Below are 71,224 nucleotides of genomic sequence, written 5' to 3'. Positions count from 1 at the left end.
CTGAGAGGCTTAATGATGAGGAAACCATGGAAACGACTCTCACCAGTGGAGAGGACCGCCTCGAGGCCCTCCCAAATGATCTTCTCAGCTATCTTATGTCGTTCCTGCCTTCCCGCGACTCTGTGTGGACATGCGTTCTCGGTAAGCGTTGGAGCACACTCTGGAAGTCTGTGCCCGCCCTACGAATCGATGACCCCGATAGCTACGATGTCGTTAGTGGCTCCAACACATTTGTGAACAAGTTTCTTCGCCTTCGCGACCCAACTCCTCTAAATGTATGTGACATCAGTTCGGATTGTGTGGAGACTGCGGCTGATTACCCCGAATGGGACGACGAGGCATTCCAACAAATGAAGTTGTGGCTCTGGTATGCTCTATCGTGTCAAGTTCAAGTGCTTAAAATTTGTTTTCCCTGGCGGGTAATCGACACTACTCTCATCTCATAGCACCTGAAGAGGTTACATCTCGATGGCATGCACTTTGAGGGATGCTCCCTCGATTTTTCGAGTTGTAAGGTGCTAGAGGTGTTAGAGATGATAAGTTGTGACATCTATGCGAATATCCTGTCCCAAACATTACGACATCTTAAAATTAATGGTGGGGGTTTTTGTATTGATGACCGCATTCGTATTTCCACCCCAAATCTCATTGGCTTCAGACTAGCTCCACTTTGGGGTTGGGCTCCTTTGCTTGATAGCATGCCATCACTTGTAACAACATCTGTAAAGCTTGGAGAAGGGTGTGAGGAGGAACTGTGTTACTGTGGTAATCCATCATGTGAGGGATGTGATGCTCAACCTGGTGGAACCAACTATCCCGTGGCTCTGGAAAGTTTGTCGGGTGCTACAAATTTGAAGTTGAAAATATATGATCCGACACGGGTATGCTCCCTTTTCGCCACCTCCTATTGTCGTTTGACATCCGCTAGATTCCATGTATGTCTGCATGAAGATATTTGTCAATAGAATCTTATCAAGCATGTTCCTTACATGTGTTGCATGTTTTCCAGAATTCACATGCTTGAATCTTGATGTTTCTTGAACACATTTGTTACTATGCATACCGCTACTGGATAATTTAGTCATGTGTACTATTCATATATGTAGGATTGAGATTATAGTACAGCTTGGGTTACAAATCGTGGTATATGCTAACTATTAATTGCTATACAAAAAGAGAGCCATCAGAAAGTTTTCAAAGCATGTACTTCCGTATCTAAAAAAGGAGCTTGTACTTCTGAATTCAGATCTTGAATTGTGGTTTAACCTTCTTCCTTTTATCTCCAGTTATCTATTTTCAGAATGGATTTGAAATGGCGCCCTGTGTTTAGTAAGTTAAAAACATTGTTGCTCAATGAATGGTGTGTCGGTGATGATTTTACTGGATTGATTTACTTTCTCCAGCACTCACCAATTCTAGAGATACTTACGCTTCAGCTTGATCTTGAAAGTTCTGAGGTATATATATTCTCGAAGTAAGATAGCTTGTCTTTGAAGTTACCATTTACCTTTTGTTGACTTAAGCAAAATATTTTGTTTGCTACAGGATTATCATTTGAGCAAAACTGATGAAAGTTGTAACTTAAAGGAACAGTCGTTGCTATCACCACATCTCAAGGTAGTCAAAATTATATGTTGTGCGCCGGAAGATGTGATAGTTCGACGTATTTTAAAGATTCTATGTGCCCATGGAGTGCCTTACGAGAAAATTGAGGTTGAAGTTCGCATGTAAGTTGCCATCATCATTCTTCATCATTATTATCTTTCAGTCGCCAACCAATACATTAACATACTTGGATAAAAAAATCTTAGCCCCAAGCAGAGTAGGACGATATACCCACACCAATTTTTACGTCCTTGTAGCCCACCATGACACCGTACTATACTTGGGAACCACAATGTTGCACGTTTAATGGTGGCATTGATGCTTCTTGTCATCACCATAGGTGTGGATGGAACCCAACGGTAACATTGGCTAAACAACTAGAGCTGCAACATGTGCTTGGTAGCTACATGCAGCAGAATGCCCATGTTAGCAACGCACAAGAGTAGGGAGCTTAATTATCAGTTAGCGCAGCAACAGAAAGCATTAATTTCCTCAACTGAATGCTTGATTAGGTAATGTAGGTAGTACCGAAGGCAGAAATCTGAAGTGTACATTATTTTATTCGAATGGGACAGTTTGACACCCTGCTCTATAGCTGTTTCGTGTAACTGCTACCCAAAATGCTTCCTACCAAATTTAAGTTAAAACTTCTGCTTAGTTTCATGTTCCATTACTGTCCCATTACCAGAAGTTCTCAGAATAAGCCCTGATGGCTAGCTAGACTAAAACCGAAGAGTTCGTATGAATTCAAGCATTCTGATAGCTAGATCAACCAACAAAATTTCTCATAATATTCCCTGCATTCCTTCCGGTACGAGACTTCATGTGCTCATTGTGTCCTTTGTTGTTTATGCAGGGTTCAATTTCGATCTATATATAATCAGATCATCCCCGTTATTCAAACTTGAGGCCCTCGGATCTAGTGCCATGAAGTTGTTGTGTTTCGTCTACTAGTGTCCTATTCATATGAAGTTATGAACTCTTATGTGTTTTGTTGCATTTCGTCTACTAGTGTCCTATTCATAAGAACTCTTGTGTATTTCTGTGTAGCTTGTTGCTTAGATGTTGTCATAAATTATAACATGTCGAGGTTTGAAGTGTCATGGTAGTCCTAGTGCACTTTTGCTCATCTCATGAACTTAGTGCCAGGCCTGAACCGGTTCTGTAATTGTGGTAAGATGTTTCATGCACCTGTCTAGTGTTGTTCTGGATTGTGGTAAGATTATATGCAACATGTGATTGTCTGCTTCTTTCTAAACATGCCATGTTCATTGAGTGTGTTCGTGCTCGAGAATACAAGTTACGATTTCCAGTCGAGGTGGATCTTGGGCTCGAGAAGTACGGGGGTCTTTTCCAGCCGATGTTCCCCAACGTCATTGTCACCGCCTCTAGCTTCGCATTCTTGAGGTCCATGAAAGGAGCCTTCTGCAAATGTGCTTTTCATCTTGTGGTAGCGCTCCATTTGCTCCGCGTGTCCGCTCCGGGCGACTCGGGGGCAAAACCCTAGCCGCCCGCCGGTTTCCCCCCGCCTCCCCTCCTCCTCCCCCGCCGCCGCCGGCAGCCGCCCGCGCGGCGGTAGGCGGCGGCGGGGTTTCCCCGCGCACCCGCCTCGATGTTGGAGGCGCCCCCATCCCGCATCAGACGCCGCCGCCCGCCTCCCCAGCTCCTGGTGGCCGCGGACGCAGGCCCTCTGTGGCGGCCGTCGGTCGTTGGAGCTGTCGCTAGCCCTCCTCCCGATCCGATGTGGGGGTCTCCTGGGAAGGTCCGACTGCCAGATCAGGCCGGCTCGGCCCTGGATCAGGGCCAGCTCCTCTCTGGCGGCTGGTGGGCCGGGGATCGCCGGATCCGCCCGGATCTGGCTGGCGCGGCCCTGCCTCGTCGCCCGGTTTGGGTGCTCGCGGTGTGGTCTCCCTGGTGGCGGCGGTGTGGGTCGTTCTCCGTGTTTTGATGGGATGTGCGTGGTGGGTGGATGTCGGGGCGGCGGCCTCGGGCGGTGTGGACGGCGTGGCCTCTCGACGGACGACAGACGACGGCCGTGGGAGCTGGTGGTCCGCGACTTCGGCTGTGCGGGTGGCGAGGTCTCGATGGACGTCCACTACGGTGGGTCGGGGTGCCCCGTCACCCGGCGTGCCTGCTTCGATTAAGTCCAACGCCTTCTCCGGCTGCGTGCGCTCCCCTGGCCAGGTCTTTGGCCGGGTGGATGGAACGGGGCGGGATCGGGGGAAACCCTTGGCCGTCGGTGGAGGCCACGACAATGGCGGTGCCTTGTGGGCGTCGGTTCCCTTCTTGGAGGCCTTGTCGAGGTCCTATCCCGTTTCTCACTGTGCTCTTCATTTGGGCGAAAGCTCTAGTTCCCCTTGCGGGCGACGGCGTCGTACCTTCGTCGCGTTCCTTCTTGAAGGCGTCGCCTGGGGTTCCCGGAAGCATGGTGGGCGCTTTGTGGTGCGTGTGAGGTGTTTGGCGGTGGCAATGTGTGCGGCGTTTTATCTATTCTACCGTTGATCTTCATCTTGTGGTAGCGCTCCATTTGCTTGGCGATGTTCTAGCGTAGGTGGTGGTCGTCATTTGGCGTCATGGTGGCGTTGATGGCGGAGGAGCCTGCCAAGGTTGGCACCTCAATCTGCTTGGAGATGCACCAGTGGAAGATGGTGGAGACGACACATGTGAGTGTGTCAGACCGGTTTATGCCCCAGACCCGGTATGTGGCTAGGCTGGGGATTCCGGTTTTTGATGTTAGGATTAGGTGAGTGGTCTGGGTAGTGGCCCAGCTACCACCCCTTCACATATGGATAGGAGTAGCGGCATATGTTGCCTAGATGGTGGATTCAGGCTTATTATTGTAACACTTTGTAAGGTTCTCGAGAATAATCAATAAAGTGGCCGTATGCATCTCCCAGATGCAGAGGCCGGGGGTCATCCTCCTTTTCTTAAAAAAAAGAATTCTTTATTTGACCCTGAATAAAAAATGTGGTTTCCTATTTGGCCCTGGAAAAAAATCCTCCCTATTTGACACATGGTCGAAGTTTTGTTCCTAATATGAAATTCCATCAATTTTGGTTACTAATGGTATTAGCTCAGACAAGAAAAATACAATTTTCCCCTGGTATAATATCTATGACCTAGGCATGTCAATGGCGCAACAAATGACGCCGCAAGGCCCGTTTAGTTAGATTTACTTAACTCGATAGTTCATTTTCCCACAAAAAGAGCTTTATTGAACTATTAGGCTAGTCATAGTGGGAGTAACTTAGCTAGTAACATAGCGCACTTCGAGAAAATTTTGCTTATGTGACAAGTAATTAATGAGAGATGATAACATAATATGTTACTGTAACATAACGCTTTTCAAAACAAGATGAGTCTATGAGCTAATAAATAAAGCCATCTATGATACTACTAGTATGTTACTTTGCATTATGAAGGTAATAATTTAGACTAGTGTCATATGCATGACACTAGTCTAAGTTACTCACCACTATGACCAGCCTTAGACGACCCGGTTTACATCCCCACTATGACCAAACAAGGAATAAACTCGTAGGAGTTCATGAATGGATCTTCGTGAGCATATTAGCATCAACTGTCGTAGTCGCACTCAGATTGTAAGTTATGAATGGATAATACTGGACTTGGATATTTGTCTAGTAGCCTCTACCGGACCATTACAATCTGGCCATGCATGGCCTGACATTGTAATTCATGAACTCGCCGCGAGTCCACCCTCAAATCCTGCGAGATTCAGACACCCATCCGCCTCGTCATCCCCGACGAAGTCGCCAACCACGCACGTGTCCAAGGACACCAAGACAGTCACTTAGTTCACCTCATCCTAGGTTGCCTTGTTTGATATAACGATGGTGATCTCTTGTATTTAGCATTGGATTGTATTCTGACCATGTAAGGATTGTGGTCATTTAGGTCTGAAGAAATATTCATGTTGCTGCTTGAATGTTTGGTGTATGACTGAATTTCACTTCATATTCTTTGCTTTAAACATGTTCATTTGATCTCTTCTTGGTCTTGAAACTGGTTCTGCACGTCTTTGCTTCTGTAAAGTCAGAAACTTCCCGTCTTTGTTCCGATCCTTGTCAGTCTCAGTCTGTAGGTACATATTTAAAAAAAAGTTAGATGTGTCCGCAGATACAGCCACTGAATTTACATCTCAAATTTGATATCTGCAGATACATAACGGCAGGGGTTGTTATGATACTGGCTGCTGATCTTTGGCACGATTGAACAAAAACATCTTGGTACCAAACTTATCGTACACTTTCATGTTTTGTGCAGATCTCAGTTTCCAGAAGGATCCTCCTGACGCACGAGGCCCTGGAGCTTCCACCATTAATGGCTACAAAGATGTGTCCTCGGTCGTCATGTAGGTGTTAAGCCTTTTGTTAGTCTGTAATGGTGGCCCTGTGTTGGCCATTATCGCTAGATTTAGTTTCTTGCATTTCATCCTGTTCTGATTGCGTTGGTTGATGAGTGCAACTCACGAAAACAGTTTCCAATTGGTCGAAGTCTTAAAATGCGTCATGATTGGTCAGAACATTGCCGTCTTTCCATTATTGGAAAATAGAAATTGGGTGAGGACATGGCTATGTACAATGGAAATTGAGTCTATGTGCCCTGTTTGACTGCCAGAGTATGCCACCCTTTTTGAATCTGTAAGTATTAAGTTTGTGTGGCGACACGGGAGGCGATAAGATCCGGTTTTCCAGGGCCCTCCTCTATGTGCGCCTGCCCCTCGCCGCTGCCGCCGGCCAGCTCCGTCGGGCTTGCCCGCGCGGCTAGCGGCGGCGGCGGGGATCCGTTCCTGAGGCGTGATGGGTGGCGTATGGCTCGCACGGCCGCAACTTGAAGCAGCGGAGGTGGTTTTTGCGACGGCGACGTTGATCTGGTAGATGGCTGGCTTGCTGCAACGTGTACGTTGACCCTCCCCCTCCCTAGCGCCGTCGGCATCACAGGCTGCAAGCGCTGCAACGCGGAGGAAAGGGAGTTGCCACAGCCACACATCCCGACCTCGAGAGTCGGCTCCCTGGGGCCGGCGCTGCTCCTGGGCGCCTCTTTGGTGCAGGGGCATATGGGATGTGGCGGTATACATGCAGCGGGTTGTCGTTGATGTTGCCCGCGCAGCCGGGATGATGGCGTGGCACCATGGATCTGGCCATGACGACTTTGACGGCGATGACGACGAAGCTTGTGGCGGCGCATGGTGGTGTCGTCTAATAATGATAAGCCATTGACTGCCACTCGGAGACGGTGCATGGCGTCCGGAGCGTCCCCTTGGGATTTCGGTGGTGCCGGTGACCTTTCTTCCTCGTCAATGGTTCATGCTGCTCATATGTCGTCAAGTTTGTGCGTGTTTGCAACAACTGGGATCATGGCAAGTGGAGGAGATAGCATATGGATTCAATTGGGTGGTGCTTTTTGAGTACCCGGTCTTGAGCTCCGGAGTGAAAACCCTAGGTCTGTCATCTTTTTGGCTATACTTGACAATGGCGGCGTTTTGAGCGTCGTTTCCCTGGTGAAGGCATTGCTTGGACTTTGCTCGGACTTGATCTTCAGGGTGAAAATCCTTGATCCGACCTTTGGGTGTTGGATCCGGCGACGGCGTCACTTGTGTATCGTTCCCTTCTTGGAGGCATCATTTTTGAAAAACCTCTCTCGTAGTATATATGCTGTCATGAGATAGTTGAAGCCAAGGGTTGTCGCTGTACATGCTAGTCGCTGTTCTTATCGCTTTGGGACTGTTTTTTCCTTTTTCTCTCTGCCTAGGCATAGCTTTGGTCTAGTATGATTTAGCTACTTGCCGGCAAGATCTTTGTGTGCGTGTGCTTTTGTTGGCTGTGTGCATCCTAACTATGCAGAGGCCGGGTGTCGCTCATTGTAATTGTATCACTCGATGCTTTATTATGAGTCAATAAAAATCACCCTTTATCGAAAAAAGTATTAAGTTTGTGTTAAATTGGATTGCACTCCGGTGTAGTTCAGAATGACTGTTGTTCCACCAAAACTAATAACCATGTAACTGATGGTGACAATACAATAGTTACCACACGATGTTTGTATCATCAATGCAAGCTCACTTGGGGTTTGATTCTCTTATCTGGTTGTTCTCATGTTGTGGAAATGCAGTTTATTTCTTCTCTCATCTTCCAGTTGGTAGATTCCATTTTATTAAGAACCTCTAACAGGTAGTGGATAGATTGCATCCATCCGTCCATCAAGGACTAAGTTGATTTCCCTTCATTGTTTTCGCTATTCTTCATAGCCTGTTGTAAGTTTGATCATCGGAGACTGATGCCGAATACCATGCATTCCACAACTGTCTGAAATCTGTAGCCCTCCTTAGTCTCAGCGGTCATATGTATAATGTCTGTTGGCCTCGCACCACCAAACTCCTCGTTGACAAAGAGATTTGGCAAGGATATTGCTGAAAAGAAACTTGCGTGTCTCCGGGTCAAAGAATTTCGGCCAGCCAGAGCCGGAAAATCGACTAAAGCTAATTATTCTTTCCCACAAAAGCGAATAATAGAAATTGCGTAAAGGTATTCACCAATATATTTCAACTAAGGACAACTTGGAACAAATTTATTGTACCTTGCCATGTTTTGTGCAGTTTTCAAATTCTAGAACCATCACGGTGACAGGGCAGCAACTTCCACCATTGGCTCCTGAGAGTGTGCATCTAAAGTTCATATATGGGCAGGCAACTAGTAGAATTGCCCGCGCAGATGGGCAAGCAATGTCTATTATGTACACTTTTTTAGGAAAATGTTGGTTAGTTTTTTTATTAATTGAAAACATCTGTAATCCATCTCCAGTTTTTCAATGTTTTAGTTGTTGTCGAGGAATTCTTTTACTCGCCTTTAATTGGATATTATTTTTGTTGGTTCATGATTTCAGAGTATTGGAATTAAAATATGGCAAGTTGGCAATAAAATTGATTGAGCTCCCAGCCTATACTTGTTATAAATCGTTGTCCAAAAATATGCATGCAATCAAAGTCATCAATCGTTGATTCACATATTTAAAAAAATAAATATTTAGTCACATGAAAATAATATCTGAACTTTCATGAATAAATTTTTTATATCAATGTCATCATTTCTTAAATTTTAACTAGCATATTTACATAAAGATGAACAACCGAAGTTGTACATGGATGACTAGGTCTATGCCTACAATGGCTGCCAGCTCACCCAGGCGCCGGGGAGAAGCTGCCTCGCTCCAGAACAGTTTGCTGCACTCCACGTGAAGTGAGAAGTGAGGCTGGAAGCTGGATATGAGAAGTTTTTGAGAAGATAGCAAGTCTCCGAACAGGCCCTAAGGCATCAGAAATGTGTGCAAGAAACATTGCACACGGTTGTTTAGAAACGCTTGTGTGTGGCATATGATAGACAAAATATGTACTTGTTCACCATTTGCAATGTGGTCATTCGCATAAAAATTGATATAGATAGACCACTGTGCAAATATATCGACCCAATAGACCCATTTCAAGGATGGTATATATTTCGCAGAATGACCCACACCGCACCGCTGACCAGATCCTGCACCGCCACCACCATTTCTCTCTATATCTCTCTCAATTCCTCAGGGCGAGCTTCTTGAGGTCAGGGAGGTGGCCTCCTCGGCGAGCCACTTGAGATCCTATAACCGTGTAATCAGTAGCTTGTTGTCTCTCAATAGGCTGAAGGACTCTCTAGACGAGGGTGCCGATGGAGTGACATAGGTGAGCCTCCTTCCTCTACAGGTGGTCCATGGTGTCCAACATAACCCATTATCCTCTCCGCTCTCTACACAGGAAACTGAGGACTCCAACTCCACCGGTGGGTGTGGCCCAAACGAACACGAGCTCGCCGTGAGCAATGGTGGAGGCGAGCCGCGCTGCTTTTTTTTTTGGTTTGGCATACACGTCAGACATGGGTACTGACGGTACCTCATTACGACCACAAGTGCCCCAGCCATTGTGGTGTACGTTTTTGCATGTTTCTGATGTACCAAACTATAATGGTGGTCATGCATTTACGAAAAAATATTTATTAAAGCATCTCATCAGTTACATGCTCATAGCTACAGTACACATATGTGCCATATAAAGTTTCCTGTCCGACACTATATACAACAGACACGAGTCACTGTGCATTTATGGAAGGAAATGTTGCAGCTCATTTTTCCTGATAGTAATGATGCTTACCTTATCTGCAGAAGAAATATTATGATAATTATCTATTTGTTGGCTCATCCGAGAAATTTAGTCTTAAGATTTGCTGGTCTTGTCTCTTGAAGGTGATCATAGGGATGGGCTATGAGTGTGTGTTCATATGGGCGAGTGTTCGTGCAAGTATGTAAATGTCTGCCTTTGTACTGTGTTTCTCAAAGAAGAAAATATAATAGAGTCTCCATCCGTGATATCTTCGTAGTTGTATAAGGGTGTTTGATCAGTAATTCAAAAGGAAAATCTACATTGGGAAGTGGTATGCATATGAGGTGATCGGCTTCTCCCCTCCCTGGTGTCGCCCCTCGGTGGCGACCTGGGGGCAAAACCCTAGCGTCGTGCCCCACCTCCCCCTCCCCTTCCCCCTTCTCGCCGCTACCTGAGGGGTCGCCGGCTGGGCCGTGCGACCACCGAGGAAGGTGGCGGCGCGGCTCCTCTCCGCCCCATGGTTCGTGTAGGGCGTTGGATCTGGTGGGGCAACGGCCCTACCGGCGAGGGCGGCGCGTGCATGGAAGTAGGCGGCGGTCACCCGCACACGGAGACGCGTCCTTGGTTGCGCGGGCAACGAGGAGGCGGTGGTCGGGGGCTCGGTGCGGGAGCCGACTCTGCAGGTTCCCTGCGCCAGATCTAGAGAGGGCGGCATCTCCACGTGCGGCCCGGCGAGCCCCATCTGCTCAGGACTCAGGTGTCCTCTGGTTCGTCGGGCCTGCAGGCTGGGTGGTGTGCTTAGGGTGAAGGGAGTGGATTGGGGGAACCCTTGGCCGGCGGTGACGGCCACGACGTCGACGATGCAGCGGCGCGTTTTCCCTCTTCTGGGCGACACCGAGGTACATCCCTTTCCCTCCCCCATGTGTCCCTAGTGAAAGCTTGAAATCCTCCATTTGGGCGGCAGTAGCGCTCCGGCATCGTCACCTTCTCGAAGGCGCCGCCTTTGGACAGCGGGGTGGCAGGCTCGGCTCTTGTGCTGAAGTTTGGCCGCCATGGCGGCCGGTGTTCTTCATGGGGCAACACTCTAGTAGCAGGGGTGGATGCCATTTTTTCCCCGCCTCTTCTTTGCCTCTAGTTCGACAACCTGGGTCTTATGCTGCAATTTGTGCCAACGGCGAGTGGTGCCTGTGTGTGGTGGCTCTGCGAGGTGTGGCACTCATTCCTGTCTTCATCCCTTTAGGCCACCGGATGTGCCATGTCCACACGTGCTCGAGTAGAGCATCTCCGCCTTCCGATGGCGCGGCGCCCTACGAGCTAGGGCGAGAGGATAGGGTGTGCCCTCTTCGGAGGCAGAACTAGAGGGCGTGCCAGCCATGTGTGTTCTCAGGGTCTTGACAACAAACGGGCTTCCTCCAGTGTTGGATCACCCTCCATGGTTTCCCTCTTCTTCGGCACGTTTGCGGCAGCGGCGGATTAGTTGTTTCTTGTGATTATCTGCTTCTTTCTAAACATGCCATGTTCATTGAGTGTGTTCGTGCTCGAGAATCAAGTTACGATTTCCAGTCGAGGTGGATCCTGGGCTCGAGAAGTACGGGGTCTTTTCCAGCCGATGTTCCCCAACGTCATTGTCACCGCCTCTAGCTTCGCATTCTTGAGGTCCATGAAAGGAGCCTTCTGCAAATGTGCTTTTCAGTTCGTGGTTTACTTCTCTTCTCTGGCAGCGGTGAAGGCTGATGGCGAGATGGCCGTCGCTCAGGGACCTCTAGGGGCTTCTCTGTATTTTTATTTTCCTTGGTTGTTTGTGCAGTGTTCTAGCACATGTATGTGTGGATCCTAATGATGCAGAGGCCGAGGGTCAAGCCTCCTTTCTGAAAAAAATACATGTGTCTTTCTAGGTTGTTTGTTAGTCTGTATATAATTTCCATTACTCTCTTTGTTGAAAAAACACACTCCTCAAGGATAGACAACCATCAAACACCCATCGAAAACCTACCATCTCATTAATGCTCTTCCCAGTCACTCGGCTCTTTCTCGCCACAATGAGTCTTTGGGGAGGTGAAATGGTGGTTGTGGACTTGCGGTGGTAAATTCACTAAGGATTCTATCTTTTCCTTCTTTAGAGAATTCTTTATTTGACCCTGAATAAAAATGTGGTTTCCTATTTGGCCCTGAAAAAATAAAATCCTCCCTATTTGACACATGGTCGAAGTTTTGTTCCTAATATGAAATTCCATCAATTTTGGTTACTAATGGTGTTAACTCAGACAAGAAAAATACAATTTTCCCCCTGGTATAATATCTATGACCTAGGCATGTCAATGGTGCAACAAATGACGCCACAAGGCCCGTTTAGTTAGATTTACTTAACTCGATAGTTCATTTTCCCACTAAAAGAGCTTTATTGAACTATTAGACCGATAAGTGGGGACCCGGTTTACATCCCCACTATGACCAAACAAGGAATAAACTTGTAGGAGTTCATGAATGGATCTTCGTGAGCATATTAGCATCAGCTGTCGTAGTCGCACTCAGATTGTAAGTTATGAATGGATAATACTGGACTTGGATATTTGTCTAGTAGCCTCTACCGGACCATTACAATCTGTCCATGCATGGCCTGACATTGTAATTCACGAACTCGCTGCGAGTCCACCCTCAAATCCTGCGTGATTCAGACACCCATCTGCCTCGTCATCCCCGACGAAGTCGCCAACCACGCACGTGTCCAAGGACACCAAGGCAGTCACTTAGTTCACCTCATCCTAGGTTGACTTGTTTGATATAACGATGGTGATCTCTTGTATTTAGAATTGGATTGTATTATGACCATGTAAGGATTGTGGTCATTTAGGTCTGAAGAAATAGTCATGTTGCTGCTTGAATGTTCGGTGTATGCCTGAATTTCACTTCATATTCTTTGCTTTAAACATGTTCATTTGATCTCTTCTTGGTCTTGAAACTGGTTCTGTACGTCTTTCCTTCTGTAAAATCAGAAACTTCCCGTCTTTGTTCCGATCCTTGTCAGTCTCAGTCTGTAGGTACATATTTAAAAAAAGTTAGATGTGTCCGCAGATACAGCCATTGAATTTACATCTCAAATTTGATATCTGCAGATACATAACGGCAGGGGTTGTTATGATACTAGCTGCTGATCTTTGGCACGATTGAACAAAAACATCTTGGTACCAAACTTATCGTACACTTTCATGTTTTGTGCAGATCTCAGTTTCCAGAAGGATCCTCCTGACGCACGAGGCCCTGGAGCTTCCACCATTAATGGCTACAAAGATGTGTCCTCGGTCGTCATGTAGGTGTTAAGCCTTTTGTTAGTCTGTAATGGTGGCCCTGTGTTGGCCATTATCGCTAGATTTAGTTTCTTGCATTTCATCCTGTTCTGGTTGCGTTGGTTGATGAGTGCAACTCACGAAAACAGTTTCCAATTGGTCGAAGTCTTAAAATGCGTCATGATTGGTCAGAACATTGCCGTCTTTCCATTATCGCAAAATAGAAATTGGGTGAGGACATGGCTATGTACAATGAAAATTGAGTCTATGTGCCTTGTTTGACTGCCAGAGTATGCCACCCTTTTTGAATCTGTAAGTATTCAGTTTGTGTTGCACTCCGGTGTAGTTCAGAATGACTGTTGTTCCACCAAAACTAATAACCATGTAACTGATGGTGACAATACAATAGTTACCACACGATGTTTGTATCATCAATGCAAGCTCACTTGGGGTTTGATTCTCTTATCTGGTTGTTCTCATGTTGTGGAAATGCAGTTTATTTCTTCTCTCATCTTCCAGTTGGTAGATTCCATTTTATTAAGAATCTCTAACAGGTAGTGGATAGAGTGCATCAAGGACTAAGTTGATTTCCCTTCATTGTTTTCACTATTCTTCATAGCCTATTGTAAGTTTGATCATCAGAGACTGATGTCGAATACCATGCATTCCACAACTGTCTGAAATCTGTAGCCCTCCTTAGTCTCAGCGGTCATATGTATAATGTCTGTTGGCCTCGCACCACCAAACTCCTCGTTGACAAAGAGATTTGGCAAGGATATTGCTGAAAAGAATCTTGCGCGTCACCGGGTCAAAGAATTTCGGCCAGCCAGAGCCGGAGAATCGGCTGAAGCTAATTATCATTTTTCCCACAAAAGCGAATAATAGAAATTGCGTAAAGGTATTCACCAATATATTTCAACTAAGGACAACTTGGAACAAATTTATTGTACCTTGCCATGTTTTGTGCAGTTTTCAAATTCTAGAACCATCACGATGACAGGGCAGCAACTTCCACCATTGGCTCCTGAGAGTGTGCATCTAAAGTTCATATATGGGCAGGCAACTAGTAGAATTGCCCGCGCAGATGGGCAGGCAATGTCTATTATGTACACTTTTTTAGGAAAACATATATAATCCATCTCCAATTTTTCAAGGAATTCTTTTACTCGCCTTTAATTGGATATTATTTTTGTTGGTTCATGATTCAGAGTATTGGAATTAAAATATGGCAAGTTGGCAATAAAATCGATTGAGCTCCCAGCCTATACTTGTTATAAATCGTTGTCCAAAAATATGCATGCAATCAAAGTCATCAATCGTTGATTCACATATTTTAAAAAGAAATTAGTCACATGAAAATAGTATCTGAACTTTCATCAATCGTCATCATTTCTTAAATTTTAACTAGCATATTTACATAAAGATGAACAACCGAAGTTGTACATGGATGACTAGGTCTGTGCCTACCATGGCTACTACTACAGAATATACCTATTAGCACCGCGTGTCGCACACTTAAGGCATCAGAAATGTGTGCAAGAAACATTGCACACTGTTGTTTAGAAACGCTTGTGTGTGGCATATGATCGATAGACAAAATATGTACTTGTTCACCATTTGCAATGTGGTCATTCGCATAAAAATTGATGATAGATAGACCACTGTGCAAATATATCGACCCAATAGACCCATTTCAAGGATGGTATATATTTCGCAGAATGACCCACACCGCACCGCTGACCAGATCGTGCACCACCACCACCATTTCTCTCTATATCTCTCTCTCCTCAGGGCGAGCTTCTTGAGGTCAGGGAGGTGGCCTCCTCGGCGAGCCACTTGAGATCCTATAACGGTGTGATCAGTAGCTTGTTGTCTCTCAATAGGCTGAAGGACTCTCTAGACGACGGTGCCGATGAAGTGACATAGGTGAGCCTCCTTCCTCTACAGGTGGTCCATGGTGTCCAACATAACCCATTATCCTCTCCGCTCTCTACACAGGAAGCTAAGGACTCCAACTCCACTGGTGGGTGTGGCCCAAACGAACACGAGCTCGCCGTGAGCAATGGTGGAGGCGAGCCGCGCTGCTTTTTTTTTTGGTTTGGCATACACGTCAGACATGGGTACCGACGATACCTCATTACGGCCACAAGTGCCCCAGCCATTGTGGTGTACGTTTTTGCATGTTTCTAATGTACCAAACTATAATAGTGGTCATGCATTTACGGAAAAATATTTATTAAAGCATCTCATCAGTTACATGCTCATAGCTACAGTACACATATGTGCCATATAAAGTTTCCTATCCGACACTATATACAACAGACACGAGTCACTGTGCATTTATCGAAGGAAATGTTGCAGCTCATTTTTCCTGATAGTAATGATGCTTACCTTATCTGCGGAAGAAATATTATGATAATTATCTATTTGTTGGCTCATCCGAGAAATTTAGTCTTAAGATTTGTTGGTCTTGTCTCTTGAAGGTGATCATAGGGATAGGCTATGAGTGTGTGTTTATATGGGCGAGTGTTCGTGCAAGTATGTAAACGTCTGCCTTTGTACTGTGTTTCTCAGAGAAGAAAATATAATAGAGTCTCCATCCGTGATATCTTCGTAGTTGTATAAGGGTGTTTGATCAGTAATTCAAAAGGAAAATCTACATTGGGAAGTGGTATGCATATGAGGTGATCGGCTTCTCCCCTCCCTGGCGTCGCCCCTCGGTGGCGACCCGGGGGCAAAACCCTAGCGTCGTGCACCACCTCCCCCTCCCCATCCCCCTTCTCGCCGCTACCTGAGGGGTCGCCGGCTGGGCCGTGCGACCACCGAGGAAGGTGGCGGTGCGGCTCCTCTCCGCCCCATGGTTCGTGTAGGGCGTTGGATCTGGGGCGGCGTCCCTAGCGGCGAGGGCGGCGCGTGCATGGCAGTAGGCGGCGGTCACCCGCACACGGAGACGCATCCTTGGTTGCACGGGCAACGAGGAGGCGGTGGTCGGGGGCTCGGTGCGGGAGCCGACTCTGCCGGTTCCCTGCGCCGGATCTAGAGAGGGCGGCATCTCCGCGCGCGGCCCGGCGAGCCCCATCTGCTCAGGACTCAGGCGTCCTCTGGTTCGTCGGGCCTACAGGCTGGGTGGTGTGCTTAGGGTCAAGGGAGCGGACTGGGGGAAACCCTTGGCCGGCGGTGACGGCCACGACGTCGACGACGCAGCGGGCGCATTTTCCCTCTTCTGGGCGACACCGAGGTACATCCCTTTCCCTCCCCCATGTGTCCCCGATGAAAGTTTGAAATCCTCCATTTGGGCGGCGGTAGCGCTCCGGCGTTGTCACCTTCTTGATGGCGCCGCCTTTGGACAGCAGGGTGGCAGGCTCGGCTCTTGTGCTGAAGTTTGGCCGCCATGGCAGCCGGTGTTCCTCATGGGGCAACACTCTAGTGGCAGGGGTGGATGCCATTTTTTCCCGGCCTCTTCTTTGCCTCTAGTTCGACAACCTGGGTCTTATGCTGCAATTTGTGCCAACAGCGAGTGGTGCCTGTGTATGGTGGCTCTGCGAGGTGAGGCACTCATTCCTGTCTTCATCCCTTTAGGCCACCGGATGTGCCATGTCCACACGTGCTCAGGTAGAGCATCTCCGCCTTCCGACGGCGCGGCGCCCTACGAGCTAGGGCGAGAGGGTAGGGTGTGCCCTCTTCGGAGGCAGAACTAGAGGGTGTGCCAGCCGTGTGTGTTCTCGGGGTCTTGACGACAAACGGGCTTCCTCCGGTGTTGGATCACCCTCCATGGTTTCCCTCCTCTTCGACACGTTCGCGGCAGCGGCGGATTAGTTGTTTCTTGTGTGTCTTGTATCTTGAGCTGTTGTGTTGCTCTGTTCTTTCTCTGTTTTGTGTTGCTTTCTTGGCATATCGGTCCGTAAGGGCTTCATTGATTTAATGCCGGGCCTTGGCCTTTTTTTCTAAAAAGAAGGTGGTATGCATATACACCAAAAGCCAGTGCGACAAACATTCACTTGTTCCTGCATGGAGAAATATGACTGGACACATGTTATAAAGAGACAACCATGTGTAAATGTGAAACCATGGATCTACAGAACATGATTTGGTTAAAAACAAGAGCTAGGTTCATTTATTTGAGATCCATTGGTGGTTGAGGGTGTGAGACCATATACACTATAGTTAATGTAGTGCAACTGATGTCACAAACATCTAAAGAGTGCAGCCCATTTTGTATCCATTCTAACTTCTGACCACCCATACCAGATATCTGCTGACCGGTGACATCAGACCATCCAAAGGGTGCAGCCCACATTGTCGCCATTCTAACTTTTGACTAGCCATAGCCGATATCTGCTGACCGGTGACATCTGATAGTCCAAAGGATGCAACCCACTTTGGATCCATTCTAACTTTTGGCCACCCATATTGGATATCTGCTGACCAATGACATCAGACCATTCAAACGGCACCGCCCATTGTGTACCAAATCTAGTTTCCAGCCATCCATACCAAATTTCACTATTCACAATTTAGGAGACCATGTTAGACTCCTTGGCCATGATCAACTAGTACGTAAAGTAGAGTACTCTATTATGTTTGAGATCCATTGGTGGTTGAGGGGCGTAGACTTATGGACCTCACGTAGGAAATCACCTCTGAAAGTAATGTTCTTTAATTCTAAAATTTGAGGGTCACACTGAACACTGACTCTATGTCCATTGTTTCAACGATATTACAACTCTTTAGGAGAATGTGATTATAACTTTGATCTCGCCACTACATTGTGTTCACATCCATGCGACATGACTTTGTCATTTTGATTTGTGCCGCCGGTGACTGCGACAGCACCAAAGAGTTGTGGTTTCAAGTGCACTGATCACTTTGAAACATCCTTTTTTTTTTGCACAAATACAAATAGAATAATCTTGCAATACAAAAAAGTTTTGCGGTTAGCTGACCCCACAACATACATGTAGAATCGCCGCTGAGTGCAGCTCCTCCGAAAAATGGTGTTATAATTATGGTTTTGTTTTTACGTTGTCGTCGCATCCATGTGATGTGTTATGTCATTACGCTTTGTCGTTTTGGAATTCGATGCCTTCTATAAACAAATATAAATACAAGTGTACACATAGATTTTCTCCACTACTTTAGGTGAAACATATCATTTCCGTACATACATGTGTGCTTGGTTTGTATTATTTGAAACATATTATGTAGCTAGTACTTTCGTGGTTATTGAACAATCTACATTTGGTGGTAACTCTTTTTTTGGGAGAGGGGGGGGGGGTGATTCAATTATTGTTGTGTCAGATTCTATCCCACCATGTGTGTCACCTTATAGGATGCATGGACCACACCTGCCCACTTTGTGCTATTATCTCTTTTGCATTTTTAAATAGCAATGTATTAATTTTTTTATATTATATAAACATGACTGTGTGAAACAGAAGAAACGTTGTTGAGCTATAAATAGCCACCAATGCCCAATTGCCACATTCACGCATACAGAAAAATAGAAGCAAATAGAGCTCTAGGTTTGAGAAACCCCATGGCAGAAAGAGCAGAAGGAAGGCCCTCAGATGCGCTCAGCGTGATGGTCATTGATGAAGATGAGTTCCATGCCAACTCTGCAAAATCCATGCTCTCTGAATTGAACTATTATGGTAAGGTTTTCTACATCCCATGAAAGAGGAACTATCTTCATGTTTATGAAAATATACATTTTCAACGTTTCATGGAAACCATTTCTTCTCATGTTTTGAGATGCCATTACATTCAGATAGTGAAGTTGATCTTGTTTTCCAGTGGCAGTCTATACAAGTCCCATAGAAGCGCTCGGTATTCTTGAAAAGAAAGCACATGATGTTGATTTTGTCATAGCAGCGGTGGACATGGAAGAGTTGAATGGCTTTCAGTTCCTGGAAGCAGCCAAAGATATGCATCGAAACCTTCAAGTGATCAGTATGTTCACTAATAATTGTCTCCAACTGCATGCACACGCATCTTCTTTTATGCGACATTGATAAGTCTTATTTTTTTAAAGCAGTGATGTCAGCAGATACAACAATGTACACAATGAAGAGATCTATTGAACTTGGTGCTCGTTTTTTGGCGAAGAAGCCTCTTGATGCTACTACCATTCACAATATGTGGCAACATCTTGATGTAAAAGTTCTTAGGCTGAACAGGATGAAGTATCTGTTTCAAGGTTGAAATTAACATCTTATGACAAAGTATTTATGCTTATAGTTTCTAGAAAATATCTTAACACTATAATCTAATGGTTCATTGAAAATCTATTTTAATGTACAATTTTTCACATGGCCAATCCAATCAGTCTTTGGAGTACAATACATCCATTTCAAAGTAGATTTCTTTTTATAGATTGGCACGAAACATAAGAGTAAGAGTAAAATATCGTTGCTTCTCTTCAATTATTTTCATGTCTATCTCTTTTTCTTCACCAAGGCAAATAATTACTATTTCCTTCCATGTTTTCAAGAACACACATTTTGTGTCAAACTTTAGCCATCAATTTGACCCCCCCCCCCCCCACAAATGTAGAAGGGCCATTACTTTTTGGCAAAAGTTTAAGAGGTTCAAAAGATAGGTGCTTTGAAATGGAATGAGTCTCTACCAATAAGGTGAGTTGGTGTCGCATGTTCATTGGTGAAGCCTCCCCTCGCCCATGGCATGCATTAACTCAATCAAATCAAATTAAATATTTTGCAATGCCTCTCTTGGTGGGTGTAAGATAATTGCATTAACTCAATCAAATTAAATTGGTCATTCTAGCTATACATCGGACATGGGCAAATCAAAAATCAAAGCAAATCTTTTACATTAACTCAATCAAATCAAATCAAATATTTTGCATTAACTCAGTCAAATCAAATCAAGTCACCTCCTACATTAGAATATGTTGGGTGTAAGGTATATGTCGGATATGAGTGTTGACTGTTGAGTCACTAGAATATGTATGCCTCCGTTTATGAACGTGCAATTAGCTATATGTAATAGTAGTACAAGTTAGAGACGTCTGTCTTAGTGCATGCTTTCCAGAACATTATATTAATTTTCTCAATGTGGTAGTAACCTGAATTGTGTCAAGTAAAATAAGTCTTGCCTTCCTTTGGATTGCACGAAAACATGAAACTGCAAATATTAAAGTATTATATTGTGCACACGCAGGTGTTGGAGATAAAGCGCAAGATGGAGAAGAAGTTGGAGAGTCTGTAGCACAGCAAAAGGATGGAACTAAAACGACCACTCATTTCAAATGGATACCTTTCCTGGAGAGCAAGTTTTTATATGCTCTTCAAATACTTGGAGCAAGTAACTACCCATCTTAGGCCCAAGCACTTTCACTTCAGGATTAGCCTTCTCGATTTAAAATCGATAATATGAAATTATACCTGTTAATTCATTTCAGATGCATCACCCAGCAAGATAAAGATAATCATGAACGTGGATACTGTTACGAGGAAACAAATTTCTGCGCATCTGCAGGTGTGTTCCCAGTACACATTTATTGAACTCTGGAGCATGTATGGAGTCATTTCAAATGAGCTAAGTCAAACATGTAATTTGACTGAAACAAGCCAAAGTGTCTTGTATTAGAAGAAATAATATAAAATGCTTTCGTTTATAAGTTAACAATACAGATGAACAGTGAACCCAAATTTTTGAATTGAACAACAAAACGAAAGGCCTGATATTATATAGTGTTTTCTAGTACCTAATTTATGAAGCTAAAGTTTTCATCTTTGAATGATTGTCTACTAATAATTGTGTATTTTATATTTTCAAGAAGAGAAAAGTATGTTTTTGGTCCCTCAAGTTCCCCAAAAGTATAGACTTAGTCCCTTAAGGTTTTTTGGTATACATTTGGTCCTTCAAGTCTCAAAACCAGATAAGTTTGGTCCAAAACTAGATTTTAAGCACATTGACTGGGTTTGACCAGGTTGACCAGGTTTGAATGATGACCAGTAAATTTAAAAGCATGTTGATTCTGACAAGCATGTTGGTTGTCACAAAATTTCAGATTTTTTGAATTTGTTTCCTATTTTTCTTGAATTTATTGTTCACCAGTCAAATCTGGTCAACGTGGCCAAACCCGATCAAACCCCAATCAACGTGCTCAAAATCTGGTTTTGGACCAAACTTATCCGGTTTTGAGACTTGCGGGACCAAATATATACCAAAAAAATCTTATGGGACCAAGTATATACTTTTAGAGAACTTGAGGGACCAAAAACATACTTTTCTCTTTCAAGAAACATCGAAAACGTATGGAAAGGGAACAAAACATGGCAATGTTTATGGATAGCTACGGGAATTGTGCCTCAAGTTCTAAATCCGTGAAGACTCGTCATACAATCCCTTACATGTCGGGCTATCATTCAGACGACGATGTCCAAAGAACAATGGTGAGCTAACAATGGAAAATTATTTATATATTATATTACTCAGGAAATAAAGTTAACACTTCAGTGATTAATTAGTCTTTCTAATTCATCTCAGATGCCAAGCTTGTTTGGAGACACTCAAGGCGCTGATGTATCTGCAGCAATGCGAAGAGCCTTACAACTTGGGGCTGCTTTTGACGAGTTCCAGTATTCCAATGGTCCTTCTAGTGACGAACCATGTGAAGTTATAGGACATATAACAGGAGAAGATGGCATCGTTGATGAAGCTAATGGCTCAAATTCATCTAGTCATGATCAAGTTGCTGCTCAAACATACAATTCAAGAGCTGCACAAGCAATCACATTCAGGAACAATTATCATGATGACCAAGTCTCCAACATAAGTAAGGTTCCAGTTGAGGGCCTTGTAGACTATCCAGATTCAGAGGATTCTGATTAAGTGGAGATACCTTGATTCAACTAGATATTATTGTTGCCTTATCTTTAAAAAAAACTAGATATTATTGAGTATGGACCTAAAATCTCACTAGACTCTATGGTGAGTTGAAGATTAACATGCAGAGCCGAGTCGGTAATATTAGGGGCCTAATCAAAGTGTCATTATTTTCTTTGAAAGATTTACCAGGACATTCCAAAAAGATTGAATCGTGAGTGCTCAAAACTAAGAAACAAGATAGCTTACTCTCCGATTTATACTAGATATACTAGTTCACTATCCTTGTAAATTAATCATGAGTCAGAACGACATCGTACCAGTTTGGACGAAAAAGACGATTAGGCGTCCCTCATGGACATCCAGGTCGCCGACGAACCCAGCTCCACCCGTAGGGTCAGTTGCGCGCTACCGCTTGGCTGCTTCGAGCGCGCCACCTCGATCTCTCTCTATATGGGAAAGTACCAGCCAAGGGCTCCATTCGCGTGTCGCCGCCCTCGGCCACCAGCAACGCCGAGCGCCTGCCGCCTGTTCCTATAGCTCACGATGTTGTCCGGCTATCATACCGGCTGCGGTGCACTCAACGGCCTTCTTTCCCACTGCTCACTCGGTCTGACATGGAGAGGCCCTGTCACTCGCCGAGTTGTCCAGGCAGGCCTGCTTCCAGATTCTAGGGCCCTTGCCTTTTATTTTTAGAGAATCCAGGGTCTTTGCCTGATCGTGACCGTGCCCAACGGCAGTACATAGAGGGTGCGGCGCACATAGCGAAGCACGAGGTTTACTGTAGTGCGTTTCAAGTTGTTTTGTAAACAGCAAACATATTTTGAAAACACAAAATTCTTTCAAGTTTGTCAATATTTATTGAAAACGCAAACACTTTTTGAAACTTCCAAAAAATATTTTTTGAAATAGCAAACAATTTTTAAAATTTTGAACATTCCTTTCCGAACATTTATTGAAACAGAAGAAAATCAGTAAAACAACCAGAAGGAAGAGAATAAACCTACCTGAACCAGACCGGAACCTTCTAGAAGGTTCCTAAAACCAGGAAACTTAGCGTGAATTGGGTCATCCCATGAGTGTGTTGCATGTGTGAAACTTCAACAATCTGCCACAAATAAGCGATGAATAGGAATTGACATGTGCAACCGCGTGGGCTCGCATGTGGCTGAATTGACGGGTTAGAAATTCGGAGCCCCACAGCTAAAAAACAAGGAAATTCGGGGGCCCTAAAAATTGAAGCCCTTGTGCCATCGCACAGGTCACACGCCCCTAGGCACACGCCTAGTAACATGGAATGGTGGCTAAAACAATATACATATATGGCATGGGGCTGACTGTATCTTACTTTATACAAATAGATGACTCGTTGTGACCATGGCGAAAAAACTAAACGCAGCCAAGAAGTGAGGCTAACTATATGAAACTAAATAAAAACATTGTTGGTCGGGTAACACGACATGGTCGAATCGTGGATCGAAGGGCCGAGTTTCGGCCTTTGGCTCCATCGAAATAACGACTCTCCGTGAGATTTTGATGCTTTGTGGCTTTATGGTTGTATTCCTGGCCAACTGATACACCATGGCATGCTAGGGAAAGCTGATGGTGCGCCCTACCTCCCAGGACGCGCCCCTTGCCTTGTGGCTCCCTCGTATGTCTTCTAGCCTCCTACTGAAAGCTTCCAAGGTCTCTTTTTGTTTAGAAAAAATCATCAAAATGTTTCATCATGTTTGGATTTCGTTTGGTGTGGATTTTCTGAAAAAACCAAAAACAAGCAGAAAATAGAAACTGACACTAGGCACTGAGTTAATAGGTTAGTTCCGAAAAATGATGTAAAATGGCATATAAAGCATACAAGATTGATAATATAATAGTACAAAACAACAGATACGTTGGAGACATGTTAAGAGTGCGTCCAAATACTAAAGAACGAGATCCTCTTATACATCTCTAGCTCGACAATTGCAAGAATCCATTTATCAAGTTCAGTGATCTACAAGGCCATGCAAGCTTTTATCTTACCACCAGTTTATACCTATTACTCTCAGTACCAACATATAATTCATGCAAACAACCAATTGTTATTCAACTCTCTAAACAACTGAATTTCTTACGATTGGGTTTCTATTTTTGTTGCTCGAGGACTATCAAGGTTTAAGCTTGGGGAGGTTGATGAGTGATATTTCTACGCTCATCACACTGTTGTTTGAACGGGATAAGCTTAGAAATTATGAGAAAATTGCTGCAATATTGTCACTATTGACTAATGAATGCGAGAGATCACAAAATCCTTTGTTTATTTTATTTCCACGGGAAAAGAGGCCATACATGAAGAAAATTTATCGTTTATAAGGAAACAAGCAAAATGGAGAAGAAAGGAAGGAAGTAGGAGACGCAACAATTGATACAGAGCAAAAGACGGCGTTTGGTACGAGCGAGAGTAGATTTCATCTTTGGTTTGTTAGTATTGATGACTTCGCAAAGTTGGTTTTGAGAGCCCAGGAATACGTTCCAAAATGTCCCGTCCGCTCAGTATTTTTGTTTTCAAGTTAGCGGTGTTAAAGAAAGACCGGCTCGCATTCAAAAACACGTTGGGCATGCACGATCGCCCGGCTTAGTGTGCGCATCGGTCGCATCCTGCTGGTCTGTTTCGTTCATTGTTAGGTGGATGTCAGGAGTTGCCACAGCCTATTTCCCTCACGTCATGTTGGTCGGATGCCTTGTTTTTAGTTGACTACCCGATATTTGGACTTTGTGATCTGCCCGGATGATTCCAAGTCACCTCGGTCGTTGAGAATAGGAGCCCTGGTTCCGATGGTTCAATTCATGTACCGTAGGGGGGAAGGGTGTGATCGTCCTCTATTGACCCAACTGTTGGGTTGCCCTGGCCGGCTAAAGAAGGACATGAGCAACGATCATTAAATCAGGATGGTTCCTGATACTGTTTGAATGCAAACGAAGGAGAGGGTATCTCGAGAGTTGCGCCATATTGCCATAGGAGTTGATACTACCAGAGGATTAGGTCTCTGTGTCATCACGAGCAAAAGGTATTCATTAAAAGAATGTCTACTATATGTGCCTCCCATAGATTGCTTAAATTTATGGTATTGTAGGCATGTTTTATGATCTCTGTCATTGGGTTGGTTGGGAGGGGAACATGGTTCTGATGGTTGAGGTCGGTTGCGGGGGGAGGGATTGCGGTCGGACTTTCTGTTCGGTCATTGGGTTGCCCTGCCTGGGCAGCGAAACACTTAGGCAACAATCTCCGTTGTCCGTCATTGCTAAATATACAGCGCCTACAAAGGTAATGCAAATATAATTACTTATAGGATATTCACAAGAAAATTCCTTCAAATGGTACACCTAATTTCCGAATTGTTGTTTTTCTGTCACATTTACCATATAAGGGAAGGTCGGAGCATCAAAAACAAATCTGCAAAGAAATCTATGAGAAATTATCGTCATTAAGGCAAATAGAAACACTTCACAAGTCTAATCATTAGCACATAGTTGATAAAAAATCCTTTAAATAGTTTGCTTAACTTCTAGGTTTCTGTTGGTCTCTGCACATTGGCACAAAGGGTCAACTAGTAAACATATAAGATTGTGAGGACCAAGGAACTGTGCACACAAGACTTGGATATTCAAACGCCATACTGAACCCTTGCACCAACACAACCTGAACTCCTAACCACCCTCAACCTAATCAATGTAGGTCTAAAGTTCATCTTCCACGATGTATTACTCTATATTCATATTTCCTAATTTGGACAACAACATTTCAACTCCGGCAAGCTCGCCATTGAAGGCTACGGTTTGTGTGATGGTGTACATGTATGGAAGTTTTACTCACAAACCACGTCATTTACCCTATCATGTGTCAGCACTCCTTCGGTCCATCACACGCACGCGCGTGCACACACACACACACACACACACACACACACAGACACACACACACACCTCAAACAAATGTGGATCCAATCGCATCCGGCCCCAGAATAAGGAAATATGTAACCCCTCCATAGAGTAGTTGCTCCACCTTCCTCCATCTCAGGCGATACGCACCCCGGTCGCATGAGACAGAACAAGGTTGGTGCAGTGTTGTCGTTATGCTCACATGGTTAAATTAATAAGTACCATCCAACCATGGAGCCTCTGTCCTTCACCTCAGCATTCATTAACACGCCTATGACATAATGCGATGGTCCCACCCATCTTGTCAGTTATAAACCATGACGTGTATTCAGTGTTGTATTTTCTCATTTGGCTCTCTCCGGAAGATAGGATGACACATATCCCGTGATACAGTGAATGACAAGATAATTTGGACCATTTGTCGCTGCTTTCGGTTCGCCCGCTCTCATATTGTGCCAACATTATTACTAAAGTGGCTTTTCTGGGTCCTTCGAGACCCTTCCGGTATTAAATACAAGTTCTTTTCTATAAGAACAACCAACATCCATCAAACACCCATCACTTTCTCTTTATCCCTTCCTTCGGCATTCTCTGTTTTCCTATCCCACCAAGTTAAGGTGAGAAGGCGTGAGAGAAGTGTCCCCTCTTGCGTTGCATGGAGAACTGAGCACCGTCGAGGAGGAGGTGGAGGAGCATGACTAGCGGCAGCTGCAGGTGAGCTAATCTGGTGAGCTCATGATTATTGTGTATCTTCTCCATTTGGCTGGTCTCACTCACTGACTCACTACATCCAACAACTCTACAGCTTCGGCGTAGGCAACCTTTTTGACATAATGTCGGAGAGGCTTAATGGCGAGGAAACGATGGAAACGACTCTGGCTAGGGGGCGGGGCCCTCCCAAATGATCTTCTCTGCTATCTTTTGTTGTTCCTGCCTTCCTGTGACTCTGTGCGGACGTGTGTTCTTGCTAAGCGCTGGAGCACACTTTGGAAGTCTGTGCCCGCCCTGCACATCGATGACCCCGACAACTATGCCGCCATAGTGGGTCCAGCAGATTTGTGAACGAGTTTCTTCACCTTCGCACAAGAGTAGGGAGCTTAGCGCAGCAACAGAAACTATTAATTTCCTCAACAGAATGCTTGATTAGGTAATGTAAGGTGGTTTTGACTAATTTAGGTAGTACCAAAGGCACAAATCTGAAGTGTGCATTTTTTACTGGACTAGGACAGTTTGACACCCTCCTCTATGGTTGTTTCTGTAAGCACTACCCAAAATGCTTCCTACCAAATTTAAGTTAAAATATTTGCTCAGTTTCATGTTCCGTTATTGTCCCATTACAAGAATTTCTCAGATTATGCCCTGATAGCTAGTTAGACTAAAACCGAAGAGTTCGTATGAATTCAAGCATTTTGATAGCCAGATCAACCAACAGAATTTCTCACAACATTCCCTGCATTCTTTCTGGTATGAGACTTTCATGTGCTGGTCAATGTATCCTTTGTTGTTTATGCAGGGTTCGATTTCGATCTATATATGATCAGATCATCCTCGTTATTCAAACTTGAGGCCCTCGGATCTAGTGTCATGAAGTTGTTGTGTTTAGTCTACTAGTGTACTATTCATATGAAGTTATGAACTCTGATGTGATTTGTTGTGTTTCGTCTAATAGTGTCCTATTCAAATGAACTCTTATGTATTGTTGTGTAGCTTGTTGCTTGGATGCTGTCATAAATCATATCATGTTGAGGTTTGAAGTGTCGCGGTAGTCCTAGTGCACTTTTGCTCATCTCATGAACTTAGTGTCAGGCCTGTGTGGTAAGATGTTTTAGGCACCTGTCTAGTGTCGTTTCTAGATTGTGCTAAGTAATATGCAACATGTGATTGTCTGGTTCTTTCTAAACATGCCATGTTGATTGAGTGTGTTCATGCTCGAAAATACAAGTTACAATTTCCAGTGGAGGTGGATCTTGCGCTCGAGAAGTATGGGGGTCTTTTCCTGCCGATGTTCCACAACGTCATTGGCACGCCTGTAGCTGCGCACTCTCGAGGTCCATGAAAGGAGTCTGTGAAGGTGCTTTTTAGTTCATGGTTTGCTTCTCTTCTCTCGCAACGGTGAAGACTGATGGCGAGATGGTTGTCACTCAGGGACCCCTATGGGCTTCTCTGTATTTTTATTTTCCTTGATTGTTTGTGCAATGTTGTAGCACATGTATGTCTATAGGTTGTGTGCATCCTAATGATGCAGATGCCGAGGGTCAAGCCTCCTTTTTGAAAAAAATACATGTGTGTTTCTAGATTGTTTGTTAGTCTATATATAATCTCCATTACTTTCTTTCCTCTTGAAAAAGAACACTGCTCAAGGATAGACAACCATCAAACAGCCATCACATACCTACCATCTCATTAATGCTCTTCCCAGCCAGTCCACTCTTTCTCGCCACAACTCCCGTTGGGGAGGTAAAACAGTGGTTGTGGACTTGCAGTGATAAATTCATTAAGGTTTCACTCTTTTCCTTCTTTAGAGAATTCCTTATTTGACCCTGAATAAAAATGTGGTTTCATATTTGTCCTTAAAAAAATCTTCCATATTTGACACATGGTTGAAGTTTTGTTCCTAATACGAAATTCCGTCAATTTTGGTTATTAATGGTGTTGAGTGACGCAAGAAAATACAATTTCCCCCCTGTTACATCCCCACTATGACCAAATAAGGAATAGCCTATCATGAGTTCATGAATGTGTGCGACCTAGACGTAGACGAGCTCGCCGTCAGCAATGGTGGAGGCGAGCAGCGCTGCTTTTTTTTGGTTGGGCATGTACACGTCAGACGTGGGTGCCGACGATGACCCTACCTCATTACGGTGACAGGTGCCCCAGCCATTGTGATGTATGTTTTTGCATGATTCTAAACGTATCAAACTATATATATATTTATTAAAGCATCTCATCATTTATATATTCATAGCTGCAGTACACATTTGTGCCATAGTTTCCTATCCGACACTATAATATACAACAGACATGAGTCACAGTGCATTTATCGAATGAATTGTTTCAGCTCATTTTTTCTGACAGTGATGATGCTTACCTTATCTGTGAAAGAAATATTATGATAATTATAAATTTTTTGGCTCGTCGAAGAAATTTCGTCTTAAGATTTGCCGGTCTTGTCTCTCGGAAGTGCTCATAGAGATGGGCTATGAGTGTGTGCATTCATAAGGGCGAGTGTTCGTGCATGTGCATGTATGTGAATGTCTGCCTTTGTACTATGTTTCTCAAAGAAGAAGAAAACATAATAGTCTCCGTCTGTGGTATCTTTGAAGTTGTATGCATATTATAATGTACATTAGGAAGTGGTATGCATATACACCAAAAGCCAGTGTGACAAACATTCACTTGTTTAGGCTGCATGCATGAAAAAATATGACTGGACACACGTCATAAAGAGACCACCATGTGTAAATGTGAAACCATGAATCTACACAACCTGATTTGATTAAAAACAAGAGCTAGGTTCATTTATTTGAGACCATTAGTGGTTGAGGGGTGCGAGGAACATAAATATTATAGTTAATCTCATGCGTAAATGTGATATCATGAATCTACACAACCTGATTTGATTAAAAACAAGAGCTAGGTTCATTTATTTGAGACCATTAGTGGTTGAGGGGTGCGAGAACATAAACCTTATAGTTAATGCAGTGTAACTGATATCACAAACATTCAAAGAGTGCATCCCACTTTGTATCTAGTCTAACTTTTGACCATCCATATCGGATATCTGCTGACCATTGACATCAGACCAAACAAAGGATGCATCCCACTTTGTAATCATTCTAACTTTTGACCATCCATACCAGATATCGGCTGACCGATGACATCTGATCGTCCAAAGGTTGCAACCCACTTTGTATCCATTCTAACTTCTAACCACCCATATCAGATATCTGAGGACCAATGACATCAGACCATCCAAATGGCGCCACACATTTTGTAAACGTTCTAGTTTCTAGCGGTCCATACAAAATTTCACTATTCACAATTTAGGAGACCATGTTAATTAGACTGCTTGGCTATGATCAACAAGTACTTAAAGTAGAGTACTCTATTGTGTTTGAAAATTTGTTTCTAGTGCAGACTTATGGACCTCACGGAGGAAATCACCACTGAAAGCAATGTTATTTAATTCTAAAATTTCAGGGTCACACGTAAACACTGACTCTAAGTTCATTGTTTAACAATATTACAACTCCTTAGGAGAATGCCATTATAACTTTGATCTCGCCATTACATTGTGTTCACATCCATGTGACATCACTTTGTCATTTTGATTAGTTCAGCCAGTGACAGTGCCAGCACCAAAAAGTTGTGGTTTCAAGTGCACTAATCACTTTGAAATGTCCTTTTGTTACACAAATACAAACATAACTAAACTTGCAATACAAAAAAAAGATTTTGCGGTCAGCTGACCCAACTTACATGTAGAATCGCCGCCGAGTGATGCTCCTCCGAAAAATGTGGTTATAATTGTGGTTTTGTTTTTACGTTGTCGTCGCATCCGTGCGATAATGTGTTATGTCAGTACACTTTGTCGTTTTCGAATTCGATGTCTACTATACGCAAATATAAATATACAAGTGTACAGATAGATTTTCTCTATTACTTTAGGTGTAACAGATCATATATGTGTGCTTGGTTTGTATATATTTCAAACATATTATGTAGCTAGTACTTTCGTGGTTATTGGACAATCTACATTTGGTGCTAACTCTTTTTTAGGGGGGGGGGGGGGGGGGGGGGGGGTGATTCATTTATTGTTGTGTCGGATTCTATCCCACCATGTCTGTCACCATGTAGGATGCCTGGACCACACATGCCCACTTTGTGCTATTAGCTCTTTTGCAAAAAAATAGTAATGTATTATGTTATATATATATATATATATATATATATATATATATATATATATATATATTATACATATGACTATGTGAAACGGAAGAAACCTTGTTGAGCTATAAATAGCCACCAATGCCCAGTTGCCACATTCACACATACGCAAAAATAGAAGCAAATAGAGCTCTAGTTTTGAGAAACCCCATGGCAGAAAGAGCAAGAGGACGGCCCTCAGATGCGCTTAGCGTGATGGTCATTGATGAAGATGAGTTCCATGCCAACTCTGCAAAATCCATGCTCTCTGAATTGAACTATTATGGTATGGTTTTCTACATCCCATGAAAGAGGAACTATATTCATCTTTATGAAAATATACACCTTTTCATGTTTCGTGGAAACCATTTATTCTCATGTTCTGAGATGTCGTTACATTCAGATAGTGAAGTTGATCTTCTCTTTCCAGTGGCAGTATATACAAGTCCCATAGAAGCACTTGGTATTCTTGAAAAGAAAGCACATGATGTTGATTTTGTCATGGCAGCAGTGGACATGGAAGAGTTGAATGGCTTTCAGTTCCTGGAAGCTGCCAAAGATATGCATAGAAACCTTCAAGTGATTAGTATGTTCACGAATTATTTGTCTCCAACTGCATGCACATGCATCTTATTTGACGTTGACAAGTCTTTTATTTTTTTAAGCAGTGATGTCAACAGAAACAACAATGTACACAATGAAGAGATCTATTCAACTTGGTGCTCTTTTTTTGGCGAAGAAGCCTCTTGATGCTAATACCATTCACAATATGTGGCAACATCTTGATGTAAAAGTTCTTAGGCTGAACAGGATGAAGTATCTATTTCAAGGTCAAAATTAACATCTTATGACCAAGTATTTATGTTTATAGTTTGTATGAAATAACTTAACACTATAATCTAATGGTTCATTAAAAATCTATTGACGTACAACTTTTCACTTGGCCAATCCAAATAATCTTTGGAGTACAATACATCTTTCAAAGTAGATTTCTTTTTATAGATTGGCACAAAAAGTAAGAGTAAAAGTAAAATATCATTGCTTCCCTTGAATTATTTCTCATGTCTATCTATTTTTCTTCACCAAGGAAAATAATTACTCTCTCCTTCCATGTTTACAAGAGCACACATCTTGTGTCAAACTTTAGCCATGAGTTTGAACCCCCCCCCCCCCCCCCCCCCCGCCCCCCAAAAAAATGTAGAACGACCATTATTTTGGCAAAAGTTTAAGAGGTTCAAAAGATAGGTGCTTTGAAATGGAATGAATCTCTACTATTAAGGTGAGGTGGTCGTATGTTCATTGGTAAAGCCTCCCCTTGCTCACATCAAGCATTAATCCAATCAAATCAAATTAAATATTTTGCAGTGCCCCTCTTGGTGGGTGTTAGGTTTGCTTTAACTCAAACAAATCAAATCGGTCATTCTAGCTATATGTCGGACACGAGCAATAAAAGAAAATCAAAGCAAATCTTTTGCATTAATTGCATCAAATCAAATCAAATATTTTGCATTAACTCAGTCAAATCACTTCATGCATTAGAATATGATGGGTGTAAGGTATATGTCGCATACGATTGGTGTTTAATCACTAGAATATGTATGCCTCCATTGTAATGCACGGGAAATTAGCTATATGTAATAGTAGTAAAAGTTAGAGACGTCGGTTTTTGGTGCATGCTTTACAGAACATTATATTAATTTTCTCAATGTTGTAGTAACACGAATTGTGTCCAGTAAAATAAGTCTTGTCTTCCTTTGGATTGCACGAAAACATGAAACTGCAGATATTAAAGTATTATGTTGTGCACATGCAGGTGTTGGAGATAAAGCCCAACATGGAAAAGAAGTTGGAGAGTCCGTAGCACAGCAAAAGGATGGAACTAAAACGACCACTCAACTCAAATGGATACCTTTCCTAGAGAGCAAGTTTTTATATGCTCTTCAAATACTTGGAGCAAGTAACTACCCATCTTAGGCCCAAGCACTTTCACTTCGGGATTGGCCTTCTGGATTTAAAATTGATAATATGAAATTATATTTGTTAATTCATTTCAGATGCATCGCCCAGCAAGATAAAGATAATCATGAACGTGGACACTGTTACGACGAAACAAATTTCTGTGCATCTACAGGTGTGTTCCCAATATACATTTATTGAACTTTGGAGCATGTATGGAGTCATTTCAAATGAGCTAAGTCAAACATTTAATTTGACTGAAATAAGCCAAAGTGTCTTGTATTTGAAAAATTAATATAAAATGCTTTTGTTTGTAACTTAACAAAACAGACGAAGAGTGAAACAAAAAAATTGAATTGAACAACAAAACAAAAGGCCTGATATTATATAGTGTTTTCTAGTACCTAATTTATGAAGCTAAAGTTGTCATCTTTGAATGATTGTCTACTAACAATTGTGTATTTAATATTTTCAAGAAACATCAAAAACGCATGGAAAGGGAACAAAACATGGCAACGTTAATGGATAGCTACAGGAATTGTGCCTCAAGTTCTAAATCCGTGAAGACTCGCCATACAATCCCTTACACGCCCGGCTATCATTCAGAAGACATAGTCCAAAGAACAATGGTGGGCTAACAATGGAAAATTATTTATATATTATATTACTTAGAAAATAAAGTTAAAACTTGAGTGATATATTAGTCTTTCTAATTCATCTCAGATGCCAAGCTTGTTTGGAGACACTCAAGGCGTTGATGTATCTGCAGCAATGCGGAGAGCCTTACAACTTGGGGCAGCTTTTGACGAGTTCCAGTATTCCAATGGTCCTTCTAGTGACGAACCATGTGAAGTTATTGGACATATAACAGGAGAAGATGGCATCGTTGATGAAGCTAATGGCTCAAATTCATCTAGTCATGATCAAGTTGCTGCTCAAACATACAATTCAAGAGCTGCACATGCGATCACATTCAGGAATAATTATCATCATGACCAAGTCTCCAACATAAGTAAGGTTCCGGTTGAGGGCCTTGTAGACTATCCAGATTCCGAGGATTCTGATTAGGTGGAGGTACCTTAAATCAACTAGATATTGAGTATAGACTTAAACTCTCACTAGACTTTATGGTGAGTTGAAGATTACCATGTAGGGTCGGGCATATAATATTCAGGCCCTGTGGCAAACTCTGAAATGGGGCCTAATCAAAGTGCCATTGAAAGATTTACCATGACAGTCCATAAAGATTGAATCATGAGTGAGTTCTGGAAACTAAGAAATCAGATAGCTTACTCTCCGATTTAAATGTTTTAAATAGCGGGCTATGGAAAATAGTGGCGGGCCTCCAAATCAGCTATAGCGGAGGCGGAGCTATAACAGGCTATTTGTGAAGGCAACCATTTAGCGGCACCCTACTGAAAGGGTTATAACGGAGCTATAGCCGGCTATTTAAAACTATGTTTTATATTAAATATACTAGTTCACTATTCTTGTAAATTAATCATGAGTGAGAACGACATCGTACCAGTTTGTACGAAAAAGACGATTAGGCGTCCCTCATGGACATCCAGGTCGCCAACGAACCCAGCTCCACCTCGATCTCTCTCTATATGGGAAAGTACCAGCCAGGTCTCCATTCGCGTGTCGCCGCCCTCGGCCACAGCAACGGCGAGCTCATGTTCCTATAGCTCACGCTGTTGTCCGGCGAGAAAGTTCCCTTGTCCGGCTACCAAACCGGTGGCGGCACGCTCAACGGCCTTCTCCCCCGCTGCTCACTCGGTCTGACATGGAGATGCCCCATCACTCGTCGAGTTGTCCAGGCAGGCTTTCTTCCAGATTCTAGGGCCCTTGCCTTTTATTTTTACAGAATCCAGGGCCCTTGCCTGATCGTGGTCGTGCCCAACGGGAGTACATCGAGGGTGTGGCGCACATAGAAAAGCATGAGGCTTACTGTAGTGCGGTTCAAATTGTTTCGAAAACAGTGAACATATTTTGAAAACACGAAATTCTTTCAAGTTTTCAAAACGCGAACACTTGTTGAAATTTCCAACATTTTTTTGAAAAACCGAACAATTTTTTTAATTTCCAAACTTTCTTTCTGAACTTTTTCTTGAAGAAACCCAAACATTTTTTGAGACCAGGAACAATTTTTTAAAATGCAAACATTTTTCACTCTATGAACAAATTTTGAAAAAAAAAGAATTGTTTTGAGATTCTGAAGAGTTCCTTAGAACACAAACATTTTTTCAATTTGAGAACAATTTTTTAAGAACATGAAATTTTATGAAACAATTTGAAGGCATTGTGCCATCGCACAAGTCGCACGCCCCTAGGCCCAGGCCTGCTAGCATGGAATAGTGGCTAAAACAATAGGCATACATGCTATGGGGTTGATTGTATCTTTATACAACTCGTTACGACCATGGCGAAAAAACCAAATGCAGCCGAGAAATGAGGCTAACCATATGAAACTGTAACTAATAGTACATTGTTGGTCATGTAGCAGGACATGGTCGAATCGTGGGTCAACAAGCCGAGTTTCGGCCTTTGGCGCCATCGAAATAACAGCTCCTGGTGTGATCTGGACGCTCTGTGGCTTTATGGCTGCACTCCTGGCCTACTGATACACCACAAGTCCACAACATTCTAGGGAACACTAATGGTGCACGAAAAAACCAACTGAAAGGGAGGAGCTGGTGCGTGGGGCGGCGCTGCCGGCAAGGGCAGTAACCGGCCCTGCTGACAAGAGTGGCGTTGTCCCTAACACCACCAAGGGGAACTGACTGGATCATATCTTTGGTGTCGAACCTGCAGCCGGAGGGCCTTGCCACTCTTGGTTATATCCCAAGACGGGCACAAGTATCATGGCGTCTACCGGTCAAGAATGAGCTCGCGGCGACACCTCGCTCCGGCGAGCGGGTGCATGGGGTTTCTGTTTGATCATATCGCACAAAAATCATAGGTGTCCATGTGCGCTAATGCACTTGCTTTCCTGTCTATAAAGAGAAAAACACATGAGGCAAACCTTTTCACGACATAGTCTTGTGAGCTAGTGACGCATGTTTAATCTTGGTATGTAGACTGACAATGGTGGGTTATCAATCACAAGACGCCAGTTAAGATTATTTGTTTGAGAAATAGTTGAGATAGATTTTGTTCGTGGATAATACTGGACTTTGATATTTGTCTAGTAGCCTCTATAGGACCATTGCCATGCATGGCTCGCCATTGTAACTTGTGAACCTTGAGTCAGTTAAGCTAGTGCCTTACAACAAGAAGCCCGCCATCACCTCCCGCAAGATTTATACCGACTTCTAGCTCGTTCTTCCCGGCGAGCTCGCCAAGCATGAAACCCGCCATCACCTCCCGCAAGATTTTATTAATACATTGCCAACAATTTTTCTATACACATTTAACATTTTTCAAATGTTTGACTAAAAAATTTCAAATACTTGGTTAACATTTTTTCAAATGTTTTATTAACATTTTCTGAATACATGACCAACTTTTTTCGCATATGTTGTATATTTTGCGCATACATTTTTGTACACATGAGAAACATTTTCTTTATATAAAAAAAAGTGCAGCCCGGCGCATGTTGCTCCCGCTTGCGCATAGTCCGGGGAAGGGTCCCAACCACTTTGGGCCTATTATACGCAGCTTTTTCTTACATTTCTGCAAGAGGTTGTTTCCTGAAACATTTTCTTTATACAAATTAATATTTTTAATACATGGTCAACATTTTTCTATACATATTTTAACATTTTTAAATGCTTGATTAATTTTTTTCAAATACAACTTTGATAAAAAAATTAACACATGGTCAACATTTTTACTATACACATTTAAAAGGATTAATGCTTGATGAAATATTTTCAAATACTTGTTAATTATTTCTCAAATGCATGATTAAAAAAAATTAAATACATGATCAACTTTTTTCCCACACACTGTATTTTTTTCTATACATTTTCAGTATACACATTTAACATTTTTTAAATTCTTGGTTAACTTTTTTCAGATGTGTATTTTGCAATATATTTTGTTATTATATTTGGAAGTGTAAATGAGACTAGAAAACGAAAAATAAAACTAAAAATGAGGTGGTGGTCCCCGCGCACCTAGGCTGGCCCATTTAGTGAAGTGCCTGATGCGAGAGCCAGCTAGGTCTCACTATAAGTGGGACATAGCGCTGCCCGAGGACTATTCGGAAAGAAAAAAGCAAGCAAGAGGAAAAGAGGCCTCGAGAGAGACGAACAAATGCGCCGCCTCACGGCCATGTCCTCATCATCCTCCAACTCGTTGCTCCCTGCTCGTAGTAGCAGCGCCATTGCCATGGTGCAACATCTAACTGGTGTCCCGCCATAGAACATGGCGCACCCATCGCCGCCACCTTGTAGCAATGTGGTCGCTATCTCAACATCTTGTCATTAACATTTTAGCATGTAGTATACTCGTCGCCGTCCTCACAGCACCCACAGGCTGCTGTAGTGTCACGGGTGCACCTCCATCACCATCACAGCTCGCCACTATGCCAGTTTCAGCATGTCGCCATGTTGGTTCTAGCATGGCGCGACCACCATGGAGCTCACCGCCCTGCCGGTTCCAGCATGTCCCTCTGCCGGTTGTGTGGGGAAAGAGAAAGGAGAGGAAACGTGTGGATGGGAGGGGATAAGGGGATGAGAGGCACTCCACACGTGGGGCTAGCTAGATGCATGCACGCAGCTAGCCAACCGATACGATGTCTAGCCGGTAGGCCAATTTTAATCGTTCCCTATTTTCAAGTCCTTCATGTAAATTGTGCTTAATTTTAATATATGTGCCTATGCGCCCACCCCCATTGTCCCAAAAAAAATTGTTTCTTTCTATTTTGGATTTGGGTCCACGGTCATATTTCCGATAGATCAAAGCAAGCGAGAGAAGCACTCAGCCATTCATAAAAAGAGAGAAATAGTAACAGGTGAACGGTTGCTAGGGAACCAATCCCAAGGAATCCGCCCTCTCCTGTTAGATTCGTTTGCACAATTCTTGGCGCAGGATCTGAGCCACAGCAGATTTTGAAACTAGTTCTTTATTAGATAAAAGCCAGCAAACGTAGGACCATTCAAAATATTTTCAGCCACCGCACTGGCTAGATCCTGGGATCAAATACTAGTCTCTCTTTTTATTCTTTTTTTCACCAGATGGCAATTTTTCTAGAGAAAATTTAAAAAGGCGGTTTATAAAATTTTGGACTATGTCACATGGCAATTTAAAAAAATTTCCTTTTTTTGGTTGAAATGCCAAGTTTTGTTTTGTACATGGCATTTTTTATTCTTAAGGATAACATTCTTTGTTTCTTAAGAGATGGCATTTTTATTATTTAGAGATGACATTTTTTTGTTTATTAAGAGATGGCATTTTTGTTCGGTGTGGTGTGGTTATATTGTAGCTACAGAACTCTAGAGAGGCAAGTTGTTGAATGAACAGTATCTGAATCTCATCTCTCCTCCTCCTCTGGTTCCCCTTTTCTCCTCCCTATTCTTCCTGATCCCCTCTCAAATCCTTTTGTTGATCTGTGAGACTAGCCCAGGGCCTCACACTCCCACCACCTAGGAGGAGGAGCACGCATGTCTTCTTGTGGCGGCTGGAGGTGATACTCATGGATTCTTCCCGTCTGTCTTCCCCTTGTGGCTGCTCTCATTCACTGACTCACTGCGTCCCGCAACTCTGCAGCTTCGGCGCAGGCCACACGTTCGACGGAATGTCTGAGAAGCTCAACTACGAAGAAAACATCCAAACGGAAGCGGCTGGTGGCGAGGACCGCATCAGCGCCCTCCCGGACGAACTCCTCCAGTACGTGATGTCGTTCCTGCTTTCCCGCGACGCCGTGCGGACATGCGTGCTCGCTAGGCGCTGGCGCACGCTCTGGAAGTCCATGCCCGCCCTACGCATTGATGACCCCGACAGCTACCACGCTGCTACGGGCTCCAGCACGTTTGTCGACGAGCTGCTTCGTCTCCGTGACCCAACGCCTCTGAATGTATGTGACATCCGTTCTGGTTGTCAGGAGACTGCGAACACCAATTGGGCCAAGGAGGCATTCCGACACATGGAACCATGGCTCCTGTATGCTTTATCCTGTCAAGTTCCAGTGCTTCGGATTTGTTTTCCCTGGCGGGTAATCAACATGACTCTTGTCTCATCGCACTTGAAGAGGTTACATCTTTACCGCATGCGATTTGAGGGATGCTCTCTGGATTTTTCGAGCTGTCAGGTGCTAGAGGTGTTAGAGATGAAAGCTTGTCATATCCATGTGAATCTCTTGTCCCAGTCATTACGATTTCTTAAAATTCACAACACGAGTTTTGGTTTTGATCCCCGCACTCGTATTTCTGCCCCAAATCTCATTGGCTTCAGACTAGCTCCATTTTACGGTTTGGCTCCTTTGCTTGATAGCATGCCATCACTGGTAGCAGCATCTATTACACTTGGAGAAATGTGCGAGGAAATGTGTTACTGTGGAAATCTATCATGTGGGGGATGCGATGCTCAAGCCGGTAACAACGACTATCCTGTGGCTCTCCAAGGTTTGTCAGGTGCTACGAATTTGAAGTTGACAACAATATCTTATCCGATAAGGGTATGCTCCCACTTTTGCTAACTCCTATTGTTCTTTGCCATCCACTAGATCCCATGTAAGTTTGTATCCAGTTATCTATCAATAGAAGCTTATGGAACAAGCGTCTTGTGTGTGTTACATGTTTTCACTAATTCACATGCTTGAATCTTGATGTTTCTTGAGCATGTTTGCATGCACACCGCTACTTGATACTTTAGGCATATTTAATATTCAAACATGTAGGATTGAGATTAAAATACAGCTTGGATTATCAATCTTGGTGTCTGGTAACACTTAATTACTATGAAAAATAAGAACCACCAGAAAGTTTTCAAAGCATGTACTTATGTATCTCAAAAAGCATTGTGTACTTCTGAAGTTATATCTTGAATTTGTGTTTAACCCTCTTCATTTTATCCAGCTGTCTGTTTTGAGAATGGATTTGACATGGCGCCCCATGTTTAGGAAGCTAACAAAGTTGTTGCTCAATGAGTGGTGTGTGGCTGATGATTTCACTGGATTGATTTACTTTCTCCAGCACTCACCCATTCTAGAGACACTGATACTTCAGCTTGATTTGCAAACTTTTGAGGTATACATATTCTCCAAGTATGATAGCTTTTATCTTTGAAATTACCATTTACCTTTTGTTGCAAAATATATTGTTTGTTACAGGATTATCATTTGAACGAAATTGATGGAAGTTGTAACTCAAGGGAACAATCATTGCTATCACAACATCTCAAGGTAGTCAAAATTATATGTGGCACACGGGAAGATGTGATAGTTCACCGTATTTCAAAGATCCTATGTGCCCATGGAGTACCTTCTGAGCAAATTGAGATAGAATAGACCTTCTGTTTGATTGTAAGTAACCATTAGCATTTTTCACGATCATTAGCTTTCAGTAGTCAACCCAGAGTTGTATGCTATATCCCCGTGCACCACTTTAATATCCTTCTAGCCCACCATGACACCGTACCATACTTGGCAACCACAACGTTGCCCCTTATATGACGCCATTGAATATTGATGCTGCTTGTCATGACCATAGGTGCTTGGTAGCATGCCCATGGTGGCAACACGCAGGAGCAGGGAGCTTAGCAGTTAACAATGCAATAGAAATTATTAAGTTCCTGAACTGCATGCTTGACTAGCTAAGCTAGGTAGCCTGTTCTAATGTAGGCAGTACTGAAGGTAGAAAATCGTAAGTGTACATTATTTCTTTCCTTGTAATGGGACAGTTTGACAAGCTGCTCTATGGTTGTCTCGTGTAAGTGGTACCCAAAAATGCTGCCTACAAAACATAAGTTAAAACCTGTGCTCAGTTTCATGTAAATAGCATATCCGTCGAGCATTCTGATCGCTAGATCAACCAACTGAATTTCTCACAAATTATCCCTGCATGTATTCCAGTCTGAGAGTTTCATGTGCTCATTGTGTCCCTTGCTGTTTATGCAGGGTTCCATTTCTATTGGGTGGCGTTGTTTGGCTGGTCTACTTCGCCCTCCGTTCTTCGGTTTTCATGGATCTAGCTCCATCAAGTTGCTGCTTTTCGTCTACTAGCTAAGTGTCTCATTCCTATGAACTCGCTCATATGTAATTTGCTGGGTACTTTTTGCTCGGGTGCAGTAAGAACATGTTGAAGTGTCGCCGTAGTCCTAGTGCACTTCTGCTCATTTGCTGAACCGAGTGTGAGGCCTGAACCTATTTGCCTGCTGAAGGCCTATGTTTTGGTAAGATGTTTCAGGGACCTGTCTAGTGTTGTTTCAGGATTGTGCTAATTAATGTGTACGGTGTGATTGTCTGGCTTCTTTCTGAACTTACCGTGTTGGTTCAGTGTGTTCGTGCACGACAAGTTACACAAACTCTGCAACACACATAAATTGAACCGCAACATATAGACAGAGGATAGAAAAAACACATGAGTTTTGTAAACTCAGTTCCCGAAATGTTTGAAACTCTCAAGACGCAGAGCATCGGCGGCCGTAGAAGGTGAAGCGCGTAGTGTGTGGGGGAGGGACTGAAGAAGCATCGCTCTCATCATCCGTCAGCAAGCTGCTTGTGGAATGGAGTAAATTGTAATAACAACCATAATTGTGAACCCTAAATAAACATAGCACGACAATTTTTTTGGCAAAAGAAAAATCCGGTTTTCTGTTGACAATTTGCCGAAAGCACTGATCGGTTGATTAGCAGCACCTGACACTAAATCTGATGGGTGGCTCCCTCCATAAGTGATGATGTGGCATGAAAAAACTCACACCGTTTGACTCAATTTTTTATGTTTTTTTAGAAAGTTTGACTCAAATGTTAGGCTGGCTTAGGGCCCACCTGTCATCCTCTCTCCCCCCATCTTCCTCCTCAATAACCAGTGTGTTGGTTTGCTAGCCCAACATCATGGATGCGCAATTTTGGAGCAGCCCTGCTCTCTCCCCCGTCGTGCGGTGGTCAACGGGGCCACCCAACCTGAAACATGGTTGTGGCATGCCAGGCGGGATGGACCCGCAGCGCTCGTGGACGCAACCAGCAAGGAGGACATTTTCCCTCTCCCGCCTCTGGTTTGGGAGTTTTGTAGTTAAATACCACTTATGTTTTGGGGGGCTTGCGTGTACTTTCGCAAACCCAAGATGAAGCACGGCTTTGGGTGACGTAGAGTTTCTGCTCGGGAGCTCAAATGAGTTTGGGTGAACAGTAAAATTGAAACAAAATCGAAACATTGACAAAAATTTGAAGTGCTTGCAAAATATCATCATGAAATCACATTCCTAGAAGGCGTGGCAAAAAAAATTTGATACTCTAAAAATGCTACATTCAAAAGCATTTTGGAGCACTGAATTTTTTTTTTTTTGCTATTCCTTACAGGAATGTGATTCTAAGACGAATTTTTGCAAGCACTTGAAACTTTTGTCAATGTTTCTCCCAAAAAATTTGGATTTTTTTTTTATTTTACCGTTCACCGAGCTTTGGGCTAGAGCCTAAACCAAGGGGCAGAAAGGCACTTTCGGGCTTTGGGCTAGAGCCTAAACCAAGGGCCTGAGTCGATATTGTTGTAGATCGTTCTGGGTATTCTTGGGCTGAGTAACCCATGTCCTCTTCTCACGCGGCCCAGATTAGTATCTGATTGACGTGTGCTGTTGATTTGGTCATTTTCTACTCTTTTTATGTGCGTACTTCATTTTCTTACTTACCAATGAAAAGAGACACATCCCGCATATTCATGAAAAATGTTAATATAGCCAGATAGCCTTCCTACATCCATCTCTAACAAGAACAAATAATTACTAGTATCCAAACCGTTCTCGCACTAATACAATACTCTTAAGTTCTACTGCATACACTAACATATTAACTGAAAAGCCTGGCATTGTGAAACTACCACCGGAATGTGTCACTCGTTGCATCGTCTGCGCTGCAGAAATGAAAAGGGGAAACATAGTATCGATGTGGATAGGACGCAAACCTAACGATTAATTGGACTGGACATGGGCTCACTCGAGTGCTGATGACGTAGTCTGCAGTTGAGGGTCAATTGCATTGCATGCAACCTCGAGTCAAGCGCTACATCCATTGCAATTCAATTCACGAGTTCAACCGATCGTGTTGTACCACGTCCACCCAAGAGATCATGATCAGAATACTGTTCTATACTCCTCATTTCCTGCTTTACTGTCATCGGAAAGCCAGGAATATATGCCACATCTGAGTACCTCTGTTGCAAGAAAAACAAACAATATAAACCCCCTTTTTTTTGGTGGAATTGAGTTGTATTTATAGTACTAATGTTGGAATCCTCCTCAGAGTTTTTTTAGTGTTTATAGTGTGGTCTGATTGAAGTAATATCCAGCAAACTCGGAACCTATTTCAGTCCAAGAATGGTTGTGTGCATGCATCCTGTGAGGCACCCCTTTTCGAAAAGAAAAGAAAATCAGTCAAGGAGCCTCACTTGTTGAAACGCATTCACCTGTGTGGCATTGCATAAACATGACGCCGTGTATGTAAAAGATGGATTTTCGCAAATTGTTCACGTTAAACTGCAGATTTCGCAAGTACAATACTGGAATAACGTGAACTATCTTTCGTACCCATGAGGGCTCAGGCCATCACACCGCAACAAGAAAAGTCATGCAAATATATAACCCCCAAAGCGCTAGCTGCCACCACTAGCTACATAACCAAAAGTAGAACTAAACCATCCATGCCAGCTCTAATGGACCTATCTAGTACGTACACTACATACTACTGGTACTACTACTAGCTAGTTTTTGGCAAAGATGACTAGAGCTTCCACGACTGCATGCATGCACGCGCGCGCGCATCTCCGGCGCGATCACTGGGGCTGCTGCTTGCCGGACTTGGACGGCGCCGCGCCGGACGGTCCGCCGCCCTTCGCCAGCTGGGCCGCCGCCTTGGAGGAGGCCGCCATGTGCTGCTGCTTGCGCTTGACAACGGCGAGGAGCTGCTTGTTCTCCTGGTCCAGCAGCTGCGCTGTCCTCCGGAGCCGCTCGTTCGCCTGCATGATGCACAGGTTCTCCAGGTACAGCTCCGTGTTCGCCCGCTCCATCCTCCACTTCCAGCTAGCAACCTGCAGCACATTCACATCCATCCATGGTCAGTGTTCAAACCAAAACATACTCCAAATATATGTTTGCGCTTGATTTAAGAACAACTAGCACCTAGCAGCACTCAAGATTCAAGAAAGAAGGCAAGAAATGCACCAAGGAAAGGATTGAGAAATGCAGCGCCGCTTCTCCATACCGTGAAATGGCAGTACTTGGGCCTGGAAGGCACGGACAGACAATGGCACTGGTAGCAGAGAGGAAGAAGAAGGCTAGCTAGCTATAGCTCGAGTGAGGAAGAACTTGTGGTGCGGGGAGAGCACAGGCGAGGGTGCGAATTTATAGGCCCGCCCGAGCAAAGCAGCAGTGGATCGCAATGTGTACTCCAGTTACTACTCCAGTGTTCTCCTGCACAGCTTCAATGCAGACCGAGCTGCCTAGGGCTCTCAAGGATGTGTACAGTGTACATTCATGGTGGTAGTTAGCTGTCAACGTAAAAGTGTGATGATGGTGATGAATTGATGACGCACTTCTGGTTCTCCGTCCAAAGATACGCAATCATTCTTATTCTCGGCCGTGCCGCGCGCTTCTCCCGGCTGGCAGCATTTCCAACGCATTCATCCCAGTCTCTCTCCCTTCACAAACGGTCAAACTTGGAGCTTACACAGTGCACCAAAGAATTCGTAAACCAGGTGCATGCATTCTCCACGAATTGGTAAGATTTCCTTGGAGTACTAGCATTATCCTTGGGGAAAATGAGAAAGGGCAACTCCAACACTGATCACCGAATGGATGACACTAAATGATTCGATGACACTAAATGAGTTCGTGGACAGCGGACGGGGCGCCAACCATCCAACCGTAGTCACGAGATGTCTGGCCATTTCAAATGTTTCAAACACAAATTCTGACAAAATTTAGTCTAAACAGATGAAAGTGGTCTTGGACTGATCCAGGGCCAGGCCGGCGTGACGTCCTTGTTCGCAAACGTCGTCAGGCGCGCCGCATTGCGAAGCTCACGCCCCTCTGCCTCGGTGACACATTTGTTGGCCGCCGAGGAGGACGTGTCACCACCACTGAGGTAGTAGTCAAGGCGGCCGCACAGCTTGGAGTACCCTTGGGAGGACGGCTCCTCTGTCTTCACGGCGAGCGGACGCCAGTGGCTCTTGGGCTTGCGACACAACGGGGATGGCAGTGTCTCCTCCTTGACACAACTTCCCATGTGGAAGCCGGGGCTATGCCATGGAGAGGTTGACTCCAACTTCACGCGTTGTTTGATTTGGATGTTGCGATTGGATGCGGTGTTTGATTTGAGCGCCGCGATCAGCACGATCTTTATCTGTCACGTGAACTCATCCGGCGCAGTGGCCTCGATGAGGAAGGGTGGGTTCTGCACTTCTGCTCCACGTTGTCCGAGGAGATCGGCTCTAACTGGACGTTCGAGGGAGTCGTGGACGCTGAGGGGGCCGAAGACCACCTCCTGGATCTGGAGCTTCCCCCGGATTGAAAGAAGCACGCCGGGAACCACTTTGGAGGCGTCAGACTTGTCCATCACGGTGGCCGATGGTGGGCATATGCGGATTTGGGAGAGGAGAGGAAAGGAGAGGTGTGGTGGTACAAGGCTTGCGTTCGCGATCGGTCGTCTTAAATAGCTAGGGCGGGCGGACCGACACTGGTTCAATGTGGGCATCGGCTAGAGTAGGCTCTCAGTCATGCATGGTTCTGGTGTGAATGTCGCGCGACGCGCACGGTCAGCCATCATGAGCGGCTAAGTGGTCGGTCACGTCTGCTCTGACCAACATGAATGTGGGATAGAGTATTCTAGAGCAAAGGGAGAGAGGGGGGTTTTTGGTGGGTCTGGGTTGTCAGGGGCCGACGTGGTAGACGTCCGAACTCCTGCAAAGCTCCCACATGTTTGGTGACGGTTTGCGGGATTTCAAATGTCCTGACCAGTCCAAACCCATTTCAAACGTCCTGGCTCGCCGACGTGAGACTCAATAGCTGGCTAGTGGTGGATGTAACGCGCATGGCACGAATGCGATGGAGACCGCTCGGTGTTCTCGGCTCGTCGCGCTCGTGCCTCTCCTTCGACCCAACCGATCGGGGTGGAGGCTCTCGCAGCTGCGCATCGACGACTGGACTGCTAGCTGAGTGAGTAACTCAGCTCCTCTTCTTTCTCCCTCCAATCATATACCCATGTATAGGGCGATTCAGGCGAAGGGCCGGGGCTGGTGCGCAAGTTGGGTCAGAGAAAGTGTGGGGTGGCAGAGCTGGCGAAGCATGCAAGGAAGCTACTTTCCGATGGCGCTCGAAGGCCAATGTCTGGTTGTGGTGGTAGACGGGCAGTGGACCATTTGTTTTAGGCAGTTCCTTGGGTGTGTGGTCAAGCAGCAACAACATGATATTTTCATCGGTACGATGTTTATGATTAATATTGGGTTCATTTGCCATGTTTCATATAGCAATCTTTGAAATTACTCCCATGGCAAATTGTAGAAATAATTAAGCTGAGATGATGTGTGGTTATTCCCATGGCAAATTGTGTACATGTTTTTGAAATGTTTTCCCATGGCAAATTTGTAGATAATTGTGTGTTCCATAACATGGATTTTGTAGATAATTGATTTTTTTCATGGCAAATTTAGGCCTTCTTGTTCATCTAAAGTATGGCATTTTTGTAATTGCATCTTAGTCACATGGAAAATAGATAAATCATTGCAGTTCATTGAAAAAAATCTAGTTTGTCTCATGGCAAATTTAGACAAATCGTGCAAATCTACTCTCTTTTTTATGTTCACATGCCAAGTTTAGAGAAAAATCATTGTGTTTTTGCCTGCCAAGGTTAATATTTCATTAAAGTGTTGCGATGTCGAAATTCTTAAAACTTCTGCAAGGTCACCAATACAAGTTTTGCCATGTCACCAATACTAAATTGCCATCTCACTGATGCAAATTTTAACATCTCACAAAGACAAATTCTGCCATGACAATTGCAATATATTTTGTATTGCCATAATTTTTCAGTCAACAAATTTCTTCCTAAATTTCTATCATGAACAAATCTATGTTATCTGGCTTTTTGTACATCTTAACCATGGCAATTTTATTGTATATACCATGCAAATTATTTGTACATTCCATGGCAAATCCTTTTTTAGATACCATGGCAAAAAAATCTATATAGGATGACAAATCTTTTTCTTAAATATCATGGCAATTTTCTACATTATCCAAGGTTTAGAGATCAAAATTCAAAAAAAATCCACGCGACGATTGCAAATTTTTCCAAAATTTTACCGTGTTTGATATGAACAAAGTTTCCATTTTTGCCATGTGAACAATGTAAAAAAAACTCAACATTTTTCCATGTTCTAGTAAGAAATATAGTTTTTTATTTTTTCCATGTGACAATTAATTTTTTATAAAAAATACTAAATTCATTTTTTCGAAATTTGCCAAGGTTTTGGGGTTTTTTTTGTAAAAGTTTCATTGGGTCATAGAAAACTTAGTACTTACATGGCAATTTTTGGGAATTGTTTTATTCATATGGCACAACAAAACAATCATAAGCTTGGTGGCAAATTTAGATAGTGCCCCATGGCAATTTGACCTTTTAGTTTATACTTTTCTTATTTCATTGCAATTTTTTATGCTCACACCATGGCAAAATAAAATTGTGGTATTTTTGCATTTTTTGTGTTGACACTCACAACAGTTTTACAAGTTTCGTTCTCGCATACATGAAAATTTAAATCTCATGGCAATTTCAGTTTCATAATTGTGCCAAATTACTTTTTGCTGGACCATGGCAAATTAAGTTCCTGGTCTATAGCAAATTGCTTTGCTGGATCATGGCAAATTAAATTGAGTTTGACATGCATGACAATTTTCTTCCTTCTATCATGACATTTTGTGTGTTTACTTTTTCCTGATTTTTTTGCAACACTATATTGTTTACCTACAATATGGCAAAAAAATAACAAATTTATTTTTTCTGTACAAGGAATGGCGGTCGGGCTGGGATGCCTAGGAAAAGGCCATGGCTGGCCAGGTTCGCACTAAGGTGGTTCTCATAGCGAACAAATCCGTTTGCCAATCAAAGTCCCAGGGTGGAAGGATCGTCACGCATGACTCCCCGCTAGGGGGGACGTTGGCTGTGTATTGTAGTCCTTCAGGAACTCCCCACTTTTTAGGAAAAGCCCTCATATTGGACGCAGAGTTTCTCAGCCCGAGCTCAAATGAGCTTGGGTGAACAGTAAAATTGAAAAAAAAACAAATAAAAAAATCTGAAATTTTTTCATGATAAACATTGACAAAAGTTCGAAGTGCTTGCACAAAATCGTCATGGAATCACATTCCTAGAAGGCGTGGCAAAAATAACAAAATCGATACTCTGAAAATGCTACTTTCAAAAACATTTTGGAGCACTGATTTATTTTTTGCCAAGCCTTACAGGAATATGATTTCATGATGAATTTTGCAAGCACTTGAAACTTTTGTCACAAAAAAATTCAGATTTTTTTGATTTTTTATGTTACTGTTCACCAAGCTCATTTGAGCTCAGGAGCAGGACACTTTCGTCTCATATTCGTCTCTCCCAAGAAATTCAAGATGCCATAGCTGGGAATTCACTTACAAAGGGGAGTACTCCGTGACCTCGGCATAAAAGGCACAATTTGTTGGCCGCGCCTCTACTCCCATGGTTCCAAACGGTTTGAAAGGGTTGAGCTGCCCCTGAAGTACAAATTTTTCGCTTGGCTTGTCATCCAAAATAAAGTTGTTGTATTTGAAAGGTTACCATCATTTGAAAAAGATTGTTTTTACTACATGCCATTAGAAGAAAAAAAATGATTGCTTTCTTATATAACCTGCCGTTGGAAGAAGTACCGGTCCGTATGTCATGGTGAAAAAACAGGAGGCAAGAATGGCTATCAAAGTCAATGGCAGAATATTTAATTAATACACTTTACTCCCGTACTCGAGTGCGGCAGCGCGGTAAGTCTTGCTTTCAAATCAAACTTGCGCTCTTGCTGATCTCCGCACAGACCTCGTATAGTCCCGACGCATCAAAATGATGATGAGATGCATTCAAGACGGTGCAGCTGTTTTCACTGCTCTATATGTTGCCAAGAGCAACCTTCTAGAGCAGTAGCGATGCATGATGAGCTATGCATACCTCTTCCATTCAAACCTCCATCATCATCATGGCACATCACTTCATTCTTCAGATTGATGTGAAACAGTGACACATATCTTGTTCAAGACTTCGGAAAATGTCAAGAATGTGATAATTTTTTGCTTGCTGGGTTCTGTAGATTCTGCAGACATTTCTTCAACATCTTGACCAGCTAGTACTATAGCAGTATAAGTGTTTCTCTGTAGATAGAAGAATGAAATTAGCGGCAATGTGCAAGTTCTCCAATGAGCAAATTTCTTTCTGTATGTTATCTTAGGAAGAATAATCCTCTCGCATGTACTCCCTCCGGTCCTTTTTACTCTGCATATAAGAATTATCTGAAGTCAAACTTTACAAAGTTTGACCATATTTATATGAAAAAATATCAACATCTACCATAATAAAGTTATACAACATGAAACTTTAAGTCATGACGCATCTACTAGTATTGATTTCATATTGTGAATATTGGTATTTTTTTATAAAGTTGATCAAACTTTACGAGGCTTGACTTTAGACAAATCTAATATGCGAACTAAAAGGGACCGGAGGGAGTATCTGTAATCAAGAGTTCAAGACTCAAGTTCAGCTCAGTTTTTTTGGTTTTTTATCGTACTGTTCCATTTTACCAGTAAAGCTCTTGAATATGAAATGGGGAGATTTCTGAAGAAGTTTGCCAAAACAAAAAGATTTCTGAAGAAGAATAATAAAGGAAGTGGCTAGGTCTCTGTCGACTGAGATTTAACCAAATCTCACTCAAGTGATATACTAGTATTTAAGAAGAAGAAAATACTGAAAATAAATTTTTTGTATGAATCTCCATGCAAAATCAAAGGAAAATAGTATCGACAGGGACATAACAAAGTCTCAGTCGACTGAGACTTAGCAAAACTGAAGAATAAATTTCTCATATAACACTCCAAATCCTTGTCAGATACGGTTCCTGTAAGGAATAAATTTCTCTAAACTCTTTGCTTACATAAATCTAGTACTACTAGTAGTAGTACAGACGAACTAGTACTGCAGTTGAGATATGGTGCAGGCACGAGTGCCAGCAGAGATGTAAGGGATGGTACCCTACAGAATAATGCAAGATCTGGATTCTTGGTCGGACTAGACATATTGACCTTGGAAGCCACCTGCAGATCTTACTTGCTCTGCCTGCAAAAATCATGATGACTGAGCCAACTGAAGTTGCAGCATGTTCTTCCTCCATCCATTCCTGTGAATGCAGTGCATGGTCATTGCTGGAGACTGAGAAGACTGAAAGACAGTAGTACAAACATACTCCCTCCATTTCATAATATAGTGCTTCCTCTATCCATGTGCTTCAACTTTGACCGTAAATTTAACTATCAAGACCGATTGCGGCGGGGGCAAAAGTTATATTAGTGAATTCGTATTCAAAAGAAGTTTTTAATTATGTAACTTTTTCTCCCGCCGCAGTCGGTCTCGTTCGTTAAATTTATGGTCAAAGTTCGACATCAGGAAGCGTGGACGCACTATATTTTGGAATGGAGGGAGTACACAAGGAAGGAAAAACAAAAGCCTGCCACTGATGTGCACCTTCCCTTGGAATATGAATGCACTGCGAGGAGCTCGGGCGGATAGGATTTCAACTTGGGCCATTACCAGGAGGACGTGAGCTCAGCAGTACTTCACTGTCACAAAGACCTGTACGTCACATACTCCTCGCTGATGGTACTCTACTCCGGTGGCATGGCTGGAATTATTTGATTTGTGTCGTGTCGCATGTATGGATGATTTATGGCATGCCTGCTTGATTTGCAGATTTTGTTATTGAATGCACATTTCAATACATTGGAGTATATAATTCGTCAATTCTTCACTACGAGAGGAAGACAAAAAACAATAACCATAATTAGACACTTTAACAGATATCCAACTTCCATAATTGCTCCCACTAGTTGGATTAATATCATTATTGATATATATCATTATTGATATGCGGCTTCTCCAGGTTGCACACTTCTTTCTTCTTCGATTCTGAAGAAGTAGACGATGTTTCGCATCTAGTTCCTCTATTCTAGCAACGAGTGCACGAGCATCTATCAATTTCGTGTTATCAATAGATTGATGTAATCTTCTCCCCAATATCAAAATTGGCATCCATCCTACACATAAATTTGAGCAAGCAATGAGCTACCGAAAATGCACGGAATCAGGTGAGCACAACCGAATCAAAAGTACCACCCCCCCCCCCCTGTTTGCACTTGAAAAATACCCATCCGGGACGTTCTGGCGTTGTAGAAACGCGCCACACGACCTGCTGCAGGCAGTCGTCGCACTTTATGACCGGCAAAGGTGAGCAGTCGAGCCGCTGGGCCAGCGCCAAGCCGGGGCGACGGCCGGCGTGTCTTTGTCGGTGAACCGCCAACAGGATAGATCTGAGCGGCTAGAGACGGAGTCAATACCTGCATTCGGCGCGAAGGCGTTATGGGGGCTGTTCGGTCTAGTACCCAACCAATCCACGGCAAGGCGCGGTCGCTGGCGGCCGGATGCTCCAAATCCGAAGGCCGGCGACGGCAGCCGCAGATCTATCGCTTGTGCGCTGGCGACGAGCAAGAGAGACACAAATTTGGTGGTCATGCTCTCGACGACCAGGCTGGACAGCGAGGCGGCGGCCGGAAAATGGGCGGCGGCGGGGCGGGGGAGGGGGAGGGGACAAGAAATAGGAGTGTTTGTGGCCACGATGGGCAGGCCAGGGGAGGCCAAGGGCACGCGTCCAGCCCGTCCTCGCCTGTCCGTTTCGCCGCAAACGCGTCCCAAATTTGGGCCAGAAATGGGAAGAAAGCGGACAAAAAACGAATGTTTGTTCGTTTGCTCCCGCGCATTGGCCGTGATTTGTGTCTGTTAGCCCCAAACGGGCGCGGCTGGACCATTTGGGGTCGTGCGTTGAAGTTGACCTAAGGTTTGAGTTTCTTGACGTATGTGTATGATGGTGAGATCTCGTGTCAGGCGTTTTGAATCAATTCAAGGGTTCAATGATGACAACTGCAGCTTTGAAATGTTGGTCCTTAGGGCATGTGCACAAAAACTTTCCAGCTCTCATTGACAAGGTCAGGTTCACTCCGATAAGGTAGCAACGAGAGTGGCGCGTCGTTTGCTTGTTCTGATGGCAGTAGTGGCCATTCGGTGGTCCAGGAACTCCATATAACTCGTATTATCTTTGGGTGTATTTCTGGCGAACATATATAATAGATCCGGGGTCTTTTTTGCAAAAAATAAAGGTAAGTCATGAGTGTACAATTAGGGCTCCTCTTTTGATTCAAAGGAGTTTTGTAGAAACTTCAGGGGATGGTCCTTATGGAAACAAATTGCCAAGGCGTTTGATTCACATGATTTTTCTACACTCTACAATGAAACTTAGAAGAAACTTCTCAAATCTATTGCTATAATTCCTTTTATTTTTATGGTGTCAACACTATTTGATCTAAACTCGTGTATTTTTTTAATCATGTGTGATTAAAGAGGACATATGATATTCTAACATAGACCAAATAGTGCTTTAGCAGAAAAAAATAACTTAATTGATTCAACAAAGAAATGCAAAAGCCCCTAATAATAGTGAAAACTAGTATCTTAATTTTCTACTTGTCAACTAAGTAATACTCTCTCCATCCCAAAATAAGCGTCGCTGATTTAGTATACGACGGAGGGAGTATGTAGCAGTTGGTGTTGAGGCTCATCTTTGCGCTTACTAAATTGTGTTGCGCTCATCTTTTGTAACTGTCAACTAAGCAATATGTTTCAGGACTTTTGTGGGAGTAAAAGTTTGTCATCCAAGCGATGAAATCAACAAGTTTAGATAATCAATTTATCGTAATCCACCGTGATGGCAAAAAGCATACTTAACCATAGTGCACAATCATCCTGTTGTGAGAGATCAACTTCTTTTTCATTTCTGAAATGTCTAAAGCAGAACCACCTTTGATGCTTTTCATTTATTTTATTATTGATCATCATGTTTTCCTATTTAAACAGCATTCAAAATACGCATTCACAACATTTCCATAACACACATCTGCATTCATGTCACATTTGCATTGCATTTTATAAATAGACTCATACCTGTCCAACAGTAAGATACAAAGTGCTAAAATCTACGGTGTGTGTAGGGTCAATATATGCAATATTTTTAAGATAATGAGGTCGGTGACGTTGCATATTTCACATTCCAAAGAGTCATTCAAACCACTGGAAAGAGTGCCATCTTCTCATATAGGTGAAAAGAGGCGACACGATCGGATCTACAACATAAATGTATTTGCACAAGAATGTAGTAAGTAGTTCATATGAATTTAACAAATTGTAAAAACTTACCGATGATGCACTTGTAGCGTCCTCGTTGTACACCTCCTTTCACTATCTTTGTTTATTGCAACCAAAATATAATGTCTCTACTGATGTGACATTTTAGTTATAGTACTGCATAAGACATTCTTATCAAAATAAGTGTTTTGTGTAGTACACTAAAAGGTCACAATAGCAACATGTGTGTAGAAAACTCTGGTTGCAAAAAATAAGTAGAATAAGCTTAACGTAGGAAAATTAATAGTATGAAATTTAACATAGACATTGCAAAGCTAATAGCCAATTTCATTTATCAATAAATATGCATACAGTTTCCTAACGAGGATTGTTTGACTTTTGTAGAACCGTAGAAGAATCATGTGCTTGAATCATTGTTGCATGCAAGGAATTAAATCAAATGACCAAATCATATTTTATCAAATCAAACATGGAAGCATACATATATATGATTAAAAAATTAGAGAAATTGTGGGTTGTTCTACCCCTACCAAGTACGAACTAGGGTTATTTCATGGCAACAAATCGAATCAAAACCCGCAGAGCCGATTCGTGACCAATCAATCGATCTGGAATCAAGGGATACAACACACAGAGAAGAGGAATGGATAAGGAGGAGACGCAAGGATGGCGGTGACGGTGACGGAGAGAGTTGAGGACGGCGCGGGTGGCACGGCAACAACATGCCGTGCGCGTGCTCGGCGCATGCAGTGACAACCGGCAAGATCGCCGTCAATCGGAGAGAACGGCCGTGACGAAGAGTTGGCAGCAGTGAGGCAAATCTACTATGGCGGTCGGGGTGTGAGATGGGGGGAATGGGCTAAAGTTTATGATGAAATGATGGTGGGGGGTTATGTAGTTAGGGTATAACAGTGCCGAATTTTTTTTGCAAGTGTTACGGAAAGGATATGCCAACGGCCTGATGTGGCAGAACAAGAGAACGATGTGAGCCGAAATTTACACGAAGTAAAAAAACTGAGCACCAAACAACTAGTTCCACCTTCGCGTGTAATATGGGTGGTATAACAAACTCTATTATCTTTCTTAATTAATGATGGGTGGTATAACAAACTCTATTATCTTTTTTAATTAATGGATGAGGCAAAGCTTATGCCTTCAGTTCGTAAGTGTAGCATTATTGCAATATTTCGGTCAGGAGCCTCGCTTTCTAAAACGCCTTCACACACCTGTCTGGCAGTCGAGCCATTGCATATACATCACGTCATGTTTGTAAAAGAGAGATTTTCCCAAATTGTTCACATTAAACTACAGATTTTGGCAAGTAGTGGAATAACCAGACCTATCTTTCATGTTACTGGTAGTCTAAGTCTGGTACGCTACGTGCCCATCATCATCAGGGCCATCAGATCAGACTGAGAAAAGAAATGGCGCCACAGAGGCAAAAGCCATTCAAATACAACCCCCCAAAGCGCTAGCTGCTGCCACCACTACTACTTCCTCTAGCTAAACAACCAAAAGTAGAACTAAATCGTCCACTAGGACTACCAGCTTGTGCATGCATGCCAGCTCTAATCTACAATCTGCTGAGTACATAGTGCTACTTAATTAACTACTCCGTTTCCACGGCTGCATTCACGCACCCGCGCGACTCCGGCGCGATCACTGGGGCTGCTGCTTGCCGGACTTGAGGCCGGACGGCTCGCCGCCCTTCGCCATCTGGGGCGCCGTCTTGGAGGAGGCCGCCATGTGCTGCTGCTTGCGCTTGAGATCGGCGAGGAGCTGCTCGTTCTCCTGGGCCAGCATCTGTGCTTTCCTCCGGAGCCGCTCGTTCTCCTGCATGATGCACAGGTTCTCCAGGTACAGCTCCGTGTTCGCTCGCTCCATCCTCCACGCCCTGCTAGCCACCTGCACCACATTCACATCCATCTATAGTTAGATACTAGATAGTATTCAAACACAAACACATTCCAAATGTTTGTGCTTGATTCAAGAACAACTAGCACCTAGCAGCACTCAAGATTCAAGAAAGAAGGCAAGAAATGCACCAAAGATGGATTGTGAAAATGCAGTGCTACTTCTTCATATACCTCTTTCTGAGGTGCTGAAATGGTAGTACTCGGGCTCGGAAGACTGGCACTTGTAGCAGAGGAAGAAGAAGGCTAGCTAGCTCGAGTGGGGGAGAAAGAACTTGTGGTGTGGGGAGAGGAGACGGGAGAGGGCGTATTTATAGGCCCGCGCGCCCCAGCAAAGCAGTGGATGGAAATGTGCATGTGACCGAATCCAGTTACTACTCCAGTGTTCTCCTGCACAGCTTGAATGCAGGCCGAGCTGCCTAGGGCTCTGCAGGATTGTACAGTGTACATTCATGGTTGTGGTTAGCTGTCAATGAGAAAGTGTGATGATGGTGATGAATTGATGACGCACTTCTGGTTCTCCGTCCAAAGATACGCAATCATTCTTATTCTCGGCCGTGCCGCGCGCTTCTCCCGGCTGGCAGCATTTCCAACGTAGTACCCATCCCTCCAGTCTCTCTCTCCAGAAACGGTCAAACTTATGGAACACAGCCCTGAAAAATTTGCAAACCGGCCAGGTGCATGCATCCCCGACGAATTGGTAAAAATGGGTATTTGATTTTTTTAGAAAACTTCGGATCTTTTCATGGCAGTATAAAAAATAAACACAGAAATAAAAAGATTTGCATCCATGTTCATAGATCACGTAGCAATGACTACAATTACGGGAGCGACCCAAAGGAACGCCCTCCTCATCACCGCTCTATTATCGAAGATATGCCAAACTTGTTGTAATAGAAAATCGGTAAGTCGACATGATAAGGCCCGTCAGAACCAGCGCACTAGAATAGCACTCGTCGCCGATGAAGAGAAGTATACGTCGAATGGATCCAATCCGTACATACACGAATAAAGACTGAATCTAAGCAGATCCACCGAAGACCAGAATGAAACCGAATCCCGCGAGATCTATCAGAGACACACCTTCACACACTCTCTGACGACGCAAGATGCATCACCAGAGCACGGGCTAGGCGAGGAGAATCTTATTCCTACTCCAGGGAGCTGTCATCGTTTCGTCTTCCTGATCAGGATACAAAACCTAAATGAACTCACAAGAACACCTAAAAACGGAGCAAGATTCCTCCCGCCGGCAGGGGCCGGGGTCCACCGCACCTCCATGGCCCTAGGGCCACTGGAGATGAGGCGGACTGGCGCTGGCGCCAAGGAAGGCAGAAGAACCCTGAGCCTTTTTCTTATAGAGGAGTGGTAGTTGCGTCTAAAAAATGAGTAGTATTATCCTTTGGAATATGTTAAATGAGTGTAACTGATTGAAATTTGTGTACAATGACAATAACTTGTTTTTGACTATTGTATCTGGAGTATTATCCTTGAGGATAGGCCATGTAATGACATTGCAATGACCGAGATATTTTTGTGGCGGCCACCAAGGTTACTGTGGTGAACAAAACAAAGCATTTTTTCGGGATTCTCCATGGCTCAAGGATATTGGCCTGAGAGACATCGCCCCAAGATCTACAAGCTCTCGCACAAGAAGAGTTGCATTGTAAGAAAGGCGCTAATGGATACCTTGTGGGTTAGCGACATTGACACCCACCATGACATTCCTTTGGAGCACATTTTAGGAACTCCTCACCCTTTGGAAAAATCCCTCTCATATTTACTCTCCCAAGGAATTCAAGACACCATAGCTTGGGAATTCACTTCCAATGAAAAGTACTTCGTGTCCTCGGCATATACAAGGCTCAATCTGCTGGAATCGCCTCCATTGTTATGGTTCCAATGGTTTGGAAGGTCTGAGCTCCCCTTAAATGCAAGTTTTTCGTGTGTCTTCTCATCCAAAATAAAAGTGCGGGCGACTGGTAGATTGCATCGCCATGGATGGACGAATTGCGGCATGTGCACTCTGTATAAGTGAGTGCATGAGTCTATCGTCCATCTCATTTGTCATAGTCGATACATGCGTCGGGTTTGGAAGGATATTACTAATTGGCTTGGGCTTTAACACATTATGGCTACGGATTGGCGCCCTGCGACAGTTAGAAAATAGGGTTTGGGGTTTTCCGTGGGACAAAGCCTCTCCACGTCTTTCTATATATATAACAATCAGCATACAATTACATATGTACAGGGTACGTGTACATGAGACGCTAGACCTATTTTAACACTCCCCCTCAATCTGAACTTCTACTCTGTACAAGGTTTAGATTGGTACTAAAACGGTCTAGCATCTGTCTGGTGGCTGGTTTAGTAAACACATCAGCCAGCTGATCATTAGAAGAAATGAATCTGACCTCAAGAGCTCCAGAAGCAACACGCTCACGCACAAAGTGAAAATCAATCTCGATGTGCTTGGTACGTGCATGGAAAACTGGGTTGGCAGTCAGATATGTGGCCCCTAAGTTATCACACCAGAGAACCGGAACACGCTGCTGAGACACTCCAAGCTCTTTGAGTAGTGACTCTACCCAGATGGCTTCAGCAGCTCCATTTGCCAAGGCTTTGTACTCGGCCTCTGTGCTCGACCTCGACACTGTTGGTTGTTTCTTCGAACTCCAGGAAATGAGGTTCGGTCCAACGAATATGGCAAAACCTCCAGTTGAACGACGATCATCCGGACAACCTGCCCAATCTGCATCAGTGAAGATACTAATGCTAGTAGAGAAAGCCTTGCGAAATTTCAGCCCTATGTGCAACGTTCCTTTCACATAGCGTAAAATCTGCTTAACAGCTTCCCAGTGAGCATCAGTGGGCTGTGAGAAAAACTGACACACCTTGCTCACTGCAAATGAAATATCCGGACGGGTGAGTGTTAAATACTGCAGTCCACCAACAACACTGCGATACCGGAAAGAATCATCGGCACTAAGAGGTCATCTAGACACTCGTGCAAGCTGCTCGGAAGTAGACAACGGTGTGGAAGTAGGCTTACAATTCTCCATGCTCACACGGTGTAAAAGATCCAAGGCATACTTCCGTTGAGTCAATGTCATCCCCCCTGAATTGTACGACGCTTCCAGACCAAGAAAATACTCCAACGGCCCAAGGTCCTTGATAGGAAAACTGGCAGCGAGGGCATGAACAAGACCATCAACCGCACGGGGAGAAGATCCGGCAATGACAATGTCATCCACATAGACAAGCATATAGATCTGAACATCACGATAGCAGAAGAAAAACAGAGATGTATCTGCTTTGGAGGAGGAAAATCCCAAAGCGAGAAGACGAGCACTGAGCCGAGCGTACCAGGCACGAGGGGACTGCTTGAGCCCATAGAGCGCTCGCTGAAGCTTGCACACATGCGAGGGAAAACGAGCATCCTCGAAACCAGGTGGCTGCTTCATATAGACGTCCTCAGAGAGATACCCATGAAGGAAAGCATTGCTGACATCAATCTGCCGAAGACTCCAACCACGAGAAACAGCCAAGGCAAGAACCAAACGAACGGTAGCCGGCTTGACAACCGGACTGAAGGTATCCCCATAGTCAATGCCAAGCTGCTGTGTGAAACCACGGGCGACCAGACGAGCTTTGTACTTATCCACAGAGTCATCCGGACGATGCTTGGTCTTGAAGATCCATTTGCTCCCAACAACATTAACACCGCGCGGCCGAGGCACAAGAACCCAAGTCTTGTTGTGATGCATAGCAGTGAGCTCATCAACCATCGCGGTACGCCAGGCAGTCTCACGGAGAGCATCACGATGAGAGACAGGCACCGCAAGAAACGCACGGCGACGGGGATCATAGCGGATTGTCCCGTCAGTAGGAACAAGAGCACGGCGAGTATGATCGCGGGTGCGGGTAACCATGGTGTGTGCAGGAGCAGCTGGGGGCGTCGTGGTCGAGGGAGCGGGACTCCCCTCGACAGAGGGCGATGCGAGCTGCGGTGGCGATGGCGGAGCATCATCCTCGAGCACCGGGCGGGGGACACCACGTCACCGCGTGGCAAGGAGGCCGCAGAGGAGCCGGGCAAAGCGGCCGGGTCCGTGGACGGGCCGGTCGAACCGGGCGAGGCGGTAGCCGATGGGCCAGCTAGGCCGGGCGAGGTGACGACTGAGCCGGGCGATGCGGGAACCGAGCCGGGTGACGCGCGAGCCGATCGGGGAGACGTGCATATCCCATGCACGTCGATCGCCAAGGAGGGCTGCGCGATGGCCACGGGAGGGCGACGGGCAGAGGGCGTGCATGCGCCATGCATGTTGGGCGCCGGAGAGGGCGGAGCCGAAGAATCCCGCACAGAAGCAACAGGGCCTGGAACAGGCGTGTCAGTAGACAAATAGGACAAGTCGTATTTGCGCATATGGTCACCCGTGGCCGGTTCAGTGGGAGGAAAAGAGAGAACATCAGCCAAAGAAGAGACATCAACAGTGACCCCGGGAGTGGCATAGGGAAAGACAGACTCGTCGAAAACAACATCACGGGAGATGTAGATACGTCCCGTGGAACGATCAAGACACTTGTATCCCTTATGCATCGGACTATAGCCCAAGAAAACACACATGGTGGATCGGAAAGCAAGTTTGTGTGCATTATATTTACGCAAACTAGGCCAGCAGGCGCACCCAAAAGTGCGAAGAAACTTATAATCAGGGTGCACCTTAAGGAGTCGATATATGGGTGTATCTTGTTGAAGAACAGGTGTAGGCATGCGATTAATGAGATAGCATGCCGTAAGAAAAGCCTCATCCCAAAAACGCAATGGGAGAGAAGAATGAGCCAACAAAGCAAGGCATGTTTCAACAAGATGACGGTGTTTGCGTTCAGCAATGCCGTTCTGCTGAGACGTGTGCGGGCAAGACACACGATGAGAGATGCCAGTGCGCTGGAAATAACGATGCAACCGGTGATACTCACCACCCCAGTCGGACTGCACAGCTATGATTTTAGTGTGGAGAAGACGCTCAACATGAGCCTGAAAGGCATAAAATACTTGCTCAACGTCAGACTTATGCTTAAGGAGATAAATCCAAGAGAAGCGAGAGTAATCGTCAACAAAGCTCACATAATATTTATAACCTCCGGAAGAAGCAATAGCTGGCCCCCAAACATCAGAATGGATTAACTCAAGAGGCATAGTGGAAACATGATGTGATAAATGATAAGGCAATTGTCGACTTTTAGCACGCTGACAAGCATCAAACACGGAAGGCTGACGTTCAGAGGAACACACTAAATCATTATTCCTAACAAGGTTTTGAACAATATTATTCGAGGGATGACCGAGACGCTGATGCCACTGGGACGGGGTGGTCTTGACGCTGAGGGACGCTTGGCGGGTGGGGGATGACGACGCGCGACCAAACGGGATGGGGTAGAGTCCACCATGACATCTACCGTGAAGAAGGATTTTCATTGTGATCGTGTCCTTGACAAGGAAAAAGAAACGGTGAAATTCCACAAAGACATCATTATCAAGGACGAGACGATAAACGGAGAGAAGATTTTGATGAATGTGTGGTAGACGAAGAATACTGCGTAAACGAAGGGATGAACCGGGTATAGTGGAATGACCAATATGCGAAATAGACAAACCTGCACCATTTGCCACTTGCACTTGATCCTTCCCGCCGTAGCGCTCGTGGAAGTGCATACGATCAAGATCATTCGTCAGGTGGTCCGTCGCACCGGTGTCCAGAATCCAGTGCGGCGGCTCATGGGAGGAGGATGTGGACGCGGAGTTGCCGGCGCGGTGGTCATGGTCATTGCGGCTGCGACAGTCGCCGGCCTCATGACCCCAATTCTTGCATATCTGGCACCGGGGACGCCAGCGGCGGTTGCGACCACCCCCGTTGCCACCTCCGTTTCCTCCTCCATTGCGGCCATTGCCGCCGTTGTTGTTGTTACGACCAGAGGCGTTGCCCTGGCCGTTGCCATAGCCGCCCGAGCCGGGCGGGAGGGAACCGGCGAAGGGGCGGCCGCCGCTCGGGCGGCCAGAATCGGAGGCTCGGCCGGAAGTGTTGGTGTAGACCGGCCGAGACGCGGCGTTGGCGGAGGACTGCCAATCCTCGTGCTCAGACTGATGCTGCTGAAGGGCCTCGTAGTGGAGAACACTGGAGTAGAACGCGGGGAACGTGATTGGCACGCCTGCGAAGTTCATGGAGGCGGCGATGGGGTTGAACGCCGAACCGAGCCCTGTCAGCATGTAGTCGATGATCTCATCATCGCGAAGAGGAGAGCCGGCGGCGGCCATCGAGTCAGCGAGGGCCTTGACCTTCTGCATATACTCGCCGGCGGGACGATCTCCCTTGCGCAGCGCCTGAATCTGGCGCCGGAGGTTGCGCACGCCGGCACTGTTCTCGGCGGCGAACATGGTGTGCACGGCCGCCCAGGCGGCGGCGGCCGACCTGCAGCCAATGAGCTGCGCGGAGATCTCCACACCCATCGAGCCGAGGAGATGCCTGAGAACCTCCTGATCCAGCGTCCACCATTGCTCGTAGTCGGGGTTGGACACGGTGCGGGCGGCCTCGCCGGTGCCTGTCGTCACAGTCGGCGGCGGCGCAGTGGCCGAGTCGTCGAGGAAGCCGTGGAGGCGAACTCCGGCGAAGTTGGGGAGGGCAAGAGCCCTCCAGAGCACGAAGTTGCTGCGGTCAAGCGAGACCGCGATGGGCAGAAGGACCGGGGTGGGAGCCATCGCGACGGGTGGGGCGATGACGGGGGCGATCGGGACGAGCGCGGAGGGGGTGGTGAGCGTGAGCGCAGAGGAGGGGGTCATCGTAGGTGCCGGCGTGGTGGACATCGCGGCGGCCGCGAGGAAACTGCGGCGGCGGCGGCGGCGGCGGCGGGAGGAGAGGCGGCGGCGGCTAGGATAGGCTCTGATACCAAGTTAGAAAATAGGATTTAGGGTTTTCCGTGGGGCAAAGCCTCTCCATGTCTTTCTATATATATAACAATCAGTATACAATTACATACGTACAGGGTACGTGTACATGAGACGCTAGACCTATTTTAACAGCGATCTTTGGTGAATGATTGATGGAGCGGCTAGCTGACGTGAGGGTCCAAAAGTGAAAGTTCATCTGTTCCTCGATGATGCTTGTAACTTGTGAAATATGGAAAGAACGGAATGTGTGATTTTTTTTTGGCAACCTTAGGGCCCCGACGATGGTCATCTTGAGGATCATCAAGAAGGAGGCCCGTCTTTGGGGTTTGGCAGGTGCTATGTATTTGGGTAATGTAATTCCATAATAGTAATCCCTTTGTTTTCCTGCTTGGCAGGTCTTTGTTTAAGTCTCCTTTCTTGATCAATGAAAACAACAAGTTTTTTGTCTTGCTTAAACAAAATATTGTAATCCCAAACACGATTCAACATAATTATATGGGACACTGTAGATCATAATGACAAATGTAAAACTACCAGTAGTACTCATATTTTTAAGATTTGCCCAAAAGATTGATGAAAACAGCTTCGCGTTACTCAGATTGGTGGCTAACCTAGCCGCCACCAACGCGAGTCATTCGTCCTCCTGATTTCCCAGCGCTACCGCCGAATGATGCTTGGGGCCCTCCTATGGTCGGTGGTAGCAACAGGGCGGGCGGCTGCAGGTGGTCGGATTTGATGTTCAATGAAGGTGTCGGCGGGCATGAAGAGGCCTGGCATCAAGGATGGTTGTGGAGGGCCGACGGGTTGTTGGTGCTGCTATTGCTGCGGTGGCTTGTTGTTGGGTGCAACAAGATCTGGCTAGACATGGTGCGAGGCATGCAACGCGACAACGGGGTTGGAGGGCTTCCTCTAGGTGGGATGCACATGCGTGGAGGTGGCGCTTCAGCACCAAGGAGGTTGCGGCATGGTGCAGGATACGACATGGTGTGGTGCCTGCGAGATGTGGGTGTGGACGCTGGGTGGGTGACCCTAGGTATGTGGCATCAACGACTTGGGCCATTGCGGTGGCTAGGGAGTAGAGGGCAGGTAATTCAACTGGTTTGGTCTCGGAAGTGTGAGGCTACACCGGGTGAAAGCTTGACTCCGATTGTGTGAGCCGGCAATGGTGGCTCCCATGGGATGCCTTCTTGAAGGTGTTGTCGTGGCGAAGTGCCCCTCTCCCTACCAGCCCTTGCTCCGAGGGGAAACCTCAGATCCGTGCATTCCCAGAGTGGATGATGTCGACGCCTTGCGTCGTGCTCCTGTAGAGGGCTTTATTTTGAAGGAGGGCTCGGCTAGAGGGACAAGTGGCAGGTGTGTGGATGATGGTAGTGTTGGCGTAAAGGCTCCGTATGGCAATGATGATGGGGTGAGTGATGCCGGGGTCATGGCAGTGGTTGCAGTAGTCGTGTCTTCTCCGTCGTCTTCGTGAGATTTCCTCAAGTTGTTTGTTGCTATGAAATTGGAGTTGCGGCGGCGGGTCCCGATGGAGACGATGACATGAGGTAGGTAGTTTGCTCGGTGATCTTCAGTGGCGCCAGCCTTGCATATCTCATCGAGCAAACTACCTACCTCATGTTTTCAAAATTTAAAACACCATAGCTTGGAACTCACTTCCAAAGGGGAGTACTCCGCGACCTCGGCATACAAGGTACAATTTGTTGGCCACGCCTCCACTCCCATGGTTCCAACGGTTTGAAACGTTTGAACTCTTCATAAGTACAAGTTTTTCGCTTGGGTTGTTATCTGAAAAAAAGTTCTTATATTTTAAAGATTACTATCATTTGAAAAAGATTGTTTTTTACTGATGCATTGCCATTAGAAAAAAGATTGTTCTTTTATACTACAACCTGCCATCGGAAGAAGTACCGGTATGTCATGGCGAAAAAACAGAGGCAAGCTTGGCTACCGAAGTCGTCAATGGCAGAACATTTGATTAATACACTTTACTCCCGTACTCGAGTGCAGCAGTCTTGCTTTCAAATCAAACTCGCCCTAGCTGATCTCTACGTAGATCTCCTACGTCCCAATGCATCAACATGATGATGAGATGCATTCAAGAAGGTGCAGCTGGTCTTCACTGCTCTATGTGCTGCCAAGAGCAACCATCTAGAACAGTACTCTACCAGTACCGTGATGATCTATGTATAGCTCATCTATTCAAACGTCCATCATCATGGCACATCACTTCATTCTCCAAGATTCAATGTGAAACTATGATCACATCTTGTTCAACATTTTGGAAACCGTCAAGAATGTGATGATTTGTTTCCTTTCGGGGTTCTGTAGATTCTGCAGGCACTCCTTCAACATGTTGACCGGCTAGTACTATAGCAGAATGAAATTTAGCGGCAATGCGCAAGTTTTCCAATGAGCGGATTCCTTTCTGTATCTCATCTTAGTAAAATAATCTTCACTATATCTGTAAGGCCAACTGCAACGCGCGACCCATCATGTCCGCTCGTGTTCGTTTAGGTCAAAATGAACAGATGACACGGCCCGATGCACGGCCGCATCCGTAAATTTTATCCGTTTCGCGTCTGACCCGCCTCATTTCCGGAGCAACACGTGCACTTGGTTTGCGGCCACACGGACGCCGAACGAACGGGCACATGCTTGATCGTCGTACGTCTCGAGGACGCGTGGCGACCGTCGACCTATCTCCACCGCCCAAAGTCAATGCGCACGAGCAACGGGCTCTGGTTGTCATTCACACGGGTGGAGGGGTCGTCGTCCTTCTTAATGTGGAAGCCGTAGACCGGCCAGTCCACAACTTCCACTTCCTGGACGGCCTGCCTCCTCGAGCCCCGACACGAGCGAGCAAACCCTAGCCAGCGCCGCCATACCCCCGCTCGTCCACCTTCCTGCCGGCATCATGGGCTGGGATTGGATCAACAGCAAGGGGAAGCACGACCACGAGGCCGGCTCTTCCTCTGTCCGCCGCCGCTCCAGCAGATCCGCGTCGCCCGCACCACCATCTCCGCCCACACCACCTGCCTTTCGGCTCGCGCCGCCGGTGGTTGGCTAGTGCAACAGGATGTACGTCCACGTCGAGGTCTGTCGCCGGTACTGGGAGACGTCCACGCCGCTCCCGTGGGAAGATGTTCATTTGCCAAACAACTGGCATCTCTCCGCGGACCGCGTGCCAATAACAGCGGTGCTGGTGAGTGGCCTGCCAGCCGCGAAGAGATCAACCGTCGCCGCCAACAGCTGCCACTGGATCTGCTGCGGGACTCGAGGTACGCCATTGACTCGCCGCTATGGGACACATGGTTCCGCGATGAGCATGACCTGCGGCGGCGGTCCTACTTTGCTGGCCAGCGCGCACCACGTCCAGCTCGTGTGGACAGCCCGCCCCAAGCACGCGGCCGTAGGCATGTGCGCAACATCTCACCGACGTCGTCGCCATCTCCGTCCCCTGCACCGCCGGCACGCATGACCGAGGAGGAGGAGGCCCGGCTTATGAGACGTGTCATGGAGGATTTCATGAACACGCACAACGAGCGGCAATGGGATGGCCTCTTTGTGGCCGGTGACGTGGCCATCCCGGAGCTGGACGTCGACGTCAAGGAGGAGGTGCACGAGGAGCAGCCCCTCGCCACGTGGGACCCTCATCTGGTGGGCCAGCGGTGGAGCTGGTCCTGCACGGCGCCGGAAATGGATGACTCGGTGGGAGTCGGCCCATGGTCAGTAACGCCACAACGGTCGCCGGAGCAAAAGCAGGAGCCACGGGAGGAGGTGGTGCAGGCGCCACCGGCGCCTCTGGTCTGGCAGGGGCCGCCATCTCACCTTTGGCAGCCACCTTCCTCGACCTCACCAGCGACGACGACGCGTAGAAGGGCGGCTCCTCGATACGACGGTGGCCTCACCAGCGACGGCGGCGGCCATTTTTATCTAGTTTTTAAAAGTCTTTTATTAATTTTTAATTTAATTATGAACTATGGTGAATTTGGGTACTACGACCGTGTGGCCTTTTAATGTTTATATTTATGTTTTCTTATTATTTGCATGTCCATTTAAGTTTTTTTGGGTACAAATGCAAGTCCAAAACACACGGACGTTTTGGGGTGAGCCGTGCCGGTTGGGCGCACCGATGGGTGCACGACCGCAAATGGACGGCCGTGTCCGTTTTTCTACTTCAAACGGATGAAAAGCGAATAGATCGGACGTCCGTTTGGGGTCGCGCGTTGGAGTTGGCCTAATCAAATCTCAATTTCAGCTCACTTTTGTGGGTTTTTTTTATCATATATAGTGATCTAGTATTTGCCAATAAGGATCTTGAATCTGGAATGTAGAGATTTCGGAAGAAAGTTTGCCAAAAAAAATGTCAAGAAGAATTTCCCATAACACTCCAGATCCTGGTGAGATACGGTTCATGCAACTAACCACCACATTGCTTACATGAATGTAGTACTAGTAGTACTCCCATTTTGGATATGGAGGGCATGGATGCGAGAAGTAGGGCGGGTACCCTGCAGAACGATCCAAGATTTGATTCTTACTCTGACTGGAATATCGACCTTGGAACCCAGCTGCAGATCTGCCTAGCTCTGGCTCTCTGCCTACAAAAGTTATGATGACAGAGCCAACTGAAGTCGCTGTCTGTTGTTCCTTCCTCCATTCCTGTGAGGGCAGTGCGTCATGGCTGGAGACTGATGGGAAGACTGGAAAACAGTACAGACATGCACAACTACACAAGGGAGGAAGAACAAAAGCCTGCTATGGACGTGCACCTTCCCTTGGAATAAATACGAATGCACTGTGATCTTGGGGAGGGTTCGGACGAGTCCCGAGGGAGATCTATTCCCGGGCTCGCCATCCTCAGGGCCTGTTTGGTTTCAAATAAATCATCAATTTATAAGTCGAAAAATGAAAAAAGTGACTTATTTTGTCAAACAAACCTGACTTATAAATCACCCCAACTTATAAGTCATAAGTTGCTTCACCCCAATTTAAAACTTATAAGTTACCCCTTTTTACATGAGTCCCACCACCTGCATAATGTTAATTGATGTGAAAAGGTGTGTCAGGTGACTTATAAATCAGGTGACAACCAAATAGACGTGACTTATAAATCACTAGTTTTAAGTCACCTGACTTATAAGTCGGATGACTTATTGAAACCAAACAGGTCCTTCCTTACCATGACGTAGTATGCAGTAACTCAGCCGATGGGTGCTGAACAGGCAACGTACCCTGCTGGCAGTAGCTTTTCTCTAGTCAAATGAAGTCCTACCCGCAGCTGCAGTGAGATGATCAGATGGGCAGACCAGGATTTTTATTACTACTGGAGTAGTACTCCCTCTCTCTCAGTTTAGGAGACGTGTGCGTATTCTCAGGTCGTGAATTTGCTTAACTTAATGCAAGTCATATATTATAAAAAATATACCAATATAAACTGCAGATGTTCTATTTTCAAACGGTATAATTTTTGTGTTATATAGTTTATATTATGATGATAAAATTAACAACTTAGATATACGTATAGAACTTGTAAACTGAGATGGAGGGAGTACCTACGTAGAGTATAGACGCACTTGAGCACCTTCAGGATTGCGCGAGTAGCAATACACGGTGTAGATATGGTTTGGGGCTGGTGAACGATGCAACTACACTTGGACTTGGTCGCTTCATTTACTTTTGGAGTTTGGATGGAGTGTAGCAATAGTAGTACTGCCAGGAACCAATGGGTTTGCGTGGGGCAGGCCCCCTTGTTTTTTTTTTGGCGAGGCAGGCCCTCTTGTTATGTAAAAAACTTAAAAATCACCGCCCTAATCAAACAACAATAATGCTTTCTTTTAGTGTTTTACCTATGATTCGTTTTTTACAACTTTCTGATATTGCTTATTTTCGAGAGAAAAACTTCTGATCTAAAGAACACAAGAAGCGATAGAAATTACATCCATATCCGATATTGCTACTTAGCTCTTTGATTCGTAGGATACTCAAAACACAGGAATAGGAAAAAAATGAAGGATTGAAATATCATGCCCACTTAAATCCCATAGGATTAACACAAAGTGTTCGATGCCATAGGAAAAACAAAGAAAGTGAAAAAAGAGGTTGCAGTGGATGCTAAATTGCAATGAAATCTAGTACACATAACTTCATAAAAAATTTCCTATAAAATTCAATCCTATGAATCAAACAACCAATAAAGAAAAAAATCCTAAGGATTCTGACCCTTTAAAAATCCTATGAAATTCCTTTGAATCAAAGGAGCCCTAAATAGTCGAGAAAGATATATGAGAGCATCTATAGCCGGATTTGACAAATTCAGCCCCTCAAACGCCCGCGAACGTGCCTGGGCGCGTCCGCGGGCACTGTCGGTCACACCTCAAATTTTCCTTCTCACAACCGGACACCTCAGTTAGCATACCTCAAATACATACAAACTCGTGCAACTACATAAATGATGCATTAAAAAAATGTCCGGCTACTACATCAGGACATGCCAGTGGACTACCAAAATTTCACATGTTTAACAGCTATGCAGAAGGCCCTTGCCCTTCACGTCGCCCAGGACTGGCCCTGGGGCATGGGCAGAGGGGCGACGGCCCAGGGCCCAGGCAGAAGGGGGGCCCATGATGTAGTACACATATAGTATAGCCTAGAAAAAATAGACAAGGGAAAAATTATGAAAGGAAGAAAACAAGATGGGCTCGGCCCGTCGGATCGCCTGGTAATGCGTAGCAAGGCGTCGCACACGCAAGTCACAGCCGCTCGATGCACGCGTACGTGTGAAACAAATCAATCGGAATGTCTGGCTTTCCCTTTCTTCTCAAAAATAAAAAAAATCTGACTTTTCCCATTCGTCGCTCGTCGGTTCTTCTTCGTCGTCTCATCTGCCCGTCGCTCTGTCGTTCCTCGCTCGATGCCTCAGCCGCTCATTGTCTCCACGGCACGCAGCAATCCGACAACTCGGCCTTCCAGCAATATGGCAATACATATGTATGCGAACGCAGGTCCGTACCCAATATCCATGTTCGGATGTTCCTGATCCATTCGTCCATCCCTAATTTCAGTAGTTTCTTTATACGTATATTAAACTATTCATCCCATGAAGTATCTATTTTTTGATGTATAATTTTCTAATTCAATCTTTCATAGTATGTATTCAACCATCCTAATTTTTTGTCATTCTGTGTACATGTCTAGGGTTCTGATCATCCGATCTATAAATTTCTAATTCGTTGTCTACTCTTTGCTTCGTAATATTAGGACATTAGCATGCCATGTTGCCTAAGAAGCATTTGTCGGGTGCTAAAAAAGGAAAAAAAGAAAGAAATACATTTGAAAATTCAACCACTGAAGGGTTCTTTGACAAAGTATTTTACATCTTCAAGTATTGTTGATGTCAGTGAAGAACATAGGCAAGGAACTAATCCCGAGTATGAAAATTCAGATGTTAAGGTCAATGAAGATTGTGAAAGTATACAGAGAAGCAAATAAATTTGTTTCCTATTTGAGATAATCATGTCATGTTTGTTTTATTTTGCATTGTCCAACAACTATTGTAGTCAAATTTCAAACTAAAAATGTGTGGTCGAAAGTTTACTTTTAGTATTACGCAAATAAAGTTATATATATATATATATATATATATATATATATATGTATGTATCACGCAAACACATACGTATAAATATGGTCTTAGGACTTAAAGGGCCCATGTCGTCGAGTTCGCCTAGGGCCTCCCGAAACACAGGGCCGGCCCTGACGTCGCCCTTGCCGTCCCTCTCGCGGAAGTAGCGATCGAAAACGCAATAGGGATCGAGCCTGGTCTGCTCATCGTCGGAGCTGTTCGACCCGTCGGAGTCCTCCTTCTTCTCCTTCGGAGGCAGTCCGGTCATGGCATGGTTCGCTCGACTCTGCTCTCAGGCGAGGGCGCGAGCGTTCCTCCGCTCGCTTCTTTACAATGCGGGCGCGGATGGCTTCCTTCTCTCCGGCAGCCCGCGCCGTCGCATCAGCCGCCTCCGCCTCCGCCATGTTGACAGCGAGGCAGGCCTCGGCCACCCTCATCCTCCCCTTCCCACGGCGGGCACACCAGTCCTGGTAGCACTCATACTCCGCGTGGGCCGATGATGGGGAAAGGAAGATTAGAAGGCTCACAGGTGGACCGTGATGATCCAGCCTCGGAGGATCCGAGCGCCCGTTGCGCCGACACAATGGACCCGCGCCGGATAGATCCCGCCGCCGGTCAGGTGTTGTCCTCCCGGGACCGGCGGAGTGCATTGCGGACGGACATTCCCTCCCCCAACCCGCACATGACGACACTCCAGTCGATGGATCCGGACTGGTCGGAGTCAGATCCACTGCTCGCCATGCTGGAGAAGGCTGGAGATCACTGGACGGGAGTTTGGGTAGCGGAGGGGACTGAAGGGGAGTGGAGTGAAGTGGCTAGGGTTTCTTCCGGGAAGCGGATGGGAAGGAACATATATGGGGTCAGATAGGCCGGGGCTGACGTGGCAGACGCGCCCGGTCACGCTCGGGCCTCCCCATATCCACCTCATATTTGGGCTGGATATGAGAGGTGCCGGTCACTCTGGGCATTTGAGGCCGGTTTGAGGCGTCCGTCTAGGTAGGGTTTTTTTATCGATCAGTGACTAGGGGAGCTCCTATTGGGCGTTGTAAGAGCATCTCCAGCCGCGCCCCCCCCAACAAGGCCCCCCAGGCGACTTTTCGACCGCCGGCGTCAAAAAATCGGCCCAATCGCGTCCCCAAGGGCCCAATTTTCGCCGGCTCGGGCCGAAATTGCCGCCAGCGGACCCAACCCGAACCCGGCGTGCTGGGGGGCGCTCGGGGGCGCCGGACGAATCGTTTTTGGCGTGAAAGAGCCGCGGGCCCTCCTTGCCAGCGACTCATCTCGCTTCTCGCCACTTCGTCGTCCTCATCGCCTCGTTTCCCGCGGCGAATCAATGCCAAAGCTGTCGCGCGCTACCGCGCCGGTCAGCCTCCGCCATTCATGCCTCACGGGCGGCGCAGTGAAGACGAGACGACGCGCGTCCC

General features: G+C 45.1%; 5 protein-coding genes across 5 annotated transcripts; 3 read left to right on the top strand and 2 right to left on the bottom strand.

Annotated features, from left to right (window-relative positions):
- Nucleotides 1-18,539: 18,539 nt before the first annotated feature.
- On the top strand, nucleotides 18,540-19,318 carry LOC125512898 (two-component response regulator ORR29-like). Its single transcript, XM_048677966.1, has 3 exons — nucleotides 18,540-18,689; nucleotides 18,832-18,987; nucleotides 19,073-19,318. Exons 1-3 carry the CDS (start codon nucleotides 18,575-18,577, stop codon nucleotides 19,237-19,239), a joined length of 438 nt encoding a protein of 145 aa, XP_048533923.1. The 5' UTR covers nucleotides 18,540-18,574; the 3' UTR covers nucleotides 19,240-19,318.
- Nucleotides 19,319-30,881: 11,563 nt separating this feature from the next.
- LOC125512897 (two-component response regulator ORR29-like) lies at nucleotides 30,882-31,683 on the top strand. The gene is made up of 3 exons (XM_048677965.1): nucleotides 30,882-31,021; nucleotides 31,166-31,321; nucleotides 31,404-31,683. The coding sequence occupies exons 1-3, from the start codon at nucleotides 30,907-30,909 to the stop codon at nucleotides 31,574-31,576; spliced, it is 444 nt and encodes a 147-aa protein (XP_048533922.1). The 5' UTR covers nucleotides 30,882-30,906; the 3' UTR covers nucleotides 31,577-31,683.
- A 6,483-nt stretch (nucleotides 31,684-38,166) lies between these two features.
- LOC125512896 (putative FBD-associated F-box protein At5g56820) lies at nucleotides 38,167-41,097 on the top strand. Its single transcript, XM_048677963.1, has 5 exons — nucleotides 38,167-38,323; nucleotides 38,407-39,313; nucleotides 39,714-39,884; nucleotides 39,968-40,159; nucleotides 40,754-41,097. Exons 1-4 carry the CDS (start codon nucleotides 38,301-38,303, stop codon nucleotides 40,142-40,144), a joined length of 1,278 nt encoding a protein of 425 aa, XP_048533920.1. The 5' UTR covers nucleotides 38,167-38,300; the 3' UTR covers nucleotides 40,145-40,159; nucleotides 40,754-41,097.
- Nucleotides 41,098-43,374: 2,277 nt separating this feature from the next.
- On the bottom strand, nucleotides 43,375-43,862 carry LOC125512908 (protein LITTLE ZIPPER 3-like). The gene has a single exon (XM_048677973.1). The coding sequence runs from the start codon at nucleotides 43,854-43,856 to the stop codon at nucleotides 43,623-43,625; it is 234 nt and encodes a 77-aa protein (XP_048533930.1). The 5' UTR covers nucleotides 43,857-43,862; the 3' UTR covers nucleotides 43,375-43,622.
- Nucleotides 43,863-54,643: 10,781 nt separating this feature from the next.
- On the bottom strand, nucleotides 54,644-55,508 carry LOC125512895 (protein LITTLE ZIPPER 3-like). The gene is made up of 2 exons (XM_048677962.1): nucleotides 55,408-55,508; nucleotides 54,644-55,225 (listed from the first exon to the last, which is right to left on the bottom strand). Exon 2 carries the CDS (start codon nucleotides 55,202-55,204, stop codon nucleotides 54,980-54,982), a length of 225 nt encoding a protein of 74 aa, XP_048533919.1. The 5' UTR covers nucleotides 55,205-55,225; nucleotides 55,408-55,508; the 3' UTR covers nucleotides 54,644-54,979.
- Between the last annotated feature and the right edge of the window lie 15,716 nt (nucleotides 55,509-71,224).

This window comes from Triticum urartu, chromosome 6, assembly GCF_003073215.2.
Source record: "Triticum urartu cultivar G1812 chromosome 6, Tu2.1, whole genome shotgun sequence".
Classification (NCBI taxonomy): domain Eukaryota; kingdom Viridiplantae; phylum Streptophyta; class Magnoliopsida; order Poales; family Poaceae; genus Triticum; species Triticum urartu.
Note: the sequence above shows the minus strand (reverse complement) of the source record. Positions and strands in the feature narration are given on the sequence as shown.

Excerpts from the sequence above, each read along its gene's own strand:
- LOC125512898 (XM_048677966.1), top strand. The coding sequence starts at position 18,575 with ATGGCAGAAAGAGCAGAAGGAAGGCCCTCAGATGCGCTCAGCGTGATG. Across the intron at positions 18,690-18,831 it reads CTCTGAATTGAACTATTATG|TGGCAGTCTATACAAGTCCC; the intron begins GTAAGGTTTTCT and ends CTTGTTTTCCAG. Across the intron at positions 18,988-19,072 it reads TCGAAACCTTCAAGTGATCA|TGATGTCAGCAGATACAACA; the intron begins GTATGTTCACTA and ends TTTTTAAAGCAG.
- LOC125512897 (XM_048677965.1), top strand. The coding sequence starts at position 30,907 with ATGGCAGAAAGAGCAAGAGGACGGCCCTCAGATGCGCTTAGCGTGATG. Across the intron at positions 31,022-31,165 it reads CTCTGAATTGAACTATTATG|TGGCAGTATATACAAGTCCC; the intron begins GTATGGTTTTCT and ends TTCTCTTTCCAG. Across the intron at positions 31,322-31,403 it reads TAGAAACCTTCAAGTGATTA|TGATGTCAACAGAAACAACA; the intron begins GTATGTTCACGA and ends TTTTTTAAGCAG.
- LOC125512896 (XM_048677963.1), top strand. The coding sequence starts at position 38,301 with ATGTCTTCTTGTGGCGGCTGGAG. Across the intron at positions 38,324-38,406 it reads TCTTCTTGTGGCGGCTGGAG|CTTCGGCGCAGGCCACACGT; the intron begins GTGATACTCATG and ends GCAACTCTGCAG. Across the intron at positions 39,314-39,713 it reads CAATATCTTATCCGATAAGG|CTGTCTGTTTTGAGAATGGA; the intron begins GTATGCTCCCAC and ends CATTTTATCCAG.
- LOC125512908 (XM_048677973.1), bottom strand. The coding sequence starts at position 43,856 with ATGGAGCGGGCGAACACGGAGCTGTACCTGGAGAACCTGTGCATCATG.
- LOC125512895 (XM_048677962.1), bottom strand. The coding sequence starts at position 55,204 with ATGGAGCGAGCGAACACGGAGCTGTACCTGGAGAACCTGTGCATCATG.